The sequence below is a fragment of the Micromys minutus genome (assembly GCF_963924665.1).
Source record: "Micromys minutus genome assembly, chromosome: 22".
NCBI lineage: Eukaryota > Metazoa > Chordata > Mammalia > Rodentia > Muridae > Micromys > Micromys minutus.
Genome location: NC_137957.1, coordinates 495529 through 558615, shown reverse-complemented (window position 1 = coordinate 558615; position 63087 = coordinate 495529). Strand labels below are relative to the sequence as shown.

General features: G+C 52.3%; 5 protein-coding genes and 1 pseudogene across 6 annotated transcripts; 3 read left to right on the top strand and 3 right to left on the bottom strand.

Moving 5' to 3' along the window:
- Positions 1–5890: 5890 nt before the first annotated feature.
- Positions 5891–17103, bottom strand: LOC308435246 (uncharacterized protein; the record flags this gene model as incomplete). Its single annotated transcript, XM_080935927.1, has 3 exons — positions 5891–6215; positions 13844–14022; positions 17065–17103. The coding sequence occupies 3 exons, from the start codon at positions 17101–17103 to the stop codon at positions 5891–5893; spliced, it is 543 nt and encodes a 180-aa protein (XP_080792053.1).
- A 4253-nt stretch (positions 17104–21356) lies between these two features.
- On the top strand, positions 21357–30414 carry LMNB2 (lamin B2). Its single transcript, XM_080935999.1, has 12 exons — positions 21357–21649; positions 25038–25174; positions 26834–26990; positions 27092–27217; positions 27933–28103; positions 28174–28299; positions 28390–28610; positions 28745–29045; positions 29123–29230; positions 29607–29726; positions 29851–29958; positions 30210–30414. The coding sequence occupies exons 1-12, from the start codon at positions 21404–21406 to the stop codon at positions 30249–30251; spliced, it is 1863 nt and encodes a 620-aa protein (XP_080792125.1). The 5' UTR covers positions 21357–21403; the 3' UTR covers positions 30252–30414.
- A 362-nt stretch (positions 30415–30776) lies between these two features.
- LOC308435098 (mitochondrial import inner membrane translocase subunit Tim13) lies at positions 30777–31363 on the top strand (the record flags this gene model as incomplete). Its single annotated transcript, XM_080935683.1, has 2 exons — positions 30777–30842; positions 31060–31363. The coding sequence occupies 2 exons, from the start codon at positions 30777–30779 to the stop codon at positions 31156–31158; spliced, it is 165 nt and encodes a 54-aa protein (XP_080791809.1). The 3' UTR covers positions 31159–31363.
- Positions 31364–31773: 410 nt separating this feature from the next.
- Positions 31774–46730, bottom strand: LOC308435245 (transmembrane protease serine 9-like; the record flags this gene model as incomplete). The annotated part of the gene is made up of 11 exons (XM_080935926.1): positions 31774–31935; positions 32708–32853; positions 32933–33195; positions 33712–33925; positions 34985–35256; positions 35656–35827; positions 37837–38158; positions 38729–38778; positions 42963–43049; positions 44247–44521; positions 46642–46730. 11 exons carry the CDS (start codon positions 46728–46730, stop codon positions 31774–31776), a joined length of 2052 nt encoding a protein of 683 aa, XP_080792052.1.
- Positions 46729–47121, top strand: LOC308435244 (small ribosomal subunit protein uS8-like; annotated as a pseudogene). Its single transcript has one exon. The product of its transcript is annotated as a small ribosomal subunit protein uS8-like (transcript).
- Positions 47122–53744: 6623 nt separating this feature from the next.
- Positions 53745–58778, bottom strand: SIRT6 (sirtuin 6). The gene is made up of 8 exons (XM_080935888.1): positions 58670–58778; positions 57752–57879; positions 56990–57172; positions 56440–56499; positions 55577–55672; positions 55421–55501; positions 54678–54801; positions 53745–54595 (listed from the first exon to the last, which is right to left on the bottom strand). The coding sequence occupies exons 1-8, from the start codon at positions 58733–58735 to the stop codon at positions 54329–54331; spliced, it is 1005 nt and encodes a 334-aa protein (XP_080792014.1). The 5' UTR covers positions 58736–58778; the 3' UTR covers positions 53745–54328.
- Between the last annotated feature and the right edge of the window lie 4309 nt (positions 58779–63087).

Genomic DNA, 63087 nt, shown 5'->3' with positions numbered 1-63087 from the left:
CATCATCCCCACCACAGTAGCCCCTTGTAATGAGCACAGAAAAAAAAAATGCCTTTTTTAGACATGTAAAGATAACAGTCGGGCTGGAGAGATGGCCCAGTGGTTAGAGCACTGACTGCTCTTCCAGAGGTCCTGAGTTCAATTCCCAGCAACCACATGGTGGCTCCCAACCATCTGTAATGGGATCTGATGCCCTCTTCTGGTGTGTCTGATGATACTGACAGTGTACTTATATATAATAAATAAATTAATCTTAAAAAAAATAACAGTCAGGATCTCCACTCTACCCACTGCTAGAACCCAGTGACTTCACTCAGTCACATGACCAGACACATGAAGCTACTGCATAGTATATAACCAAGAGCGACGTCCTGCTCTGCACAACTGGAGAGCGCTACCTTGATCTGCCCTGCAGCTAGAGTCATCTCTGCCCTCCATCTCCACAGACATTTTAGAGACTGTCCCTCAGCTAAGATACGCCACACGGGTGAGCAGCCTTGTGGAGATAGGCTTAATAGTTAAGAATTTAGAGTGTGAGTCTTGAGTGATGACCCTCAGCAGATGTAAGTACAACTTCTGTATTTATTTGTTTATGTATTTATATGCATATCTACTTTGTTGCTCATGAGACCGGTGTCCAACTCCCCCAACCCTCCTTAGCAACACACATACACAGCACACTAACCACACACATATGCACACATGTACGCATACAAGCACACAGCATATACTAACCACACACACTCACCACTCTAACCACACAACCACTCACACTATAGAGCACACACACTCCCATTTACACTCACACACTACAGAGCTCACATACTCACACACTACAGAGCACACACACGCACGCGCGCGCGCGCCCGTTCCTGCGAGCACACATGCACACTGTGGTCCCTGTAGTCCGCCCTGCAAGTGGCCCAGATTTCAAGGCTCTGCTTCACTATCCCTGCTCCCCCTCCGGCAGTCTGGGGCGCAGATGTTGACCGAATATTTGCTAGAGACATTGAGCCTTTTGGGGCGTATTGTGCAGGGTGACTCTCGTCACCGACAGGAAGTAAAGGCTTTTCTTTCTGGAAGCTTTATTTTGCGCTCAACCAGAACGCAATGCGGTGCGCAAAGGTGAGCGTCGTCGCCATCTGCTGGCCGAAGCCTGACTCTACAGGCTTCCAGAACCGGAAAGGAGGAGGTGGGGACTGGGTGTGTGTGTACGCGCTTAAGAGCCAGGGGTCAGGGGGGGATAAGGAGATGAGTGGGTGGCTGTGAGGGACCTAGGGGTCCTGGGGAATTCGTAGGGGGGGGAGTGGAGATGGGCAAGGAGGTGGCTAGGGTTGCTAGGCGGGCTGCACTCCGGAGATATAGGCAGAGGGAATCTCTGTGAGTTCGAGGATCTCCTGGTCTACATAATGTACCCTTGTCTCAAATAAAAATAAAATGGAGGAACAAAGAAAGTGAAAATGTTGGAAGCGAACGAAATTAAGGAGGAATAATGGCCGGCGTCGGTCAAACTGTGCTTTCAAGGGAAGGTAGTACTGTGTGGGAGTGCTGGGAACTAAGCTTGATTTTATTTGTAGCATGTCTGGGGGCCAACGTGCATACAGAGGCCAGAGAGGGGCTCGGATCTCTGGAGCTGGAGTTCCAGGTGGCTTGGAGTCACCTGGAAACCGTTACCTCTGCAAGAGCAGGCAGTGCTCCCACCACGGAACCTCTCGCCAGCCTTATCAAAATACTTATTGTGTGCCGCAGAGAACAGAATGGACGTCAGAATTAATACCTACGGGGCTCAGTTCTTAACTTCCACCACCTGGGACTCTAACTCAGGCTCTCCGTCCCCAGGCACTGAGCCATCTTGCGGCGCTGAATTTGAGCATTAAAGCAATACTTCAGCACTCAGTGTGGACTAAGGCATCCGGGCATTCAGAAAAGGACTGGCGTCACACCACAACCCGCTACCCCCGCCCACCGAGCAAGTTTCCTCCAATCACGATCGAGCAAAGGCGGGCACCGGCGGCTCTGGGTTCGCCTAGTGGAGGATTAAATAGTCCACCAACCACGTGATCCAGACCAATGTTCACTTCCGGTTCATGGCACAAGCCGGAAGTTTTTGTAAGGAAAACTGGAAGTGGACTGAAGCCGGAACACGGTGCTGAGAATGACCGGAACTGGGTGTTAAGCTCGATAAAATAACCAGGAACGTAAATATGTTTCTTGGCCGCCTTGGCCTTCGTCGTTGTCGCTCCTGACCCAGGATAATTCCTCGTTTGTCCAGTGAGCTGGGCCAAGATAGCAACGTTTACGGTCCGAAAAGTCAAAGGTCGAGGACTGAGGTAGAAGGGCAGTGAAGGGCTGAAGATTTGTGTGTCTGAGGGAGGTCGTGACCTTGGGTTAGGGTACAAGGTAGGATTAGCCTCCGCGCAGGACTACACGTGGGGGCCCACTCAGGGCTACGGGAGGGATGAGACGCGGTGCTGTTTCCATGGGAACCATGCGCCTCAACATTACCTGGAACGCAGATGCACAGGCGGTCGGTGTTGAAAGGCCTTAAGGAATATCTGCAGATGTTACTTGGAAACATACAAATCAGTAAATAAATGAATGTTGGAAAAATAAAGGGCTGCAACGGGGATTACAGTGTTTGTGGCGAAGTGACGACCTAAGTTCAGGTCCACACGGTGGAAGAAGTCTCCCTCACGATCTTGGGAGTCACATTTTTTAAAAAAATGTGCTCCGCCCCAAAGTGAAGAAAAGATGTAGTGGAGTTCGGGGAGAATGTGTTTAAATTACCCCAAGAGCCAGGTAGTGTGTGGTGTAGCCCGCGTGTCCTGAAAAGGTCTCACTGTGTGGCTCGAACTATGAGCAAACGCTAATCCTCCTGTCCCCACCTCCTGAGTGTCCGGATGAGAAGTGTGTGCGACCATGCACAGCCCAGACCAGACTCATCCTGTTTGCTAAATTGGTGCCTCCAGTGTACGGGCAACCCGGGTACAGGCTGACATCTGATCCTGTAGCCTACCGCAGGACCCTTGCTTCGTTCAGTCCCTTTAAGGCCGGAGCTGAATATTCAGTCGGAAGGGGAAGCCAAGTGGCCGTCAGGTTACCTAGTTGTAAAGACCAGGTCTCCCTAAAGGGCAGTCTTTCAAGCGACAGGGGCGTGGTCAGGTGCGGTGCGGAGCCCAGGGTCCTTCACTCAGGCTACGGGGGCGGGTTCTATTAGTCACCCAATCAAAACATGCGCTCCGTCCAATCAGGGCTGGGAGGCAGTGCGTGGCGGCAGCCGCTGTCTAGCTGTGCACTGGCTCCAGCCTGTACCGCGGGGAGGAGACCTGATCACTGCGGCTAGGAATTGGCTCCTAGGCCACTGGGAATAAAAGGGGATGAGGAACTGGGCTAAACCTTCCCGGCGCGGGGCAAAATCGGATGTGGGCAGAGCATCCCAGCAGTAGGAAATCTGTGACAGGAGAGTTGAGTGTGTGTGAGGGAGGGGACTGCCAGGAGTTTGAAGCCAGTCTGGGCAACCCGAATAAATAAATTACTGGAGGGATTTGGCATTAGGAACAGGGGACTTGAGTCTTAGGGACAGGTTTCCAGCTACAGAAGCGAATTTCATGTAACAAAGGTGATGGGGATAACGGGCGCAAGAGATCAAGAAGAAACCTTACATTACACTTAAACGTTTAGGTAAGAAGAATTTCCTTCCCTGGGTGATGGTGTTGCATGCCTTTAATCCTAGCACTTCCCAGGAGGAAGAGGCAGGGGGATCTCTGAATTTGAGGCCAGTCTGGTCTATAGAGTGAGTTCCAGGACAACAAGGGCTACACAGTGAGACCTTGTCTGTGGGCGATGGTGGGGTTCCCTTCTGTGGAAAGGGTAACACAGGGCTGGGGAGGAGGTCTGCAGTACACACTGTGACCTGTTGTCACGAGGAGTGCAGGGTGCTGAGTGTGACCTTTAAACAACCTGGTCTAGGTGAGCACTGGACTAGTGGTCCAGACACAGCGGTGACTGTGCACGTGGAGAACGGACAGACCTGGTCCTGGGTCCACTAGGAGGGAATCAGGGCTATTTTGTCTGCTTGTGGGCTGTCACTTCCAGGGTAAGGGTGTGTAGGACTTCCTTTGACCCTGTTATTGTAATGAGCATAATGGTGTACCCTGTTCTTCATCACCAGGAGAGGAAGGTGGTCTACCCCTGAACACACCCCCAAGCCCATCACAGTTCCTCCAAAGAACCTTTCTAAATGGGTACTCTTCCCTGTATCCCTTCTCACCACCTCTGGGGGTGGTGGGCTACAAGAAAGGTTAAAACTGTTTAAAAAGCATCATTAAAAGACATCTAAAAATTTAAATTACACCCAGGGATGCTCCCATGTCCTCCCTAGTGCTGGGGATGGGAGTCAGGTGTTTACGCCTGAATGGCAAGTGTTGATTTCCCCACACTTGATTTTCCTTCATCTAAGCTTTCTTTGTGTGTAGGAATGCAAATCCCTTATTGGCCCCATTTTTCCTCTCCTGTCTAGTGAGAAATCTGGAATTTTGGATTAAAAAGAAACAAATATAAGAATATGTTTTCCTTTTAATCCCAGGTGTGGGATGTGAGGCTGCTTCAGACTGTCCACAGCAGCTGACTGTGATTTGCCTCATGCTCTAGTAGCTGCAGATAGTTTCTGAGATTGCATGACGTTTGGAATTCTGGGGACTTTTGGGGAGATATATAAATACTCCGAGAAGCAGGGTCTGTAGTTGTTGGTCATGTAGGAGGATTAAATGCGGTTTGTTAGGAGTTATGTTCAAAGAAAAGTCAAGAAGAAAGAAATTAGATTAGATTCGGGGATCTCTCCCCGCTTCCCTCTTTCTCTCTCTCTCTAGTGACAGGAGAGAAGCTGAAGAGATAGGTGGTGGGAAGAGGAGGAACCCACAAAGTGGTTAGATCAAGCTATATGCCTCCTCTTCCCTTCCTCCCCTCCTCTCCATTCTTCCCCATTCCTCTCCCTTTTTTCTCTCCCCGTTCCTTCCTATCCTCTTTCTAGCTTGCTGTCTTTGAGATTGAACAGAGAGTTTCACATGTGCTAGGCAAGGACTATTCTACATTGTCTTGCCTCACTTTGTTATTTCTTCTTTTTTCCCCCCCAAGCTTAACTGTAACCAGCTTTATTAAAGATACATTTCATAAACAAACATGGTATTTAGGCAGGACATGGGCAGACAATCAACAATATACAAGAACTTCCAAATTCCCTTCTTGTGTAGACTACCTAGATCAGAAAGCCACTGTAAAACCCAACGAAGTCTTCATTCAATGCTTCGAAAAGGGGAAAGTAGCTTAGAGTGAGGGTTGACATTTCACGTTAAGGATGTTGTTTAACAACTTTTCACAAGCTGACTCCGACTCTCAGGAAATGAACATGGCAGAATTATCAATCTGAAGATCCACAATCTTTTATAAAAGGAACCATTGCTCTTCTGAGAACACTCGATGAAGTCACTGCAAAGTCCACATGGTCCAGTAGACTAGAAAACCAATTTTGGGGGTCAGGTTTTAACAGGTCTCTGGTTTTAAGGGAATTATGCCTGTGTTCATGAGAAAGGTTATAAAAATGAATTTAGAGTTTTCCCAGACCACAAGGCATTTTGTGCCTTGGTGGCCACCTATGCAGAATCAGGAGCCTTTCAGAATTATCAAGGAAAGAGGTTTTCTTTCCTCAATCCAGCTTGGGTGATATTTTGTTAGTGACACATGATCCTTTCTCCCTACAATGAAGTGTTCTATGTGCTAACAATATAGTTTAAAAAAAAAGTAAAACAAAATTCTGCATTTTTACAAAACTTGATAAAAATAGCATTTCAAACTGTGTCACCAGAAGTACACAGTTATCAAAAATGCACACACGTCACTTGGCATCTCCAGCACCGTCAGCTTTCTGTGCCTGGTCTGTTTTGGCATCTCCATTTTCTGCAGGATTATTCGCATCCTTCCCGGCATCGGCTTTCCCCTTCTTCCCCTTGGGTACCTTCTCTCCCTTCTTTGCTGGGGCCTCTTTAGGCTTGGGCTCAGGCTTTGGAGGAGCAGGTTTAGCAGACAACCTTGCAGATCTTCTCTGTGGCTCGTCCTTCACCTTGGCTTTGTCTCCTTTAGCATCCCCTTCAGCCTTTCTTTTGGGAGTGGCGGCGGCAGGGGACGTTGGAGTATACAGCGGCGAGCGGGTCTGGTCTGTCCTGGGGTCGTCCTCGCTGCTTCTTCACACTGCTCCCACTTTGCCATTTCTTGGTCAAGATGAAGTTGGAGCTCTTTCAGATCCCTGCAGCCTGAGGCAAACCCGCAGTCCAACCCCCATGGAGAACAAAAGAACCAACAGCGACACTGTGGGACTCAGTTGTGATGCTCGGGACTCTGCAGATGGACAGCAGGGCCAGGAGGAGCATTAGATGAGGGCAGAGGTAGGTGGGGGATCTCAGGTTTGTACTTGGATGAAGACCCAAGTTTGAATCCCAGCATCTTTGTGAAGAGCTGGCATGGGGTTTGCTGCCCCGTCCACCTAGTCAGTGAGCTCAGGGTCCAGAGTCCACTTCTGGGGAATGGACTCCAGCTATGAGGGATGTGTGCACTGGATGGTAAAGCACGTGTGGTGTCATAGCTATACGTCTCTAAAACTCACTTCTGGGTGTATCTGTGAAGAGTTTCCAGAGCACCAGACCACGTGGATGCCAGTGATGGATTAAAACTAATGTGGGCAAGACTGGGCAAGTTACACATGGCCTTAACCTCAACACATAAGGCAGAAGTAGGCAGAGGTCTGTGAGTTCAAGGCCAGTCTGGTCTACATGCCAGCCAGGGGTACAAAGTGAAGTCCTGTGTTAAAACATAAACTATATGTGTGTCATCAAGGACTGAGCTCTTGTCAGCCAGCAGGCTTGTTGGTGTCTTTACCCACTAAGCCATTGAAGGACCCTAGGGGCTTTCACCAGCCTTACACCCACCTGCTCTGGTCAAGCCTAGGCCAGATTCCAGCTTCCCGCCTTGGGCCAAGTCTAGGCTAGGTTCCATTCTCTACCCACATTCTTGTGTAGAAAATTCTCAGAATGTACTGACTGATGCTTGCTAGCCAATAGATCTAAAGGTCAATATGCTTAGCCAATAAGTTGGAACTGTAACCTTGCTAAGGTAACCTGTGCCACTAAAAAGTATAAAAACTGCTTGTAATAACCATTTGCGGTCATCTTCCAGTCACTTGCCTCAAGGGGCTGATGAGGGTCGACCCCAGTGCATTGGAAAATAAACCTCTTGCGTTTGCATTGAATTCAGTTCTCATGTCTCACTTTGGGGGGTGTCTCCCAGTAGTTAAGATTCACTTCCAGTCTTACATTTGGTGCCTTGTTCTGGAGGCCAGATCCCCTATGAGGTCACAAGAAATGGTGGTGGGAAGAACAGCTTGAGGTCACCCTGTTAAGGTACATCTAACCTCCGAAGTTGCCCGCACCACTCCAGAGGCTCTCTAAGCCTTAGAGATGCTCACGAGCAGTGAAAGCAAGACAGACAACACAGATACAGAAAACCTCAGCAAGTCTGGAGGGCTTCAGGACCCCAGAGGGAGTCGGGAGGACTCTACTCCTTTTGGAACCTGCTAGACTAGACACTGGCAGGAGCTGACAAAGTCTTCTATTACCTGGTTTCTGAATCTGTGGCAGGAGCGAACTGTGTGTTGATTGTCTTTCTCTGTGTTCTTGGACTTGAACTGATGTCATTTTGGACATGGGACAGTCTGAATCTATCCTGTTAAACATCCTAGTTAACCACTAGAGGGAAGTTGGAGGAAGAGGAGAAAACTCTCAGCAGTAGTAGAGAGGGCAGGTTAGTTTCTCTCTGCTCCTCTGGATGGCCAACCTTTGGAGTAGGATGGCCACTCATGGGGACCTTCAATTTGCAGTGATCAGAGCAGTAGAGGAAAGAGACTTTAGGCCAGGATCCCTCGGGCACCCAGACCAAGTGCCCTATGCAGTTACCTGGAAGGATCTAGTGGAGGAGCCCCCCACACCCCCTTGGAGAAAAGACTTTTTGTCTCTGGACTCTCCCCTAATTCCTGGATAAAGGACATTTTGTCTCCGAGACTCTCACAGGTCCTGGCCATGAAGGAGAAGAACCCCACAGAGACCAACCCAACTGTGAAGAACATCCTCCAGGACCCTCCACAGCGCATCTGATACTGATGGACCCTCCACCCCCTACCCCGCTACCATGGCCCCGGTTCCCATGGCCCCTCCTCGAGGTCTCCCTTGAGCCCTCATCCAGTGTCCCTTTACCATCCCTTCCTCCAGCCCCAGCAAGGGAGGAGGATATGAAGGGACCCTCATAACTGGGACTGATCATGGGTACCCAGAGCAAAAGGGCCACTTCACCTGATACAACAGTGGTCCTCCCCCTCTGAGCCTACAGGCCCACAGATGAGGATGGCGATCAGGCCTTGCAATGTTGGTCTTTCTCTTCAGCCGACTGGTACAACTGGAAGGCCCAACACCCACTTCAGATAACCCCAAGGGGCTGATTAATCTCTTTGAGTCTGTTTTATTTACTCACCAGCCCACTTGGGATGATATCCAACAACTCATGAGAGTGATTTTCACAACCAAAGAGTGAGAGAGGATAAGGCAGGAAGCCAGAAAGAATGTCCCCTCAGACACAGGGCACCATCGATTGACCAGGCTGTCATTTTTTTAAAAAATATTTTTATTTATTTAATCTGTGTGTGAGCACACTCTTGCTGTCTTCAGACACACCAGAAGAAGGTGTCATATTCTATTACAGATGGTTATGAGCCACCATGTGGTTGCTGGGATTTGAACTCAGGACCTCTGGAAGAGCAGTCAGTGCTCTAACCACTGAGCCATCTCTCCAGCCCGACCAGGCTGTCATTAACTGGGTTTCCCGACTAGACCTGGCTGGGACTTTAATACAGCAGTAGGTAAGGAGCACCTGAAAGTCTGGGACCATTGGAAGGTCTCAAGGGGGCCCCCACCAATTTGACCAACATACATGAGGTTAGGCAGGGACTAGAGGAGGCGCCCTCAGCCTTTCTAGAGCAGCTCATGGAGACATTCCGCCAATGTATACCCCATGACCCCAGCAGGGAGGAGCACTAAGTTACTGTGACCATGGGTTTTATAGACCAGGCTAAGACACATCAGGAAAAAGCTTCAGAGACTAGAGGGACGACAAGATAAGTCATTGAGGGGTGTAGGGCAGGTCACTGAGAAAGTTTATTATAACAGGGAGACAGGAGGAGCCGAGAAAGAGAAAGGAAGAGGATGAAAGGGAGATGAAAAAAGTGACAGGAAAGGAATTTACAGAGAGTCCTGGATGCAGCAGCTAGAGCAAGCAGACAAGAGAGACCCCAACCAAGAGAGAGAGAACCCCTTGAAAAGGACCAGTGCACATACTGCAAGGAGAGGAACCAGGGCCAGATAGTTCTCCAGCAAATGGAAGCGGAAAATCCCATTTTCAAAAAATGAAGGCAGGAAATCCCAGTCCTTGGGAAAAGTGGCCCCCAATGGTGGAGTTAGCCCTAGGGGAAGACAGTGACTAGAGAGGAGGGGTTCAGACTTGGTCCCCCAAATCAGGGTAACTGTGAAAGTGGAGTGGAAACCTACCCAACTCTTGGTGGAGGCTGGGGCCCAACACTCAATCCTACTCCAAGCTAATGGACCAGTCTCAAGCAAAAAAAAAAAAAAAAAATAAAAAAAAAATTGTGGGTCCAGGAGCCACTGGGGTCAGGCAATATTCATGGACTACTTGAAGAATTGTGGGCCAGGTATCCCACTCTTTCATGGTCATCCCTGACCTAACTGCTCAGGAGAGATTTGCTCTCTGTACTGCCTGGTTTTGTGTCAACTTGACACAAGTTGGAGTTATCACAGAGAAAGGAGACTCAGTTGAGGAAATGCCTCCATGAGATCCAGCTGTAAGGCATGTTCTCAACTAGTTAGTAATCAAGGGGGGAGGGCCCAGCCCATTGTGGGTGGAGCCATCCCTGGGCTGGTAGACCTGGGTTCTATAAGAAAGCAGGCTGAGCAAGCCAGGGGAAGCAAGCCAGTAAGTGACATCCCTCCATGGCCTCTGCATCAGCTTCTGCTTCCTGACCTGCTTCTGTTCCAGTCCTGACTTCCTTTGGTGATGAACAACGATATGGAATTGTAAGCGGAATAAACCCTTTCCTGCCCAAATTGTTTCTTGGTCATGATGTTTGTGCAGGAATAGAAACCCTAAGACACTCTCCGAGATAGGGGCTCAGATCCACTTCCTTCGTGAGGGCCCTCAATTGAGGAGGCCATTGGAGATCCTGTCCAGGTCCTTACTATGAGCCTGGAGGACAAATACAAACTTTTGAGACCAACACCCATAAGACAGAGGATATTGCTTGGTGACCTGGAAAGGTTCCTCTTGCTTGGGCTGAAACGGCAGGGCTTGGCCATGCGTGTCTGCAGGCCCCTGTGTATGTGGAGCTTAAGACCCAGGCTGATCCTGTCTTGATGCGCCAGTACCCACTGTCGGGGAGACACGAGAAGGAACTGAGCCACACATCTCCAGCCTGGGGTGTTGCTCAGTGCCGTCCAGCCTGGAACTCACTGCTCCTGCCAGTTAGGAAGCTGAGGCCGGGCACTAATGACTACGGCCCAGTCCAGGACTTATGAGAGGGGACGTGGCTGACACCCCGCACTCTGTGCTAACCCTACACTCGGCTCTTTGCCACCGTCCAGGATTTGGTACATGCTCTAAGACTTGAAAGATGCTTTCTTCTGCCTGCCCTTGGGACCCCAAAGTCAAGAATACTTCATGGAAAGAGCTGGAGGATGGGATCACCAGTCGGCTGACATGGACTAGATTCTCCGTTTGGGCTCAATCTGGCCACCTTGCTGCCCAATTCTGACCTAGAGCCACCACAGCACAAGTGTCAAGAAATAATGGCAGGAGCCCATGGGTGGAGGAAAGACCTCCCCGACCGACCCCTGCTGGAGCCGGGGCTACCTGGTTTACAGACAGGAGAAGTTTTCTCCATAGACATCAGAGATGAGTGGGAGCTGCCGTTGGCACAAATGTCATCTGAGCTGAACCCCTATCCCCTACCCCCGGCATATCAGCGCAGAAAATAGAGCTAACTACCCTCATCCCAGCCTTGGAACTTGGGGCCAGCAAGAAAATTAACATCTACATGGATAGCAGGTGTGCCTTTGCCACAGCCCACGTCCACAGGCTACAAACCAAGAGAGAACTGCTCACATCAGAGGGAAAAGAAATAAAAAAACCAAGCAGGAAATCTTGGGTCTCTTGGATGCCCTGAAGCCAGCAACTGTGAGTGCTGTTCATTGCCCAGGACATCAGAAGGGAAGACACTCAGTGGCCCAGGCCAATAACCAGGCAGATCAAGTGGCTGGAGAAGTGGCTATGCAGGAGCCGAGCCTGGTTATGGGCCTGCAAGAGACACCCAGTGGGGAATGGGATTGGATTAAGGGATGGCCTCACTTGGAATATACAACAGAAGAAAAGGCCCAAACTGCTAGCTACCCCACCAACTATTACTCAGAGGAGGAAGGACCATGGTGCACTCAAGAGGGGAAACTATACTCCCCAGAGAACAAGCAACAGACTCACTTGGCCAAATGCACAAATGGACTCATTTAGGGATGAGAAGCTCATCCAAGCAGTCAGGGGTCTAAGGTACATGTGATGGACCTTAGGTTTCTAACCAGAGAGACGGTAGAACCATGTAAGTATGTCAGCAAGCAAATGCTTATGCAGCCAAGAGCAATGGCAAGAGCTATGGGAGAACGACCTGGGGTATATTGGGGGGTCGATTTCACAGAAGTTAGGTCAGGAAAATATGGTTACAAACACCTCGGAGTATAGATACTTTCTCTGGATGGTGGAGATTTTCCCCACCAAGCAGGAAACAGCTACTGTGGTAGCCAAGAAGACATTAGAAGAAATCTTCCTGAGGTTTGGAAGTAATTGCTCCAGACAATGGTCCTCTTCTGTTTCTAAGGTAAGTCAGGGATTGGCAGAGATTTCGGGGACTAGTTGGAAGCTCCATTGTGAGTACTTTCCCCAGAGCTTCTTCACTGAACTGACCTTGGAGACTGGTGCTGACTGGGTGCTGCTCCTTCCCTTGGCCCTGTCCCAAGCCCAGAACACCCCCTACCATTTTCACCTGAGCCCTTTTGAGATCCTGTTTGGCACCCCAACTTTCTTGGTGTCCACTGGGCCCTCCCTGGAGGGATTCCAGCTCACTGACAGGAACCTCTCCTTGGGGCTCCAAGCCTTTCAGTCAACACAATACTGACAAAGCATTTCAAATGCTCAACTGCAATACTTGATTCCATTATCTGTCTTCATCGAATTTGGAACATCAAGTATAGAAAAACAACGTAGTATTAGTTGCTTCTCCATTTAAAACAGTTGCAACCAGGGAGCGTGGGAAGATGTCAACATTTGCATATTCATATTTTAATTTTCCCAAATCAGAAATATGCTTAACATCCATTTGCCACTACTGATTAGGTATAAGTCCGGGAGGATTAATTAACACCATTATGTGGTACAAAACTGAGGACATTGAGGACAAGTCTTTACAATTCGACATGCACATTCTCTAGAAATACCAAACTTGTCTGAAGCTATTCCTATTCTGATGGTGTAAAGAAAGAGATTGTGATCTGTCTGGCATACGAGTCGCTGTGGCACTGCCCTCACTTGAAAGACCCCCTTCTGCCTTAGCTGCAGTAACGCCATTTTGTGCAAGGCTTAAATTAGACAGAGATAGAAAAATACTAAACTGAGAGTCAGCCAAGAAATAGCACAGTCCTTGCCAAACAAGATGTCTGCGGTTGACCACCTGGACCGGGGTAAAGACACAATATTTTGCCATACATGCTGAGACAAGGACGAAAAACAACACCCTGTCCCAGAGGAGGGGCCAAGGCCGCCCTTTCTGAAAATTTGGGGCTTGTCCCCAGTTCACCCTGGTTTCATTTAAATTAACCAATTAAAACCCTGTTGCTATGCTTCTGCTTCTGTACCTTGCTTCTGCCCCCCAAGCCCTATAAAAAGGGGACTGCCCCTTTGTCTGGCGCGCAAGTCCTCCGAGAGACTGTGTGCCCACAGGTACCTGTGTAAATAAACCTCTTGCTACTTGCATCCAAAGTGAGTGGTCTCGCTGTTCCTTGGGACGGGTCTCTTCAGACGAAAGATACCCTCCGGGGGTCTTTCACACTAAGGGGTCCAGGCAATCCTGTGTGGGTTCTTAAATATCCTATAAAGTACGGAACAGTATGTTCTCTTAAATTATGTTTGCATAAATAATTCAAACTTTTGAGAATTAGCACTATCTAAAAAACGAGCAGATTCCCTTTTTTAAATTCTCATAATTTTAATGGTGAATAGCTTCCGGTTGGCTTCTGAATGGTATAGTTAAACAGCGTACTGAAGACACCCACACAGCAGGTTCACACCCCTCAGAAAGTAGCATTGTCTCCTGTCACAATCCATTGCTCAGTCAGACTTCCACAGCCTGCGGGCCACTCCTGGGCTATGGAAACAGACATCTCAGTGTAACAGGCTGAGTAAACCCCTGGCACACCCATGATCCGTTATTTTTCCTTAAAAAACAAACACTTCCCCAGGTGCCGTTGCTTCCCAGAGAAAACCCAGTGCTGCTGTAGGGACCCGAGTCCTGTGGGCCCTGCGGTTCTTCTCGTCCCACGCCCCTGCAGTCACACGGCGCAGACCTCATAACCCTTTACACACACACAAGGGCAGCCAGTCTCTTTCTGTGCCGGTCGTCCTTCCGAACCAGCACCGTTGGTGTGGAGGAGCTGAGCGTGTGCAGAGCAGGCGGGACCGTTTGTAGGCATCATACTCCACCTGGTACTTGCAGCAAGGGTCAAACTGCCAGGAGATCCCGTAGAGGGGACAGCAGGCCAGGTTCAGCACACCAGCGGGCAGGGAAGATGCAGTGGGAGTGACCCAGGGGCAGTGCTACGGGGTGAAGAGACGGCAGTGCCTGTTAACACGCAGTCTTGTGCGGGCACTTGGCTACAGGGATCCAGCGCTTCGGGTGGGCTCTACCACAGTATTGTCCTGGGCTTCCAGCACCTGCTCCAGCTCACACCCTGGCCCTGGGCATTTCCCCCACGGTAGATGTCATGCGCTTTGTGGCAGTTTGTAGCTGATCGGCTAACTCTCTCTCAGGAGCCACTGTGCCCGGACCCAGACACCTCCTTCCCAACGCAGCCATCTTGGAGACCAAAAAGGGAACAATTTCAAGCAATTGTAAACCACAAGCTATATTGGCTATCAGTATACAAGTTGAAAGCTTGATTTTTCAACATTTCAAAAACAGTGGCTACAGCACGTGATTTAATAATCTGTGCTGAAGCAGGGGAAACTCAAGAGAATAAACGTGATCCAATTACATATACTGCCTTCCCACTAGATGAGCCATCTGTAAATACAGTGAGCACATTTCCTATGGGATGCATGCATAAATTTACAGGAAATGCAAAAGTATGCAGAGAAAAAATTTAACAATTTGTCTTTTGGATAATAAGTATCAATTTTGCCTGAAAAGTTTGTACATGCAATAAGCCAAATATTACTATTTAGCAATAACCAACTAAATTGCTGTTTGGAATAAGGAATAAATATTTCATCAGGTTCTTAAAACATTCTTTCCAAAATACTTTCATGATTCTCTCCTACAATTCTGTATTAACACAGCAACAGTAACAGGGTGTTAAAACTTCACTTGGAGAGGAAGAAACATGAATCCTCAGTGGTCCCTTTGCAGAAGGACTGCGGTGAGTGCCAACAGCCCACAGCTGGTCATCGTCTATACACTGTATCTGTTGTTGACCAATCGCTTCCTCTACTTCCGGCAAAGCTGAGTCCTTCATCAGTTAACTACAACTTCCGAAGGCAAAACTCAACCTTCAAACACTCCAGTCTCCAAAATCAACACCAAGTGCATCATCCCCATGCTACGAACACACGTGAACACACAACGGTGCAGCCTCCAACACCTCAGCAAAGAGACACTGCCCTGAATCCTATCTTAGTACATGAAATATTACCCAATTTAGAGAAATCTTAGAGACCTGTTTCCCTGCGTCGGCTCATGCCACATGCTGTTGTCTAGAGTGACTCCAACCCCGAGTCACCAGTTTTAAGCCAATTTTCTGTTGCCAATGTTACAATATTTTTAAAGATTTATTTATTTTATTTATATGAGTACATTGTTGCTGTCTTCAGACACACCAGAAGAGGGCATTGGATCCCATTACAGATGGTTGTGAGCCACCATGTGGTTGCTAGGATTTGAACTCAGGACCTCTGGGAAAATGAGACACCAAGACAGAGAGACAGAGAGACACTGAGACAGAGAGACACTGAGACAGAGAGACAGTGAGACACTGAGACAGAGAGACAGTGAGATACAGAGACACTGAGACAGAGAGACAGTGAGATACAGAGACACTGAGACAGAGAGAGAGTGAGACACTGAGACAGTGAGACAGAGAGACACTGAGACAGAGACACACTGAGACAGAGACACACTGAGACAGAGAGACACCGAGACAGAGAGACAGTGAGACACTGAGAGACTGCTTTTTTTTTCTTGAAACGAGTTAAAACTAAATCACGGGGTGAACGACCAGCAGATAAAGTTTTAGCCATTTTTTCTTTCGAACGTGAAACACAGAGCAACAAACAATCAAACAACAAACTGACACATGGCAATGGACAGATTGTCTCGCCGAGGACAGACGGTAGACAGGGAAGACAACTAGGTGTTCCAGAGGGACCCAGATATCCTACCTGAGGGACCCAGAACCTGAACTAAGCATTCCTCCGTAGAAGCCAGAGAGGAAGCAGGCTGTCTCCTGACCTCCTCCTGTCCTCCGGAGAAACAGCTTCTGTTCGTTCTCCTTCTCTTTCTCCGAAGCATCCCTGGCAGGGAGGACGGCCTTTCTCACACCCATTCTCTCTCAAGTCTAGGGTTAAAGTATCTCTAACGGGGTAGACGAAAGCATCTGTGAGATTTATCTTCGCTCCTCTAGATTGCTAGCACATCTCTAAACACACGACATTTTACCATTACCTTGTCCCCTTTGCAAGGTTTATTCTCTGCTGGCCTGAATCTTCCTTACTTTCCTGTGCACGTGCCTCCAGTCCCCACGGAGCCCTTCACTGTACCCCGCTTACTGGAGCTCCATCTGACCAATCATCTCAGTCAGTCAACAGGTTCCCCAGGGCAGGAGTGAGGATTAAAAGGAAAAAAGACAATTAAACAACATTAAAACATGACCCCAGCCAGTACCGAGGCTGAGGCAGGTTTATTATTTTTCAATCTGCTTTTAAAGCACTTTAATTAATGAAGAATAATAAGATCTGTTCTGGGTCAAAGAACAAGCAATGCAGTAAACAAAATCCTGTAAACACCTTTCTAGGGGCTAATCTGGGTGCCCAAGACAAAAGGACTGCCACAGGCGCCTCAGCTGAGCCTATTTCCTGACCCAGACCCAAAGTTGGATTCCTGTCTTAGTCCTGGTCTGTCAAATTCCCACCAAGTGTCTAGAAGCAAGCGGCCCCAAAAGGCTCTCCACAGATCACAGTTGACTGATTGGATGAATCTCAGAAGACTTTGAACTTTGGACTTTTAACACTGTTGAGACTGCTATAGACTATGGGGACTTTAGAAGTTGGATTGAATGTATTTTGCATTGTGCTATGTTTAGGTATGGCCCCCATAGACTCATATGTTTGAACAAGCCTATGGGGGCCAGGAAGTGGAATGTCATGGTCTATATGCATGGCTCAGGGAGTGGCCCTATTAGGAGGCGTGGCCTTGCTGGAGTAGGTGTGTCACTGTGGGGCTCAGCAGCTCCCAGGAAATGCTCACCAGACTCTGGGACTTCCTGGTTTGGATCCCAGGTTTCTGTTTTGTTGGTGGTGGTTGTTAGCATTTTGTTTAAGCTCTGCCCCAGATATGCCAGACTGCTAGCCCGCTGGGCTCGGCACTCTCTTGTCCTTCTCCATCCTCTCGTCCCTTCCCCTCATGGCCGACATCTACTGTCTCTACTACCCTTCCAACTCCCCTCCTCTGCCCTGAATAAACTATTCTATACTATACCTTCGTAGGGCTGGTCCCTCAGGGGGAAGGGACGCCTCAACACCCCGTTCCCCCACACCCTACCAAACATAATCCTTCTTATGTTTTTATAAAACACAACAGTGGTGGTGTTTTATTTTTGTGCTGTTTTGAGACACGTCTCCTAGTAGGTTGCATGAAGCACATTTATGGCGACTAGGCTGCCCCCAGACTCAGAGTTCCTCCTGCTGCTGTCCTAGCTACAGTTAAATTAGGAGCTGTTAAATTAGGAGCTAGATTGTACCTTGAGCTCCCAAAACCCGTGAGCTTGACGCAGTTCCTGAATCGATGCTCCAAAACCGGTCTACCCCAAATCCAGAGTCCAGAAATATAGAATCCAAAATCTGGAACCCAAACTCTGGAATTCAAATCTCCTGGAAACCCAGGGTCCGGAATCTAGTTTCTCTCAAATCCGGGCTCCAGAATTCCGAACTCAGCTCAAATGCTCCGGGCCAGAAGCCAGCGGCATCTTTTGGGATGAGACTTGTTTGTTTGTTTGTTTGTTTTAACTAGTACCAAAATCCAGCTTGGGCGGGGACAGTGGCTGGGGGGGGGGGGGAGAGGCGGGGGGGGGGGGATGAAAAAGAAAGGATGGGCACTGAGCAGGGAACTTCCAGGACTGAGAGTCTAGGGCTCTGGATTTGCCGCGGCTCTGCACCTCCAAAGCAGACAGCAAGCAGCCACTTGTAGCGTAGGCACAGCGTCTGTATTCCTGCTCTGACGCTTGCAGTTGGAGGGGTGCTCTTCCAGGACTGCCACAGGTTTCAGTTTTCTTTCCTCGAACCATGGGTCCTCCACTTCCTACCCTCTACGTTAGGAAAGTGGGGGATAATGGAGGCCTGCGAGTCCCGGGCAGCGAGGGAAGTCTCTGCAGCCGTCACTGCCACAACGTCTCAGCGCCAAAATTTAAAAATCGCAGGAGTCCCAAAGTGCACGGGGTGGGGGGTGGGGTGGGGTGGAGAAGAGGGTCCCGCCCCATCCAGAGTACCGCGCGGTTTTCTGGGACTTAGAGTCCAGAAGTGCGGGGGTGGGGTGCACCACGAACCCCGCCCCCCGGCGGAGGGGAAAGGCTGCACTGAGCACAGCAAGAACATTCAAAACCAAGAGGCGTGTATGCGAGGACGCAGCAAAGAAACTTAAATGGCTGCTCTGTCGGTGGAAAAGGCAAAGTTTATTCCTAACTGCCAAGGCTCTCTCCCGGGCAAGCAGAGAGGCGATAAGGAGAAAAATCTCAAGGGTATAAAGAGAATGTGTATCTGGGTAGGGGAGTGGGGAATGCTGAGGGGGAAATGTGGAAACTCTGAAATATCCAACAGACACTTGTGAGTAGGGCCTGGGGAAGTCTGGGGCCAGCATGGACGTTGACATGTTGATAGGCACCGCAGGTATTGGGGAGCTCTGTGTCCCTTCGCCATAGGCAAGGGAAACGACTCCTATTGGTAATGGGAACAGGCTTCAGGAGTTCCTGAGGGATGCTGGCTTTTTGCTGTTGCGCTCGGCCTACCCTCAATCTCAGGTCAGTGGGCCTGCCCTTTTAGGAGGTGACCTATGGACCCTTTGTGCAGGCCGGTGGGAAGCAGACAGGAAAAAAAAATGCTTGCATTTCCGGAGGTGGAACCCAGGGCCTACTTCTCTTTAGGTATGAAAGTGCTCATCTTTTGAGGCATGCCCCAGACCCTCATTGGGGGATTCTAAGGGAAGTCCACTCCTGACTAGGCCCCATACCCCCACTAGGAGATTCTGAGCGCCCCTGACCATGCCTGTAGACCCTCACTGGGAAATTCTAGGTAGGGGCTCCTGAGCCATGCCCTCTGCTCATGTTTACATTTTTTACACTAATAACTTTAATTATAAGAAAATGGGGCACTGGAGAGATGGCTCAGTGGTTAGAGCACTGACTGCTCTTCCAGAGGTCCTGAGTTCAATTCCCAGCAACCACATGGTGGCTCACAACCATCTGTAATGGGATCTGATGCCCTCTTCTGGTGTGTCTGAAGACAGCTACAGTGTACTCCTATGCATAAAATAATAAACATTTTTTAAAAGAAAATGGAAAACAGTAGCCGATCCTTGATACAAAGTAGCTTTAGGGAGACACAGATGTTAACATCAGTGAGTCATTCTTACCTCTGGCTTCAGTGGTTGTCAGGCTGAACCTCAGAGTGACAGGTTAGGTTCCTGATGGTGCCTTCTAGGGGACAGTAAGTCTGTCTGGAGAAGTTTGGTATTTTAATAGGGGAGGGGAGAAGGCTATTTACCAAGGAGTGGGTGTAGCACTGGGGTGCTGCCCTCTCCCAGCCATAAAAACTGACCCTCCCAGGTACCTGTTAAATAAAGTTAGAGAAAAGCCGTCCATAGTCTGACACTTGACACATAAATAGAAGTCATCGTTGGAAACCAAGCTCTGTTTATTAGCCGTCCCTCCCTATTCTAGCCCCTCGTGTGTGCACACGTGTCACGGTATTCATGCGCTGGGCTGAGGATCTTTGGCTTCCTGTCCCCCCTCCCTGCTGTGTACCCCAAGCTAGTTGTTCCCTGGAACTCCTGGGACTCTCCTATCTCTGCTCCCCACCTCCTCACAGGAGGGATGACATTCCAGGCAGGTGCTCTGCCACACCCAGCTTCCTGTTGGTGTGTGGGATTTGGACTGGGTGGGTCTTCCTGCTTGTCCAGCAAGAGATTTGTCCTGAGGAGTCTCTTGTCCTTGTCTCTCACATAGCCCAGATTGCCTCACACCCTCCTTTTTAGGGCTTTACTGCTGTGAACAGACACCAAAACCAAGGCAAATATTATAAGGACGACATTTAATTGGGGCTGGTTTACAGGTTCACTCCATTATCATTAAGGTGGGAACATGGCAGCGTCCAGGCAGGCGTGGTGCAGAGGAGCTGAGAGTTCTACATCTTCATCTGAAGGCTGCTGGCAGAACACTGGCTTCCAGGTAGTTAGGATGCGGATCTTAATCCCACACCCACAGTGACACAGCTACCGCAGCAGGGCCACACCTTCTAATAGTGCCACTTCCAGGCGGAGCATAAACCATCACACCCTCTGTGTCACCGGGGCTACCCTTGAGCTCCAAGATTCTCCTACCTCCAAGTCCCTGGTGCTGGGGAACAGCAAGGGGTTTTCCCTGTCCAAGACCTCAGCTACACAAGCTCTATGCATTGAGTCACATTCCTAGACTTGTGTTTTTCTTGTTATCCTCAAACTCACCATCCTCCTGCCTCAGCTTTCCCAGTGCTGGGAAGACAGTAGTGGATGCTTGCCTCCTCGTGGTGGCTCTTTAAACAGTTAAATTACATTTGTTTACTGTGTTCTTGTGTGTGGACACTGTAGCAGAACTTTGGCTACTTTGTGGGTTCTTCTCTCTTCCGCCCTTTTCTACCTCCTTCCATCCTTTCAACCCCTTACACTAGGTAGGAGGGAAAGGATGGACTGGAAAGGGGTGCTGTCATCCCAGACTGCTTCCTGCCGAGTAGGGGGGTTGAGTTCCTCCGGGAAGTTTGATTTGGCTGTCAGGATATCTAATTGCTTCTTGTTTCTTCTTTGCACACGACAACATAACAAACCCTGACCAACAGAGACCAACCAAAACCTGTCCTGGGGCCCTACCATTTGTATGTCCTCTGAATTCCAAAGGTCACAACCGCAGAAACTATGTGCAGGTGGCAAAACCATACCTCTGCTAGAGCGTGAGGCAAATCATAGTTATCAGCTGTGGACAGTCTGAAGCAGCCCCATATCTGTCACCTGGGATTAAATCAAAATCACAGATTTACGTATTTGTGTTTTTTCAAAGAAATCAAAATTCTCAGTACAGATACGCCAGGGGCCAATCGTGTGCTTTGGTTGCCTTGTGTGTAGGGCTCAGGAATCCAACTGGGGTCATCAGTTTTGGCAGCAGGTGCCTATCACCCTCTGAGGCATCTCACCCATCCTTGCCTTCTTTTTGTTTGGTTTTGCATTTGTTTAGTTTATTGACTTCTGTGTGTGCATCGGTTCACGTGTAGAAATCACAAGTGTTCCTCTACCGGCAAGCAGGCCAACTACCAAACCCTGGGTTTTACTGACCGCAGCAGACGACATCACCTGGCACGCCGCGCCCGCTGCCTTGTGGACTACCGCTCCCTGCGTGCTCCGCGCCAGAGAGACTATAAATTCCGGCGCGCTGCAGGCGGCCGCTCCATCTTCCGCAGCCCGGATTGAATGAATGCGCCGGACCCGGGCAGCCCAGCTGATCCTCCCGCCACCGCCATGGCCTCTCAATCGCCCCACGCAGGACCAGACACGCCGCTGTCGCCCACGCGCCTGTCTCGACTGCAGGAGAAGGAGGAGCTGCGCGACCTTAACGACCGCCTGGCACAGTACATTGACCACATCCGCGGGCTGCAACTGGAGAATGATAGGCTGCGGCTCCGGATCTCCGAGGCGGAGGAGGTTACCACGCGCGAGGTTGGTCGGCACCGAGGAAGCGGGGAGCTTGACCGCGGTGATAGGTGCAGTGAGCGGAGCCCTGCCCACCGGGGATTTCGGGGGCTGGTGCGTAGAGCTAGCTGAGCCTTGTCCACAGGGGACTCCAGGGCTGGTGTTTAAGGAATAAATCTTGCCTATTGGGCACCTTCAGGACAGGAGCGCGCTGAGCTCAGTCTACCGGAACCCCCTGGGGCAGATGCGGACAGCTAAGCCCTGCCCACCAGAACACCCCAGGGTTGGGTATAGGCCTGAGCCCTGCTCTCCAGGAGACCCGGTGGGGTAGAGGGGACCAGGAACTTGTGCAGTTAGCCACGCCCATCAAGCACCCAGCCAAGTGTTAAAGTCTGGGCCGGGAACTAGTGCTGATGGGTCCCAATCCCTCCCAACTGAGGGAACTTAGGGACAGATGTAAACAATATTAGTCCCCGCCTCCTGAAACCCCACCCACCCGGGCGCTCTTGAGACTGATGCTGATGAAGTTCACCCGTGCTCACCTGAAAGAAGTGTAGACTGAGTTAAAACTTCCAATAAGGTTGAAGAGTTTTAGGGGCATGCTCCCCAGGTGGTCTCAAGGACCTGCGGGGACACTTCACTTTGCAAGGATTGGCAGGAAAGCCCCGCCCACCCAGGGTCATAGGTTTAAAGGATTCTGCTTGATTTCTAAGACACCCCAGAGATGATGTACTGAGACTAGCACGTCTCCCCAAGTAGAAGCTCATGAAACCCTCCTGGGATTAGAGGTTTGTGTACTACCAAGGCTTAGCTGGGTGTGATCAGGACGGATGGTGTGTGTGTGTGTGTGTGTGTGTGTGTAAGCCAGAGGTCACTTTTGGGTATCTCCCTCAGTCGCTTTTGTGGCTATTTTTGTTTTTAAGGATTTATTTATTTTGGTTTTTCAAGACAGGGTTTCACTGTGTAGCCCTGGCTGACCTGGAACAAACTCTGTAGAACAGGCTGGCCTTGAACTCAGAGATCCGCCTGCCTCTGGCTCTTGGTTGCTGGGGTTAGAGGGGTGACACCACCACCCTGCTCTTTGTAGCCCTTTCGTCCCACAGACAGCTGGAACTTCTGGGTTCTGTGAACATGGGCAGTGTCAGCCTTAGTGGATGCCACCTGTCCATGCAGGTAGGGGTGACAAGTCCACCTTTGCTTCTGCTTTGCAAGGCCCGTCAGAACACAGGGCTGACTTTGGGTTGAAGTGTGAGCCAAGGCAGCAGGTGGCAGGCACATTGCCCTTCTGGGAGCCAGCCTGCCTAGTTCCTCCATCTAGTGTTGTAAGATGTCTGGGGGCAGCTGGTGGGGTAGCCGGGCGGTACAGGAAGTGGGGGTGACCACAAAGGACAGTACACAGACAGCACATGCTCCACCTGTCCGGGAAGGAGTAGGGACAGGTGGAGCAGAGTGCTGCCTGGCGGGGCAGGGCTGCCATAAGGGCTCACCCGGTCATCTGCTATCCTGTGGCAGCTGAGCCCTGGGGGATGGGCAGGGGCATATGAGGGAGGCTTTGAAGGTCCCACTGACCGGTAGGTTGCCAGCTGGTCACATGAGGTGACCTTGCCCTCCTACCCTGCTGAGACTTGCCTGTTGGCTCTCTAGAGTCCTTCAGAGCTGGGGCAGAGCATGGCTCTGATCACACAGACTGACATCACTTGCTGTCTGTTGTGGTGGGTTGACAGTGCTGGTGGGCAGCAAGAAAGCTGCCCGTGCACACTAAGGCCGAGATATAAGGTTCCCACAGGGAAACGTGACCGCAGCCCTTCCTTCCCCAGTGTCCTGTTGCTGGGCTGGTGTGTCTGGGGGATGGGGAGTCCTGGAGGAGCAAAAGTCTCCAGCCAAGCTTCTGTGCGAGGCTGGCAAAGGCCACCTCAGGCCATGTGCGTAGAGGCTCTGGCCAATGTGTGTTGAGTGCTGAGGCTGGCCCTGCAGTGGTGCTGCAGAAACCACTGCCAGAAGCGGCTGTCCTCGCTGAGGTATGTTGTCTTTAACTCACAGCTGCACACTGGAGGGGAGGGCCTGGGAGAAACCGAGTCTCCAGCCCAGCTGGGGTGTGGCCTGGCCAGGGGCGAGCAGCCTGTGGCGTGTAGGTGGCAACTGTCCTCTCAGCAGGGTCAGTGGAGAGCCCAGAAGCAAGCGTGTATTTGAGTGTCCCTGGAGACCCCTTGTACCGTGTGTGGGGACCCTGCAGCGGCCTGAGCTGTATGTGGAGCCAGGTGCAGCTCTGTCTGGATCAGACGGGGTCCTGGAGGCACAGCACTGCAGGTGTTTCTGTAGATAAGGGGAATTATGGGAGGACTTTCCGTTGCCGTCCAGCTGACAAGGGCAGCAGTGAAGGGAGGCCGAGAATCTAGTAGTCGCTCAGTTCCTCGAGGCTGGCTGTTTGAACTTTCATCAGCTGGAATCCTGAAGTGTAGCCTCCAAGAGATGGGCTGGCAAGTCAGTGCAAGCAGGTGAAGGAGAGTCTTCCTTCTTCCAGTGTCCTCACGTAGGCCTCAAGCAGAAGATGTGGCCCAGATTAAAGGTGTGTGCCACCTTTCCTGGATCTGGGACTTGCTCTGTCCCAGGCTGGCCTCAAACTCAGATCTGCCTGCCTATTTCCTAGAGTTAAAGGCGTGTGCCACCCTGCCTGGGCCTAAGCTTTTCCTGGCCGCTGTGCCTCAAGATCTGAGTCACAGGTGAGCCCTCCATTTCTGGATTGTAGTTCATTCCAGATACAGTCAAGGTGACAACCAGGAATAGCCCTCACAATGTCTCATCGAGGTGGCCTAGGTGGTCTAGGAGTCCCAGCCCTTCCCCCCACGGGATAAGATGCAGATAAGGCTGGCCTGAGGGATAGAAGGCAGATGCAGAAGGGGGTCTCCAAATTGCCACAATAGGGACAGGAGTGTGACCCTGCAAAGCACCCAGGAAAGCTCCCTGTGGACTCAGGTGTCACCCCACCCATACTGTGAGAGGACCCACATTGTCACTGTGGGTTGGGCTCAGTGGGGAGAGTGCTGGCCTGGCACTGGGTGCTGAGCCTTTGGAGAAAACAAAACACATTAGACCAGGAATTCTAGACTCAGCAGTGGGATGCTGGGTGTCGGCTGCACAAGTGCAGTGGGTTGGCAAGGATGTCCAAAGCTGGAAATCATAAGGCCCCGAGCCAATGGTGCCAAATGGGCTAGCCTTGGCTACACATTCCCACCTAAGCCTGAGGGTCCTATGGCCTGCTCTTGTCATCCTGGCATGCTGAGTTGTGGAAAAGGAAGAGGGGTCCTTCCAGAAAGACCGCCCAGACTCCTCTGCTATATCTAAGACGGTGTCATAGGGTTGACATAGGGTAGCCCCGATGATGTTCCCATCATCACCCCCTGCCCTGTCTCCCCAGGTGTGTGACATCAAGACTCTGTATGAGTCTGAGCTGGCTGATGCCCGGCTGTTACTGGATGAGACGGCCCATGGACGTGCCCAGCTGCAGATTCAAGTTGGGAAAATGCAGGCCGAGCTAGAGGAGGCCAGGAAGAGGTGAGTGGTTAGGCCAGTGGGAGAAGATGGATGGGGACAGGGGTTCAGTGTGACACCTGCCTTCACCAAGAAAGTGGAGAGTGAGGAAGGACCCCCATGTTGAATCTAGACCTCTGCTTTCACATGCATACATGTGTGACTATAGTGTGTGTGTGTGTGTGTGTGTGTGTGTGTGTACTAAACACGGCCCTGGCTTGTGCTGAGTGGAGAATTCAGGTCCTGCCTCTGCTGTCTCAGGAGGGAACACTTCTAGATCTGCTCAAGTTCCTCTTGAATCCTTGCTCCCACAGGCCCTTTGACCGTCATATTGGCCACAAGCCAGAGGCTGTCCTCTGAGGGGCACCTGGTTCTCTGATGGTCGTGCTTCAGGTGACAGCCAGGCTGTCTCCCTTCAGCACCTGCTGGCTTAATAAATGGGTGTGTTGGAGCCTAAGGTGTTCACAGTGGACAGGCCACATCTGGTGCAGGGCTGGTACCAGCTAGACAGAAGGTTCCTATTTGGGTCTTTCCACAGCACCTTTCCCTCCCCCACGAAGCCAGGATAGTCTTACATTCCACAGATCGAACCTTGATTTATTGGCTTCCAGCTTTCTATGTAGCCCAGGCTAGCCTCCAGCTCTATGTAGCCAAGAATGGTTTGATTAGGAGACTGGCTTTCCCCCAGTCTCAATCCTTCCGACTCCCTTCTGGAAATGCAATCTTGGTGGTCTTGGGTAGACCTGCTGAACAAGCCTGCCCCAGCACCTTGCATTCAGTGGAACCTGGGCCTTTGAGGTTGGTCAGGAATTCCCCAGCCCCTGCTCATACCTCCTCTGGTCTCACTTGGCTGACTCTGTCACACTGCACCCAAGGGCCTCTGTACCACTGGCCTGTGGTCCTGCCTCCACATGGTCCCTCTCAGCCTGTCCCATATCCCAGCTGGTGCTCTCTAAGTGCAGGACTCCAGCCCCCAAATCTTCCCCTCTAATGTTTGATGGGCTCTGAGCATTGGTGGTTCTTTGACCTAAGAAGGGGCCAGATCTATCTGCACCCCACACCCAGACTCTGGCCGACATAGCAGGGAGCAGGCTGGAGTCTGCAGGAGCTGTGGCTACTTAGCTATGGGAACCCCAATCTCTGTACACCTGTCACTAGCTGACTCTGGGAAAGCTGAGGCAGGAGAATTGCTACAAGTATGAGGCTAACCTGGGCTCCAGATATCCTGTGCCACAATGGGGAAGAATTAAAAACACTGTAATCCACTGGCACCTGTGCTTTTAAGCCTCTAATCCTGACTGCAGTGGGACAGGAATGTGGCTTTCCTTTGTGACTTTGAACTGCAGTTAGTCCTGTACTTTGGGCAGCCCCACCCAGAACTGGACTTCTGTATACAGCTGGGAAAGGTGTGAGCACCTTCAGCCTGACGATACAGCTAGTCTCTTGTGGTCCACAGTGTCGAGCACCTTGGTGGGTTGGGTTTGGTTTGAGATTGCTTTTGTTGATTTGAAATAGGATCTCTGTAGACCAGGCCGGTCTCAAGCTTGGATCAGTCAGTCCTCCTGCCTCAGCCTCCCAGTAGCTGGGACAGCAGAAAGGCAGCCTGCAGCAACTAACAGGGACCATGGCGACCTTGCACTTGGCCTCCTGGGCCCTCTCACCACCCACCCTCCTTGCCTTTAGTGCCCAGAAGAGGGAACATGAGCTCACGGTGGCCCAGGACCGAGTGAAGGAACTGGAAGCCTTGTTCCACCGTAGTGAGGCCGAGTTGGCGGTAGCCCTCCGTGACAGGCATGGCCTGGAGACAGAGGTGACAAAGCTTCAGGCGCAGCTGGCCGAGGTAGGTCTGCTGGTGTCCCAGCTCCCTAGTGACATGGGGAGGCTGAGATGGCAGCTGGGCCAGTAGGCTGTCCCCTCAGCTCATTTCCCTATGCCTCCCAGGCAAAGGATGGTCATGCTGTGGCCAAGAAGCAGTTGGAGGAGGAGACGCTGATGCGCGTGGACATGGAGAACCGCTGTCAGAGCCTGAAGGAGGAGATAGCTTTCCGAAAGAATGTCTTTGAGCAGGCGAGTGGTAGGCAGGACTCCCCGGTCCTGGAGACTGACCCCTTCCGTGGGGACTCAGCCACCTACTGGTATCTGCAGCTCACAGCCTGGGACTCAAGCTCCTGTCCCCGTGGCCTCTTACTGACCCCCCCCCCTTGGTTTTGCATTCATCTGTTCCTTCTGGGGAGGGGGAGGAGGAACCGTGGTACTCTAAGCCCAGGCCTGCAGACTCGGGGGCAGGTATCTTCACTTGATGAGCCATCTTGCCAGCCCAACCCATGTCTACCTGGGAATGGCACTGATCAATGAATTTCTGGGCCAACTGAGTCATTTAGAATCTCATAACTTAGCTGGGCACATTGGCTCAAGCCTTTACTAGCATGGGGGTAAACAGAGGCATTCGAATCTCCAAGTTTGAGGCAGAGTCAGGTAGATGTCTACAGAATGTATTCCTCGACAGCCATGGCTACAGAGAAACCCTGTATTCAGCCAACCTTAGAGCCATCTCCTGCCTCTGCCTCCCCAGTGCATACAGCACATGTCCCTCCACATATGTGGATTTGTCAGAGCCTTCCTCCTCTTCAGGGTAAAATAATAGTCCAGTGTGCACCTGGGCAGGCTGCTGCTGCTCATGTGCGGGAGTGATCACAAACTGACCACTGGTGTGCAAGTAGCCAGGAGGTCACCTAGAGATGCAACCTGGCACAGCTGGGTCACTAGTTTTGTCCCCTCATAGGAGGTGAGGGAGATCCAGCGGAGGCGTGAGTGGCGCTCGGGAGAGGTGAGCAGTAGCCAGGAACAACAATACAGCTTCAATATGGCTCAGGCTCTGGAAGACCTGCGCAGCCAGTATGAAGAGCTAGTGCGTCATTACCGGCTGGAGCTGGAACAGACCTACCAGGCCAAGGTACAGCCGTGAGGAGAGGGAGGGGGAGCTGTTTCCTTGACACCTGTGCTCACATTCCCGACTCCCTCAGCTGGACAATGCCAAGCTCATCTCAGACCAGAATGACAAGGCTGCCCGTGCAGCCAGCAAGGAGCTCCAAGAGGCCCGCAAGCGCATGGAGTCCCTCAGCCACCAGCTCTCAGGCCTCCAAAAGCAGGTGACAGGACCTATCCCTGCCCCTAAAGCCCTCTGGCACTCCAATCCTCCCTTGGTTCCTCACACTGTGACCTGGCCATACCCTCCCCAGGCCAGTACTACAGAAGACCACAATCGAAAGCTGGAGGGGGCCTTGGCTAGGGAGCGCGACAAGGTCCGAAATATGCTGGACACCAAGGAGCGGGAGATGGCCGAGTTGCGAGACGCCATGCAGCAGCAGGTGGCGGAGTACCAGGAGCTGATGGACATCAAATTGGCTTTGGATTTGGAGATAAGCTCCTATCGCTTGCTGCTGGAGGGAGAAGAGGAGAGGTGAGAGGGGAAGGAGGAACGGGGTGGGGGCAGATGGAGCCTGAAGAGTGGTCAGAGCCAGGGAAAAGGGCTGGGCAGAGCTTCCAAAGTGGGCGGCTTGACCACGCCTCCTGTCCACTTGCACCTCCCCGCAGGCTTCAGCTGTCCCGCACTCCTTCATCGCGGCGCACTCCTTCATCGCGGCTCGACTTCACTCTGACCACTTCCAGCAGCAGCAGCAGCAGCAGGGCTGGCATGTCTGGGAGGTGGGGCCGAGCCAAGCGCCAGCGAGCCAAGCGCCAGCGTCTGGAGACTGAGGATGCCCCAGGCTCACCCAGTGGCGCCTCCGTGAGCAGTGGCCTCGGCTTGGCCCAGCATGCTGTGGTCACAGGAGTGAACATTGAAGAGGTGGACTTGGAGGGCCGGTTTGTGCGCCTTAAGAACTCTTCGGACAAGGTGAGCGTGGGGCTGGGTGAATGGGACAGGTACTTCGTTCCTGGTGGCTGGAGGTCAAAAGTATGTCTGGGTTGTAGGACCAGTCTTTGGGGAACTGGAAGATCAAGAGACAGGTTCTAGAGGGTGAGGACGTCAGCTTCAAGTTTACACCCAGATATGTCCTGCAGGCTGGCAAGACAGTCACGGTAGGTGCTGGCGGGGGTTAGGCTGGGAGGTTCCAACACTGACTTCCAGGGTGAGAGGCACTGTATGGGTTCAGCATGTTCTGAGACCACCGAGCTACATTTACAGCTGCCACACCCTGCAGGGTGCCACACTCCAAGTGGTGCCCTGTGGTTGAGGCCTGGCAGTTCACAGTTCTGAGTGTGGGTGTCTATTCCCTGAGGTGCTTGGATCCCATCGTAGTTCTCCAGCTGCGTGCTTGGGACTATTGTGAACCGGTGTCTCTTCCATATCCTGGGGCCATCCTGCTAGGAGGAGCTCACTTTAGGGACTCATGGTAGGTGGCCATTGCCTGACCCAGACTCTGAGGTGACTCTAAGGGCCATCTTGCTTCCTTAGGTCTGGGCAGCTGGTGCAGGGGCTACCCACAGTCCCCCATCAAATCTTGTGTGGCAGAGCCAGAGCAGCTGGGGGTCTGGGGAGAGACTGCGTACTCTCCTGGTAAATGCAGATGGTGAGGTAGGTACATGGCACGGCCTCCCCTCATAGCACTTGTGACTGAGCTGAAACCTGGAGGTTTCTAGTGAGATGTAGCTGCTAGCACTGGGAGCGATCAAGTAAACTGGTGACTTTTGTTGTGTAGGTGGTGGCCGTGCAGGCTGCAAAGCAGTCATCTGTCCAGGGGCCGGAGAACAGGGAAGAGGAAGAGGAAGAGGCAGAATTTGGAGAAGAGGACGTTTTCCACCAGCAGGTAGAGAGGGCATGTGACTGCCCCTAGTGGGGCTTTGCTCCTAGTGGGGCTTCAGGTATAGGTTCCACAGTCCTGTCTCAGAGGACAACTATATTGGGCTCTGACACCGCAGACCTCAGAGGCCACACTCCTCACCCTTCAGCCAGGATACACTCTCCTTAGAGTCTGGGCTGGGGACAAACGGAAGGCTTTGGAATATCCGCTTGCTTGGGAGCAGACTGCCTCACTCCATCTTCCCTTATTCCTTGCAGGGGGACCCAAGGACTACCTCAAGCGGCTGCCGGGTGATGTGAAACCTGCCTTACAGTCCCCAGAACCCCTGAAAAAATTTTGTTTGTGTTCTGCTGTCACTAGTCCTTGGCACATTTCTGGATGACTGTTAAGCATTGTGGGTGGGCTCTGCGGGGCTTCCAAGATGAAGTGTCCTCTGCCCACAGGCTTCACCTCAGCCTTCTAGAAGAGACTGTTTCTTTTGTAAGATGTGGGCTAAGATTTGTTATACATTTTGTTACTGGAAACTTTTGTACATTAAAATAAACACTGATTTAACTGCAGCCTCTGAATTGATCGCCTGTCCCTGAAAGGAGAGGCGAGAATTTTATATTGTACGCATGAGCAGCGGGGCCTGGCCCAGCCCTTGCTAGGGCGTCAAGGATTGGTGTGCGCATGCGGTAGGTTGCGCAGCCTTCTGGGAATTGTGGTTCGGGATTTGTTTCTAGGCCAAAGGACAGTGGTTCAATTTAGGAACGGCGCGCACAGCCTTGTGGGAGATGTAGTTTGACTTGTTTCCATGGTGACTCAGGCCGCGGCTTTGTCAGATGACTGACAAGTGTTTCCGGAAGTGCATCGGGAAGCCTGGGGGCTCCTTGGATAACTCAGAGCAGGTGGAGAGGGGCACAGGGTCAGGAGTTTCCAGGAAGTTAAGGGATCTGCGCGTGCGCGGCCTTTAGCCTCAGTTTACTGAGGCGTTCTGCGCGTGCGCGGGGTGAGAACCTGTGCGCAGGGTAAGGAACCGGCTTCTGTGCCGGTGTAGGTGCCGTCTTAGTGGGTGCTACTCCGGTCACGTGACCCTAACTCCGGGATCCCCTTCACGCTTTGCAGAAATGCATTGCCATGTGCATGGACCGGTACATGGACGCCTGGAACACCGTGTCTCGCGCCTACAACTCTCGGCTGCAGCGGGAACGAGCGAACATGTGACGGGACCTGTGCCCGGCACACCGTGCTCTCACGGTCGAACTGTTTTCCCTACCGAAGTCTGGCAGCATGGAAGGCTCCGGGGTCGAGGCCTCTCCCCTGAGCTGCTTGGTCCAGCTCAGTCTCAGAAGAGAGTGAGGACCCGATCGAGCGCAGGCTGGCCCCACTGATCAGCGACCTCATGAGAGCGGGCCAATAAATCGCTGCTAGGGCAAAAGGCTGGCGTGTCACTCACTGTTTCAGGTCCCTTCCCCAGAGTAGCCCCACCTCCCAGGATATCTTTCTCCTTTGTGTCAGTGTGCTGCTGGCTCAGGGAATTCGGAGCGCGGTCTCAGGTGCCAACCAAGTGTGGTACACTTACTTGGGGGTGGGGCAAGTGGAGGCAGGAGGATTGGGGACATGAGACTCTGTCCCACAAAAACAAAGGCACCAAAGGAGCTGAGTTGGGGACTCGTGGCTTGGACAGAGGGACGGAGTCAGTGGGAGAAGGGACTGTTTATTGGAACAGTACACACAGTCGCAGCTAGTTCCGTCAGACTCCGTGCTCGCCTGCCACCAGCTCCCTCGTGGGTGGCCGGCGGCTGTGTTTCTAAGCCTGGGTCTCTGGCCGCGGGGCAGTCATTCCTGGATGTTCTGGCCTATCCATCCCAGCACAGCGGCCACTCGAGTGTAGACACCTGGGAAGTGTGGCCTGCCGCAGCCGTAGCCCCAGCTGGTGACCCCAGTTAGCACCCATTGGCCGGATGGCTCCCTGCAGGCCAGCGGTCCGCCTGCGTCGCCCTGAAGGAGAGAGTGCTCTCAGACCAGCGGCCCTTGGGAGCAGGGTGACTCTTGCAGCTGCACCTCTCTGTTGGGCACTAACAAGGACCCTGAGTGGGGGAGAGGCTGCCAAAGAGCCTCACCGTTGCCGTGTGGGAAATGGGTTCAGGGCTAATGTGCTTTGTTAGCAGCGTGTGCTCGCGCTGTGCGCCTTCAGGCCAGAGCACGGTGCTGCACAGTTATCTTTATAGTTTTCCACTCGATTGCATTGACACGGGGGCTTTCTGTGAACCTGGGAGTGGGTGTTGGCCAGGTCCCGGCTGCCCCCCACCCGCACCGGAGGGAGTTACAAGTGCACCAGTGTAAGCACAGCCTTTTTATGACTCCTGGGGATCTGCGCTCAGTCCGCGAGTTCACATCCACAGAGCACGGTGGCCTCCCTGTACTGAGCCGCGTCTGTGTATGTGTTGTTGGGGCAACCTGGTCTCAAACTCAGTAGTCGCCCTGCCTGGACCCAACAATAGGATGTTGTCCCTGAACATGCAGTTGTGAAATGTGATGTCCCCAGAGTCAGGTGGGCTGGGGGAGACTTGGGCAGGCTGATGGCTTGTCGCACAAGCGTGAGAACCCAAGTTAAACTCCCAAACCCACGTGAAAAGCCAGGTGTGGCGAATGTGCAGCCAGCATTCAGGAGATGAGACCCCCTGGGACTCCCTCCCTTAAAGGACCGTGGTGGTGCAGGACTTCGGGCCAGCCTGGGCTACGTGGACTAAGAGAACCCCTGCCCACTCACCGAGCAGCTGTCCACGCCACCCTGCGGGAAGCCTGCGCACAACATACACAACATACGGCTGCTGATCTGCACCTGGTAGAAGCGGCGACATGTCTGTTCACTGAGAACCTTCACTGCAGCCTTCTGCAGCTGCCGCGCCATGGAGCCTGTGGGATCCGGGGAGTAGGTGTGGGTAGGGAGTGTCTCCAACGCCCCCTGCACGGCGCCCAATTCACGGCAGCCTACCTCCCTCACGCAGCGAGCCCCAGCCGGTGATGACACAGCGTGCGCCGTCGGGGGGCCGCGCGGGACCTGGTAGGCAGATGGGTCGCACCAAGCGGCTGCGGCGCACGGGCCCTGCCAGCTCCAGCAGCGCCACGTCGTAGTCCAGCGTGTAGATGTTGTAGAACGGATGGCGATAGATGTGTGCCACGCGCTCCAACTGGCCCTCCGCGCTGCTCAGGAATGGGGTGCCCAGGAAGGCCGCCCACTGCATGGGGTCCCTATAGCTGTAGGGCGCACATACGCGTGGGCATTGTCACCTGCTCGAGGCACCGTCCCAGTGGAAATGGGCTGCTCTGTCCCCTGCCCAACTCAGGCCCACCCAGCCATGAGGGGAGTCCCTCTAAGGGGACATCACCACTGCTCACACACTATCTGGAGAGCTGAGTCCCAAGGCTCTGGACCCCCACTAGGTCAACTAATGTTAATGCAATGTTAATGGGGACAACACACCCACACATCTGTCCCCAACCACAGGCTGAGGGAACAGCAGCAGTCCCGCTAGGCATCGATCAGGTTTCATGTTCAGGCTTGGCTGTGTGACCTGAGGCCCTTTCCTTCTTTGATCCTTCATCAATTTTTTGTTTTTTGGGTTTTTCTTTTCCCCCTGAGACAGGGCTTCTCTGTGTAGCTCTGGCTGTCCTGGAACTCGCTCTGTAGGCCGAGCTGGCCTAGAAGTCACAGAGATCCACCTGCCTCTAGCTCCCAAGTGCCTTTTTCAGCGCTGGGATGAAACCCAGGGCCTCACGCTGGGGAAGTGCTGGCCACTGAGCGGCTCCTGGAGCCCAGGGAGGAGCTGAGGCATCCCTATGGCACCCACCTGGCAGGAGTCAACTCTGCCCTCCAGGAAGACGGCGCAGAGCATGCGGTCAGTGAGGGAGAAGTTGTACAGGGCTCCACACATCTTCTGCTCTATGATGCCGACAGACGCCTTCTGCAAGATGTCGGGCTTGGTGGCTACCAGGAAAGAGGTCATCAAGCAGGGCCAGCAGGCGCTGTCTCTACCCTGGGCCCAGCCAGCAGAGCCCACAGGAAGTTTTGCTTTGTTTTGTCACTGGGTAGCTCTGGCTGCCTGGAACTCACTGAGATCCTCCTGCCTCTGCCTCTCTGATGCTGACTAAAGGTGTGCTCATCCACACCTGTGTTTCACAGAAATTCTCCTTTCTCCTTGAGGGGCTGGGGTGGATCCCAGGACACACTAGGCAAATGCTCAATACACCCCTAACTCTTGCACTCTTTAGGGTCTTACTATGTAGCCCAGGCTGGCCTTAAATCTGTGTTGCTCCTGCCTCTGTCCCCGAGTGCTGGGAAGACAGGTGTAGGCCGACATTCCAATTTTGAGGAATTTGTCCCTAAAGGACTAGAATAGTGGCTCTTGACCTGTGAGTCTTGACCTCTTCGGGAGTCACATATCAGAGATCCTGGACATCGGATATTTACATTATGATTCATATTAGTAGCAAAGTTATAGTTATGAAGTAGAAACAAAACAACTCTGTGGTTGGGGTCCCTACAACATGAACTTTATTAAAGGGTTGTCACAGCTTTAGGAAGGTTGAGAACCACGGTGCTAGCGCATAAACATTTTCAGCTTTATAGTCTAATCTATTCCTTCAGCCACTGGAAGAAGAGCCCAGTGATAAGATATCCTGTTAGTGAACAGATTTGTACACGACCATGTGGCAATAAAGCCTGGTTTATACCCAGTCAATGGGCTCCGCATGGTCTGTGGCATAGCAAGAAGCTTGTGGCTCAGGTCTGTGGGACTAAAGGCCACTGGGTCAGCACGGGCGTTTTTGCAGCCATGGACGTCTGTCTGGTCAATGAATATATAAACTTTATTTATAAACACAAATGAAGGCCCGTATGTAGACCGAAGGAGACTTGGCCGGTTCCTAGGGTGTGGGGTCGGCACAGAGGAAGTGGTTTAGGACCCAGGTGAGGGAAGCCAAGCAGCACCCGTCCCTCCCAGGCCAGGCCCCGGGACCAGTCTTTCCCTCTCTGGGACTTGCTCACCATTTCCCTCCTGCATGTTGCCCCATCCTGAGATCATACACTTCCGGCCCACGGGGAACTTGTGGATGGCCAGGGGGAGACAGACCGGCTGGATGTACTTGTTGAAGACCAAAGGCTGGGCCAACTCCAGCAAGGCCACATCGAAGTCCAGGATTCCTGGGTTGTAGCGGGGGTGCAGGGCCACCCTTCGCAGCCCCAGCTTCACGGGGCTCCCGCCAACACCCAGCAGAGACACGGTGCCCAGGTGCGCCTGCACCTGCTCCATTTTGGTGCTGCAGAGACAAGACTTCCGGCACTCCCACCCCGCACCCCAGGGAGGGCCCAGCTCTGTCTCCCCAGGAAAAGGCCCTGGTGGAGAGTGTACCCTTGGGACTTTGCTTTTGCCACTCTGACACTTCATGCAAGTTCATGAATATTGTAGGTTACCGCAGGTCAGAATGTCCCTGCTGTCAGCCAGAACCAGATGCTTGTGGTTCTGGGCGACACCCCCCCCCCCCCCCCCCCCCCCCCCGTGTGTAAACCTTCAGCGGACAATAAGCGCTTCCTGCTTATTGTCTTGCTTGGCTTGGTTTGTCAATTTTGAGCCGGGCTGACGGGAAAGCACCACACTAACTAGTTGGCGCTTGCTGCATGCAGTGAGGGTCTGCTATGGGGCTCTTGGGAGGCCTTACTGGTTGAAACAGTGGGCGGCGGACAGCAGCCATCGGTCACCCACCACGGTGGCTCCGCAGAAATGTCTGGATCCTTCCTTTAGGCTGGCCTGCCAGGGCACCTCCCCAGACACGGCGCTGATTCGGCCCACGATCCGAGTGGGCTTGCCCATCGCGGGCCTGGCCCCACACTCTGCCAGGGGAGAGGAGGGAGGAGGCGGGGTCGTCATCTACTCTGGGTTCACCCATTCTGGGCCCAGAGTAACCTACATACAGAGCAATTGGGACGTCACCCAGGGCGACAAGGCTAGAGGTGTTTAAAAAAAAAAAACAAAAAATAAAACAAAACAAAAAACAAAAATCTCTACGTGGAATGACTGAGATTCACGGGATCCACAATGTCACATCTGCATGTGACAAAAGATGTTGTCCCAGAAGGGTGGGAAGGAGAGAAGGAAGAGGGACAGAAGCAGGGAAACAGGGCCTGCTGGGATAACCCGAGTCAGAAGGGGGTAAGAGACAGAAGCAAACCACTAGGGAGGTGAAACTCACAACCTGGGCGGGGTGTGGCAGGGCCATTGTCTCGGGTTCGCAGCATCACAAAATACACAAAAACCCAAGAGCGTCAAGGCTGATAACACAGAGGTGCACAGCACAGGGATGGTGCCTGGCAGGACCACGCTGGTCACCACACACTCAGCCACCCAGCTCCCACAGGCACCGCATGGAACTTCTGCGGGCCTGTGGGTCACTCTACGCTGTCTGGTGGGGCCTCATTTCCCATTCACCTACATTATACTCTCCATGAAGCCAGCAGTGGTGGCCTTTAATCCTAGGAGGCTAAGGCAGGAGGATCTCCATGAGTTCAAAGCTCACTTGGTCTACATAATGAGTTTCACTCCAGCCAGGACTCATAGTGGAAAAAAAAAAAAACTGTTCCAAAAAATTAAAACTGAGGGTGAAGATATGGCTCAACAATTAAGAATACTGCCTCCTCTCCAGAGGACCCAGATTCAATTCCTGGCACCCTTATGACAGCTCACAACTGTCTGTAACTCCAAGATCAAACACCCTCATTCAAACATACACGAAGGCAAACACTAATGAACATAAAATTAAAAAAAATATTAAAAAACTTAAAGTAGGGCTGGAGAGATGGCTCAGTGGTTAAGAGCTCTGTCTGCTCTTCCAGAGGTCCTGAGTTCAAATCCCAGCAACCACATGGTGGCTCACAGCCATCTGTAATGGGATCTGATGCCCTCTTCTGGTGTGTCTGATGGCAGCTACACTGTACTTATATAGAATAAATAAATCTTAAAACTTAAAATAAAAAAAATGTACTCCTAAAGACCTGAAGAATGACCAACCTATATAACAGATGTGTGTGTTTATGGCAGACATCAGTAATTGATTGCTTCATGGCAGATATCAATAAGCAGTTACCAATTTCCAACCAAACGTCAAGACAGATGCCAATAATAAATTGCCTATTTCCCATCAAGCTCTTTCATGGCAGACACAAATAATCAATCATCAATTTCTCACTGAGGACTCAAGGCAGACAGACATTGGCAATCAATCACCAATCCTCCATTTATAGACATCCCGGTAGAGGCGCTAGCCATTAAATCTAAACGGAGTTTAATTCCCTGAAAGCCAGTGGTGGAAGGAGAAAACTGATTCCTGCAAGCTGTCCTCAGGCATTTGCTCTCCCCCTCCCCCTCCTATAAGCAAAAGCAGTGATGGGGTGTTAATCTCCACAGTTTAAGGCTGATATCAATAGTTACTCACGATAGTCTGCAAGTTTGAAGCCAGCCTGGTCTACACAAAGAGTTAAAGGACCGCTAGGGCTACAGAGAGACCCTGTCTAGACATCACCCTCCTCCAAACACACAGTGAATCGCCAGTTCCTTCTGGTCTTTCCTGGCAGACACCGACAATTGGTTACCAGGCCCACACTGCGCATGTCAAGATTTCAATTAGCCGCCCATCTTTAGCCCGTGTTGCACGGCAGACATCAACGGTCAACTGAGCACTTGCTGAATCCCTCAGGAGCCAATGGGACAGATGTGGACCTATTAGCAATCTCCTTCACTGAGTGCTTCCTGACAGTCCTCAGTAGTCTCTGCCACTCAGTGCTGAGGGAGGTGGCTCTGATGTGACCCTGCCTGGGAGGGACGGAGGGACGGCTCTCTGGAATACCTTGTGACTTGGCCGCAGTGGTGGGGTGCAGCAGTGCAGGGCTGGGGGCAGCGGTGGGTTTAGCTGAGGTGTTGGGCACCTGGCTCTCAGGGCTGGTAGGCCAGGCAGTGCTGGGGGCGCTGGGCGCTGGAGCCGCCATGGGGACCACAGGCGTGTCAGCTGCGCTGGTCACCTCCAAGATCCAATTCCGCAGCCTGGTGACTCGAGTGTAGACCCCTGGGCGCCGAGCTTCTGCACAGCCGATTCCCCAGCTCACGATACCAGCCAGAAAGAACCTTCCGGAAGGCTCCTGGCAGACCAGGGGTCCCCCCCCCCAGTCACCCTGGAAAACAAAACAACATCCTCAGCTTGGGGGAGGGGACTCTCCAATTCTGTCGCCAGAGGCAGAGACAACCCAGGGCTCGGGCTGAAGCCTCTGTCTGTTCCCTATGGGCTCATGGACAGGGCTGTGGACAGAGACAGACAGACGTCCCTAGGACTGTGGCCCCGCAGAGGGAACGCCCAGGTAGGAGTGCAGTGGCAGAGCGAGGACAGCAAATGTGTTGTCATTATCACGCGTGCCGGGAGCCGCATACCTTTGTGTAATTATTTATTTTGACATTTATGTGGTGATTAGTCTGTGCACTACTTCTGAGTCGGGTGCCCTCAGAGGCCAGAAGGCATCAGATCCTCCAAAACTCTTAACCACTGAGCCAGCTCTCCATCCACAGCACTCAGACGGCAGATCTCCATGAGTTCAAGGCCAGGCCGGTGTACAGAGAGATATGGCCAGCTTGAACTCTGGATTCTCCTGCTTCCACCTCCTTAATGCTGGCTCGTTCCACTTAGGGACCAGTTACTTGTTCTCTGGAGGGAGGGGACAGAGGGTAACAGTTTCTCCCTGGCAGCCCACCTGGCAGGAGTCCACCTTCCCCTCCAGGTAGCCAGCACACACCATCCTGTCTGTGAATGTCATACCCAACCTCGACCAGCAAGGAAGACATGACCCGGGGAAGATTTTCTTCAAGCAGTTTATTCAGGAACCTTGAACAAGCTTCTGCTTTTGCTTCTGCCTCTGTCTCCGCCTCTGCTGCTGGGGGGGGGGGAGAACGCCTGCACAGGCTTAAATCCCCTTGTGCCCACCAATCCCTGTAAGCCATGTGGGCCCTGCAGATAGGCTGCTTCAATGCGGAAGCAGGCAAGCTGAACAGGCACAGCCAAATAAGGACTTGTTTACTACTCAGAGCCCTCACCATCAAGGAGGTAGAAGGCGGAAACCAGTGCCATCTTCGGGGCATGGCACCTCGCAGCTCTCCACAGTTCCCCCTTTTTTATTTTTGGCTGAGAGAATGCCTGTCCTAGGTTGCCTCCTGTGGCAGTGCCCTTACCTGTCTTTGGGAGACGAACAGCATTGGTTTGATCCCTGTCTTAGGTTGGTGACATGCCCAGGGAGTCTTACCTGTCACTGACTACTTCTCTAGCATGCCAAGAGGCCTTTTATTCTTGGTGCATGACTATAAGCCATGCTTGGGGGGACTGTCCTGCCTCAATGGCTGTGAATGCCTGGACAACCATAGCTGCATGCCGTTTCTGAGCAAACTTTATCCTGCAAAGGCACCACAGGCCCACAAAGGAGGCAAGCAACAAAAGGCCAGCCATGGCTCCCATTCCCGCCCACTCTTTTAGATGATTCATGGCGGCAGCAATTTAGGATGACAGAGCAATGGGGAGACCACTTAGGCTGGTGGGGTACCGGCTCCTCAAGCATACTTTTAGCAGGCCACCATCCACTCACCTAAGAAGCATCGACTTGGTACCTGGTATTAGTAGTAGGGACATCAAACCAAGCCGCAGATTGATTATATAAGGATATGCACTTACTACTATCATTAATATTCCTTACCCTACAAAAACATAAGCTCTCTTCCAAACTAAAACTTCTATTTTCATCAATGCTAGCAAGCTCTCTATCTAAAGGCAAGAAGAACAAATCTAAACTCCTATTGGTACTAAAGAAGCAGGGATACACTTTTGCATCATGATGTATCGGCAGGGGTCTCTGGAACACCGACAGAATCCCCCATCGTGGCACTGCCTGTGCTGGTGTCCAGGCCAGGCTGATGATTGCCAGCATTGACAGAATCTTCATGTTTGTTGCACTTCCTTGTAAGTCTCTCAGGGACCCACAACGGTTCTTGACGATCCTGGGGAAACACACAAACAGACCCTCTCACCCATGCCAACACTGGGTCAGGGCCATGCCACAATCCAGTGATCACATCTTTCCATTTGACATAGCCCTTCAAGCCTCCTCCTTGGCACTGATGTTGGTCAGCGGCAGAGAGGCCATCAACATCCAAAATTAAAACATTGAGAGTAGAAAGGGCTAAGGATATTCTTTCCTTGGGGGTCCTGCCTTGACCTATTCTCCCTTTTTGTTTTATTAAGCATTCTTTCAGGGCACAGTGAGCACGTTCTACAACTCCCTGTCCCTGGGGGTTATAGGGTAAGCCATGATTAAGTTGAATTTCCATTTGTTTACAAAAGGAAGTGAATGACTGTGCCATATAGGCTGGTCCATTATCAGTCTTTAGCTGTTGTGGCTTTTCCCACGCAGCCCAGGCTTCTAAACAATGTCCAACGACATTGGGAGCTTTTTCTCTGCTCAAAGGTGTGGCATGAATAACACCCGAGCAGGTGTCCAAAGACACATGAACATATTTCAAGGCTCCAAATACTGAAATGTGTGTAACATCCATTTACCATATTTTTAATGGCATCAATCCTATAGGATTCACCCCGACACCAGGTGTGTGACTATAAATCACGCATTGTAGACAATCCAAGACCACCTGTCTGACATCGGCTCTAGACAGATGGAACTGCTGTTGAAGGGTCCTAGCATTTACATGAAATTGCTGATGAAACTGTCTAGCTTGATCTAGGGATGAGCTGAGGAATACACACTCTATCCTAGTCCATTGATCCACAACATCATTTCCTTCACTCAAAGGTCTGGGCAAGCCGGTGTGTGCTCTAATATGCTGTATATAACAACATTCTTTTCTTAACCAAATTAATTTTTGCAATTCCTGTAATAAGGCACACACAGTACTAGTCAATTTAATAGGTCCCACCAACTCTAAAATCTTAACTGCATTCACTACATAAGCTGAATCAGAAATTAAGTTGAATGCAAAATAACAATTTTTAAATACCTCAATTACAATCTTTAACTTTACAATTTGGGGGGATCCCGGTTGAAATTGACATAATTCAGAATCTTTATGTTCAATCATATAGGCCCCGCAGCCTGTTTTAGAACCATCTGTGAATACATTTGGTGCTCCTCTAAGTGGACAAGGGGAGGTTATCCTTGGAAAAACCACAGGATGTTCCTTAAAAAATGACCATAGCGGGTGCTTTGGATAATGATTATCAGCCCATCAAACCCACAATGCAATATAGTCCATTCATCCACAGTGTCACATTAGATCTTAACCTGTTGGTACTATGAGTGATGCCAGAGGCATGCCAAAAAAATTGTAAACTTTGTTGGATCCCAGTCTGAGCCAACCTATAATAATTGTAAGGAGGGGGGGCAGATGGTATCTCCCTGGGGGGTTCTTCTTCCTCCCTGAGCTGTAATTTTTTCTCCCCCTTTCTCCGTTTCTCTCTCAGAGACTGTTTTTGTACCCTCTCTATTAAAGCCTGTAATTCCTCATTGGTGTCCAACCATTCTGTCTCCATCTCTTCTTTGCTCCCTACTTCCTCAGATCTCTCCTCTTGGGGCAACCTGCCCCTTCTCTACTGCCTCTTTGCAGCATTCCTGGTCTTCAAGGCAGCTACGCATCAGCCTCCACACAGGCTGGACTCTGGGCTTTAATGTCCCTTGGTCCCAAGCGAAATCCAGATTTTTTCCCCTAACTTATCCCAGCACACCACAGTTAGGTTTCCTGAGACTGGGAATCAAGGTGCAGTGGTATCACACGCATTCAAAAACCTTTCTAGGGTGCTCTTCTTCATTTTGAGGTTTTTCTTTGACAAGAGTAGCTCTTGAAGAGCCAGAAAAATTGGATGAGACTGAGAATTTCCCATCCTAAATCTTTTACTTTGGGTTTGCTGCTGCAGAGAGAACCCTTTCACTTGAGAACCCTTTCACTTTCAGTTTGCTACTGTTTCAAACTTCCTAGCTCGGAGATTTTATTGCCACTTGTTTCCCAGGTCTTTATTGTCCCACCTTACCGCTGCATCTGAAGAGACCCGTCCCAAGGAACAGGGAGACCACTCACTTCGGATGCAAGTAGCAAGAGGTTTATTTACACAGGTACCTGGGGCAGCAAAGTCTCTCGGAGGACTTGTGCGCCAGACAAAGGGGCAGTCCCCTTTTTATAGGGCTTGAGGGGCAGAAGCAAGGTACAGAAGCAGAAGCATAGTTACAAAAAGGTGATTGGTTGATTTAAGTGAAGCCAGGGTGAACTGAGGACAAGCCTCAAGTTTTCGGAAAGAGCGGCCTTGGCCCCTCTTCTGGGACAGGGGTATTGTTTTTCGTCCTTGCCTTAACATGTGTGGCAAAATATTTTGTCTTTACTCTGGTCCAGGTGGTCAACCGCAGATATCTTGTTTTGACAGGGACTGGGCTGTCCTCTGGCTCACTTCTGTTTCAGTATTTTTTCATCCCTGCCTGTTCTGGGCCTAGCACAAAATGGCGTTACTGCAGCTAAAGCAGGAGGTGGTCTTTCACAAGAAGTTCTGACCTTGAGCGTTCCAGGGTTTCGGCACCACTTGTTGCACCCAACCTCTACCAGTAAGAAAGACACGTCCCGGGGAAGATCTTCTTCAAGCAGTTTATTCAGGATCCTTGAATAAGCTTCTGCTTTTGCTTCTGCCTCTGTCTCCGCCTCCGCTGCGGGGGGGGGGGGGGGGGGGGAGGGGGGAACACCCACACAGGCTTCAATCCCCTTTTGCCCACCAACCCCTGTAAGCCACGTGGGCCCTGCAGATAGGCTGCTTCAATGCGGAAGCAGGCAAGCTGAACAGGCACAGCCAAATAAGGTCTTGTTTACTACTGAGAGCACTCACCATCAAGGAGGTGGAAGGCGGAAACCAGTGCCATCTTCGGGGCATGGCACCTCGCAGCTCTCTACACATGAGCGAGTTGCCATACAGGCTGGAACACAGGCTCTGGTCCAGCAATTCCACCGTGGCTTTCTGAAGGACCTCTGGCTTTACCACTGCCCACAGGGCAACAGAGAAAAGCAGGTGAGAGCCCCCAACAGCCACTTTGCATCAGGGGGGGACAGAATACCATTTCCTCTCCCGATTCTCAAATTGCTGGGTCTACCTGCCCCTCACCCCAACGTCCATGTCTACTCCAACACTAAGAGATGCCAAGCTTTCATTCCCCATCTCTTTACACATGCTAGACCGTATCTGCTTTTCTTGCCTGGTTCTCAGGCCCCAGGCCCGACTTGACTTGACGGAGGAGGAACTCGCCCTCTGGCCCAACAGCTCCGCCCCAAATGAGCCGCATTCACCACCTGAAGCCGTGTATAAGCTTTTATTGTTTTCTGTGACATCATCTCTTATGGCCCAGGCTGGCCTTGACCTCACTTGATAGCCAAAGACAACCTTGGACTTCTGATCCTCCTGATCCTCTGATCTTAAATTTGAGGTGACAGTTGAATACCACCACCTTTAGCTTTACAGAATTTCTTCTTTTTCTTTACCGGAGGTATGGAATCCATAGGCTCCCCACTTGTGAGTTAAAAACTTTACTCTGGCCACGCCCCCAGCCTCTTTCTGGGGGACTCTAAGCTGGGGCCCCACTGTGGCCACGGCCATAGCCCTGTTTTTAGTCTTTGAGAACAGGTCTTAAAGGTCCCTGGACTGACCAGATCATGGGCTCTGAGGCAGGAAGCACTGTTGTGAAAAGATGATGTCCGGGGTTTCAGCATCAATGTTAGGAAAAGAATGAAGAGAGTGGGAGGGATATGGCCCATGGACGTGGTGGGGCGAGGCCTGGGGGCAAGGGAGATAGATGCCTCTGGGGGGCTCATTTTGGGAATCCCTTCCCCCTGAGGGACCAGCCACAGGACGGTATAGTACAGAATAGAGTTTATTCAGGGCATGGGAGAGTTAAGAGGGTAGTAGAGGCAGAGAGAGAGAGAGAGAGAGAGAGAGAGGAGTAGAGGCTGGCCATGAGCGCGAGGAGGGGAGGAGGGGGAGACTAGGGGCAATGGGGGAGAGCAAGAGGGAGCAGAGGGGGGCAAGCACCCCTTTTATAGTGTCAGGTCACTGGGGCGGAGCATACCTGTCTGTTGCCAGGTAACTGAGGGGTGGGGTTTACAGAATCCCAACCAGCACTCTTGCCCGTCCGCTACTTTGGGGTAGGTCTCGGTTAGGAGTGGGAGGATGCGTGGTGGACTTACGGAAGTCCTCCTTCAGGTAACCCCAGCCCGAGATCAGGCACTTCTTGCGCGGCGAGAAGACGTGCGTGGCGGCGGGGAGGCAGGCAGGCTGCACGTAGCGGCCGAAGGGCAGCGGGCGCGCCAGCTCCAGCACCGCCACGTCGAAGTCCGCCGTGTCCGCGTCGTAGGCGGGATGCTTGGCGATGCGGAGCACGCGTGCGCTCACCGTGCTGGCCTCCGAGCCGCTCAGGTGCACGCTGCCCGCCTGGGCGGCCCACTGCGCCGGGTCCTGGAATCTGGGGAGGCCCGAGGGGTGCGACTGAGGGAAGCTTGTGACCGAGCCTCCAGCCTCAGTTCAGTTCGGGGCACACAAATGGTGGAAGGAAGGAGAGAAGAGCTCTGTAGGGTGTCCTACACATACATACACACACACACACACACACACACACACACACACACACCAAACACTACACACACCACACACATGCTCAGATACACACACACCGCACACACACACGCTCAGATACAGACACACCGCACACACACACCACACACACTGCACGCGCGCGTGCGCACACACACACATTGGGCCAGAGAGTGCCCTAACAAATGGGAGCTGGGGGTGGGAAATCCCAGGGCTTGGAAAAAGTGCCCCCAAACGGTGAAGGTGTTAGCCCCGGGGGACAACAGCGACTAGGGAGGACAGGGTTTGGACCCCCCGCCCTGAACCCAGAGTAACTCTGAAAGTGGAGGGAAGACCCATTTAATTTTTGGTGGATACAGGGGCTCAACACTTGGTCCTCCTGCAAGCCGATGATAGTCCTGTTTCCAAGAAAAAGAATCGTGGGTCCAAGGAGTCACTGGTACCGAAATGCATTCCTGGACTACCCGAAGAACAGCGGACCTCAGGATGGGCAGGGTGTCCCATTCATTTATGGTAATCCCAGACCGTCCTGCCCTCTGTTGGGGCGAGACTTACTTTCCAAGATGGGGGTCTCAGATGCACTTCCTGTCCAACAGGCCACAACTAACTGGCCCAAAAAGAGAGCCCGTATACGTTCTGACTGCCAGACTGGATGATGGTTATAAATTACTTGAAAGCACTGTTACTCAGAACCAGGATTTGACTTGGTGGTTGGAAACGTTCCTATCAGCCTGGGCAGAAGTGGTGGGGGATGGGCAAAGCAAAGTGTCATCCGCCCACACCTGTGGTGGGAGGACTCGGGGTCCAGACTCCCCCAGCGTCTCTCAGACAATACACTGTCTTGAGAGGCAGGAGAAGGAATTAAGCCACACATCTCCAGGTTCCTTCAGCTTGGGGTGTTGGTAAATGCTGTTCAGCCCGGAACACACCACTCTTGCCAGTTAAGATGGGCATTAATGATTATCAGCCAGTCCAGGGCTTATGAGAGGCAAGCCATGGTAAAGTGGCTGACATCCACCCTACTGTGCCTAGCCCACACTCTGCTGAGTTCTTTGCGACCTTCTAGAATTTGGAACACAGTCTTAGACTTGAAAGACACTTTCTTCTGCCTGCCCTTGGCACTGAAAGAGCCAGAGTCGGGGTCAGTCTAAGGCCAGTGGGAAAATTCTACCACAAACCTCCGAGCACAAAGACCCCTTCTTTCCAGGAAGAAAAAAGCTAGTTCCTGGAGCAGCTACAAACCAAACAGTCAGACAAAGTTACCTGTAACTCACAACCAAGCTCCTCTCTCCTTGGGAAAGTTCTGTATGGTACGCTGAGTCAGTTTGAAAGTTGTTTTGCTCCACCAAATGTGTATTATACCTGCCTAGTTACCATTGTTCAAGTTCTGCCCCAACTGTTTGCAAGGTATAAAATCCTCTGTTAGAATCTGCTCAGGGTTGTCTCCCTGTTGAGGTGGACAGCCCAATGTTTCCAAATGATTAAACTCCTCTTGTTTTTGCATATGCTTGGTCCAGGGAGTGGCACGATTAGAAGGTGTGGCCTTGTTGGAGGAAGTGTGTCACTCTAGGGGTGGGCTTGGAGACCCTTCTAGCTGCCTGAGGAGACTAAGTCTGTTCCGGGCTTCCTTCGGATGAAGAGGCAGAACTCTCAGCTTCTCCTGCACCATGCCTGCCTGGAAGCTGCCATGTTTCTGCCTTGATGATAATGGATTGAACCTCTGAACCTGTACGCCAGCCCCAATTAAATGCTGTTTTTATAAGACTTGCCTTGGTCATGGTGTCTGTTCACAGCAGTAAAACCCTAAGACACGATCACTGCCTCTGTTAGTCTCTTTCAAGGGATCCTGGAAAAGGTCCAATTCAAACCTCAGGGCACCCCAAAGTCAAGAATAAGTATTTTTCCATCTTTGAATGGAAAGACCCAGAGGATGAGACCACAGGTCAGCTGACATGGACTAGATTCTCCACTGTTTGGGCTCAATCTGGTCACCTTGCTGCCCGTTCCCGACCTTGAGCCACCACAGCACCAGCGTTGAGAAATATTGGCAGAGCTTCCTGCCATCTTCCCACTGTCTCCATGGTGTGGACGAATGTTCTGACAGATGCTTTCAGGAGCATCAACAATGTTGAGGTAAACGCAAAGTTCTCCTCGGGCCGTGTTCCAAAGTCATTGTTCGGTTCTTACCTGTGACGATGAAGCATGGACAGGACACATTGGTGAATTCGAGATCGCTGGTGATCACAAGACGGTTGTGAACCACACAGGAAGGCTGAACAAGTGTGGAGTGATAAGTCCTAGGTTTGATGTTCAGCTCAAAGACCTAGAAAAATGGCAGAACAAGCTGTTCCCATCACGGCAGTTTGGTCTCATTGTGCTGACAACCTCCGCTGGCATCATGGACCACGAAGAGGCAAGATGGAACTCACAGGAGGGAACATCCTGGGATTCTTTCATAAATGTAATGCATAAATAAAAAAGACTCTGTGAACTATGAAAAAAGAAAAAGAAAAAGAAATACTGGCAGATAAGTTACCTGGCAGAGGAGATGCCATGGTCACGAAGGTGGTTTTCACGGGGCGAGGCTTATCCATTGCACTCCATTTGTGCTGACTCCTGCGATTTCCCCAGATGTGGGAAACTCCACTGCACAATTTGTGGTGGTCAGGGGACTGTTTTCTCGCTCTCCCCTGGTCTCTCAGGTTCTCTTTCTGCTTTATCTGTTTCACGGTAGTACAGATGTTGCTAACATCTAACAGCAAACCTTAGGAGGTAGAGGAAGATTGACAAAAGGAAAGAAGAAACACTGCAGGAGCCCATGGGTGGAGGAAAAGCCCCTGACGGACCCCTGCTGGAGCCGGGGCTACCTGGTTTACAGACAGAAGAAGTTTTCTCCATAGACATCAGAGATGAGTGGGAGCTGCCGTTGGCACAAATGTCATTGGAGCTGAAACTCTATCCTCTGCCCATTGGCGCAGAAAGCAGAGCTACCTGCCCTCATCCCAGCCCTGAAACTAGGGGCCAGCAAGAAAATTAACATCTACATGGATAGCAGGTGTGCCTTTGCCACAGCCCATGTCCACAGGCTACAAACCAAGAGAGAACTGCTCACATCAGAGGGAAAAGAAATAAAAAAACAAGCAGGAAATCTTGGGTCTCTTGGATGCACTGAAGCCAGCAACTGTGAGTGCCGTTCATTGCCCAGGACATCAGAAGGGAAGACACTCAGTGGCCCAGGCCAATAACCAGGCAGATCAAGTGGCTGGAGAAGTGGCTATGCAGGAGCCGAGCCTGGTTATGGGCCTGCAAGAGACACCCAGTGGGGAATGGGATTGGACTAAGGGATGGCCGCACTTGGAATATACAACAGAAGAAAAGGCCCAAACTGCTAGCTACCCCACCAACTATTACTCAGAGGAGGAAGGACCATGGTGCACTCAAGAGGGGAAACTATACTCCCCAGAGAACAAGCAACAGACTCACTTGGTCAAATGCATAAATGGACTCATTTAGGGATGAGAAGCTCATCCAAGCAGTCAGGGGTCTAAGGTACATGTGATGGACCTTAGGTTTCTAACCAGAGAGACGGTAGAACTGTGTAAGTATGTCAGCAAGCAAATGCTTATGCAGCCAAGAGCAATGGCAAGAGCTATGGGAGAACGACCTGGGGTATATTGGGGGGTCGATTTCACAGAAGTTAGGTCAGGAAAATATGGTTACAAACACCTCGGAGTGTAGATACTTTCTCTGGATGGTGGAGACTTTCCCCACCAAGCAGAAAACAGCTACTGTGGTAGCCAAGAAGACATTAGAAGAAATCTTCCCGAGGTTTGGAAGTAATTGCATCAGACAATGGTCCTCTTCTGTTTCTGAGGTAAGTCAGGGATTGGCAGAGATTTCGGGGACAAGTTGGAAGCTCCATTGTGAGTACTTTCCCCAGAGCTTCTTCACTGAATTGACCTTGGAGACTGGTGCTGACTGGGTGCTGCTCCTTCCCTTGGCCCTGTCCCAAGCCCAGAACACCACCTACCATTTTCACCTGAGCCCTTTTGAGATGCTGTTTGGCACCCCAACTTTCTTGGTGTCCACTGGACCCTCCCTGGAGGGATCCCAACTCACTGACAGGAACCTCTTCTTGAGGCTCCAAGCCTTTCAGTCAACACAACACAAGGTTTAGCCCAAACTCTGCCTTGTATGTCCTGGGAAGGTCAGAAACCCTTTGTCGTTTCCAGGCTGGTGACTGGGGTCTACAGCTGGAGGCATCAGGCACAGTTGCTGGAACCCTGTTGGAAGGGACCCTTCCCGGTGCTTTTAACCATTCCTCAAGGTGGACGATATTGTGGTCCCGGTGCATTGATTCCTTTCCCCATCTATACAGCCCTCACGTGCCCATCTGTTAAACCTGGACTGTGGTTTCCACTGAACCACAGTCCCTGTCACCTCCCTGACATCCTCCAAACTCCTCAACACTTGGTGGCACAACCTCACTTGTAACCACCTATGACGGAAGCTTGTCAGAAGCAAAGTGCCCATACGGGAGAAAGAGGGCTCTTGGCTGGGGTAAAGGGGGTGATAGGATGTGTATTTCCTGCATGGAGGTATCACCTGCGAGGCACCCCATTTACGTTTGCCCTCGAGATGGAAGAAGTGGAGCAGAAGTTCGCCGATGTGGGGGTGCAGACCAGTTTTATTGTGCAGCCTGGGGATGTGAGACTACAGGAGAAACCTACTGGAACCCCTCCTCCTCTTGGGACTTGATCACGGTAAAAAAAAATTACACTTTTGACCTGTAACCCAATAATAATCAGATTCATGGGATGGCTAAAGGGAAAGACTTGGGGACTCAGGTTGTACAAATTGGGGTGTGATGATGGCCAAGGTGAGAGACGGGCTGCAGCCGGGACAGAGAACAGAGTCGGGCTGGTTCCAGTCTTGGTTTAACTCCTCCCCTTGGCTAACCCCCTCATACCCACCTTGTTAGGACCCCTAATTGTTCTGTTGTTGACCTTTGGGCCCTGCGTATTGAACAAGCTTATAGCCCTCATAAAAGAGACTAGGTGCAGTGCAGCCGGTGGTCCTGCACCAACAATATGAGACCCTGAGGACAGGACTTGAACAATAGGAGTTTGTCCCCAGAGACCCCTGAGGTTAGCCTGCCTGTGGATCATGTTCCCCTAATCGGACTGCCTTGTCTGGCCTCTGAGGGAGTGGATGTGCCTAACCCTGCAGAGACTTGGTGTGCCAGGGTGGGGGATACCCAGGGTGCCTCCACCCTCTCAGAGGAGAAGGGGAGGCAAGTGGATGGAGAGGCTGTGTGCGGGGACTAAGAAAGGCAGTGAACCAGATGTTAAATAAATAAATAAACAGGGACCCTCCTTCCAACTGAATGCCCCTCCCTTCTACTTCCTTTGTAGCCTCACTATCTGTCCTCTTGGCTCTTCTTTCTCTACATTTTTATTCTTTTTTATTGCCCACAAGAGCATCAGGTCTTATTACAGATAGTTATTAGCCACCATGGGGTCCCTGGGATTTGAACTCAGGACCTCTGGAAGAGCAGTCAGTGCTTCTAACCACTGAGCCATCTCTCTAGCCCTATGTTTTTATTGCTAATAATCCTATGTTCACTTCTTGTCATCTGGTTGCTTGCTCTACCTCTTGGCCCATGGTTGACTTTATTTAATCCCGTTTACAAAATCCACGCAGGACACTCTTGGATCAAAGGTGTGTGTGCTAGGGCTGAGCTGCAGCACAGTACAAACAGGGTTTTCCCTGTAAGCAACAGAACCTCGCTCAGCCTTCCCCTCAGCCCTTGTTTGTTTCTCTGTTTGGTAGGTAATTGGTGAGTTAGGTGGGAGTGCACGTGGCATGCATGTGGAGGTCAGAGGGCAATGTGTGGAGTTGGTTTTCCTTCCCGTTGTCAGGTTCGGCAGCAAGGGTTAGCCATCAGGCATTCCCACAGGCCTGCCTCCAGGGACCTAGAGTCAGCTTATATGTTCACCTACTGCCCAGAGCTCTAGGTGTTCCGTGTGTGCACAAGGCTCTGGCCACGCCAGCTCTCTCTCCTGTGCCATGTACTCTCTCATTCCCTGTTTTGTTCATTCTCTCTGCCCGTCTGTCTCTTGTTTCTCTCTCATGTCTCTACTCTGAGACAGCCATCCATTCTCCCCCTCCTCCAATACACACTAGATGCAAGGTATTGTTTCTTAGCAGTATATCTTGGCATGAGCCCTCCAATGGTATCCCCATCTTTGCCACTTTATCCTATGAGCAAGCCTCTTTATGCACTGAGCTCTCTTGCTGGTCCAAGTGCTTATAATTTCTAACATTATTATCAAACCCAGATTTGAGTGTTGCATACTTTAGGTTGCATGCAGTAGAAATCCTCCCGGGAGCAGGTGAGGTAGTGCTCCCCGGATTGCTCACATTGGTGAAGGCAGTCAGGGCATCTCTTTAGGTGTCCCCTGCTCAGGTGATTTTAATTTGTGACAGGTTGACATCACACCGAGCATAATCCAAGCCTAGCTGCATATAAAGAGTTCAGTTCAGAGGCTGCAGGGATGACAGCTGAAGCTGAAGGAAGCTTGCTCTACGACCATGAGATGTGGGTTTGGATCCAGCATTCATGAAAAGTTATGCTTGGGTGCTACTTGAGACTCCATTCTGAGTGGGTGGCTGCCTGGAGGTCACTGGACTTGGCTTCTGCCTGAGAAGCTCATGAAGCCCGTGTTTAGGGAGAGTCTGCCTGGAAGGAATAGATTGGGAACCTGGACACCTTCTTCCAGTCTGCATGTGTGCACAGGTGAATAGCCCTACACAGGTGTGAGCACACCTGTACACACAAGCATGTGCTCACATCTATGAATAAAAAAATACACTTTAGGGCTGGGTGTGTAGCCCAGTGGTGATGTGTTTAGCACATGCAAAGAGCCCTGGGGTCTATCCCTAGCGCGCGCACACACACACACACACACACACACACACACACACTGTGTTGGTGTAAGGGTATATGGAAGAGCATTCATGTGGTGCCATTGTGGTGTGCACATGTGCTGGTGGATATGTGGAAGTCAAGAACTTTCCCACCCGCTTTGCATCCATGTGCTTGGTCCTCAGGAGCCATCTCTGATTCAGGCTTTTCTGTACCATGCACACTGACAGGGCTTCTCTTGTGCTGCCACCTCCTGGGCTTTTTAAAGGATATTGTAGTGACAATTTTGGAATTTAGGTTTCTTTAAAAAACAAATATGAGAATGTATCTTGTTTGAATCCTAGGTGTGGGATGTGGGGCTGCTTCGGACTGTCCACAGCAGCTGACTACGATTTGCCTCATGCTCTAGCAGAGGGGTGCTTTTGCCAGCCCCAGATAGTCTCTGTGATTGTGTAATGTTTGGAATTCTGGGCACTTTTTGAAGGACATATAAAATGCAAAGGCTCTGAAAGGCAGTGTGGTTGGTTGCTGATCATTGACTCTCTGAAGGTTGGTTTGGTTGTGATTTGTTAGTAGTTGTGCTCAAAGAAGAAACAACAAGAAAGACCCACCCCCATCCTTTTTCTCTTACCCGGAAGGGGAGGAATAAGGAAGAAGCTGCAAAGTGTCAAAGACCACCTACAGGATATCGGCAGTGGAGGCTCTCTTTCTGTCATTGCTCTGTGTAGAATTTCATGTGCATCTGAAAGGGTGAGAAAAGTCTGAAGGCTTTCCCACAAGGCTTATTATGTCTGTAGGGTGTTTCCCCCCCACATGGCTTATGTTTGCAGGGGCCCTCTCCTGTCTTTGAAAAGGCTGTGGATAAATGCAGGCTTCCCCACACTGCTGACACTCAAGGACGGTTTCTTTCCAGTCTTTGTAAAGTTGGGGGATGGCTGATGGCTTGTCCTCCACACAGTCCTTACACTGTGCGTGACATCAGTGCTTTTAGGAGTGAGAGACACCTGTGAACCTGATCTCACTGCTGGCACCGAATGGCTGTCTTCAGGGTGAACTGTGAAAGATGAACAATGAATGGAGACGTTTCTGGGTCATACTGTGTGGCTCAGGGTTTGGGGTGGGAGACTTTCTGGTCCGGGTGATGATTTGGAACGTGTATGAAGATGTCTCCATACCGAACAGGATTTCTGTGGTATCTCCCTACCATACAGTTGCCACTACCAAGTTGGAGGTGGGATGGGGGTGAGGATAGGGTGGAGACCACTGGTCTTTGCAGGTGATGATCCTGCCTCGGGCTCTGATTGGACAGAGCTGATGTCGGTGTTCCTGATTGGGCAGGTGCCCAGTCCCGCCTCTGGTTCACCAGCTATCACTGCTTATGACCAGGAGCTCCCACAACGAGCATCTATGATTCTCGAGGTTCTCCAGGTTCCACCCCTAAAATCTGAGTGACCAGGCCCTGCAGTGGAAAGGCAGACACGGGAGGCTGTGGTAGCTGCAGTAGCAGCGAGACCAGCTTTCTGAGTATCCTCACCTCTCCGACTTGAAACAGTACCATGTTGGGCACAGCCTGTGACACGTGGATCTTGGGTAAATGGGCCAACCTTGACCACCTGGCACCTTGGAACTCCAAGGGATGTGGAGTGCAAACGTAGTGGACCCGAGTTTGAAACCTCAGAACCCACATAAAAATGTCAGGTCTTGCTGTGCCCGCATAAGCAAGAAGAGTTGTGGGAAATCTGTTTCTAGACCTGGACATGGTTGGGAAGCCAGATCCATAGGTGATGGTGTCACAGGGACGGTTTAATCCACAGATTTGGCCATGTTGGGGTAGAATGACTTCAAAACAAAATAACAAAACAGGTCCTTCCAACTTCCTTTTTTGGGACAGGGTCTCACATAGTCTGGGCTGGGAGGGGATTCTAACACATTCAGGTAAATGAGGTGGGGGTGGGCTGGGGTAACAGGACTGGTGAGAAGGCTCAGCAGGTAAAGGTGCTTGCAGCCAAGCCTGATGACCTGAGTTCCAAGTCCAGGAGGTATTTGGTAGGAGCCAACGGACTCCACACATGAACCAACACACTACACACACACACACTACACACACACTACACACACACACAGGAAATAAGTAAATGTAACAAAATGTAAAGGAATGAAGGGAATTTATTGCTTTGGGAGCCTCTGGAAGCCTGGGGCCCTAAGCACAGATGGGTGCCTGGTGGGCCCTTGTCTCTCCTGTGCATAGATAGGTCCTTGGTCTGTGTCAGGGTTGGGGGACGTGGGGGCAGCAGTAGTGTGTGGAGTGTGTGGCTGCCACTCCAGGCACATCCTGAGTCATAAGCAGGGTGTAACTGGTAGAGGGGCACGTGGATCCCTGGACCATAGCCTCTTCCACACGTTCCACTTCCTCTCCCCTTGCCCCTAGATTCCCTGAAGGACCTGGACAAGGGACACAGTGAAACTTGGAAGAAAGGAGCTGTGTTGGACATGGTGTGTCTGCCCACCATCCCTGCTGCAGTGGAGGAGGATGGGAGGATGGCAGTGCTAGCTTCAGGCCAGCCTGGGCTACAGCACTGAGTTCCAGGCCAGCCTGAGTGACTTAGGGAGCCTTGGTCTCAATGAAAAATCTGAAAAGAGGCCAGGATATGCAAGCCTATATATAATAATAATAATAATAAAAAACAAACAAACAAAAAAACCCAACATGTGTGGTTCCTTCAGGTAACCCTCCCACCCCACAAACCCGGGTCAGCTGGGGGCAGCCTCGGTCTTCACTCTTTTGGGGGGCCTATGGGGTACAGGGCTGTTGGGCTTGGGCTTATACAAAGCATGCACTGAACCATTGAGATACACGGGGGGCTCAGCCTTGGGTGCTATTGGGCGCGGCAGAGGTGGCGGTGCTTTGTCTAGCACACAGGGTCCATCCCAGGTAGGAATCTCCAGCCCCAGATGCTTCATGAGCCTGCACATCACCTCATCTACGTAGCCGTGGATGCGCAAGTCAGCCTGGCGGTCCTGCCAGAGTGAGGGACAGTCAGTGCAGGGTACGGGACACTGCAGGGGACACAGGGGCACCGGGCAGGGCACTGGCACATACGTGTTTTGTGGGTTGCAGGTTGACAATGACCAGACGGCCTCCGCGGCGCTTAGTGGCGAGGGGCAGGTTCCCGCTGGGGCGGATCTGCAGCGAGGTACCCAGGGTGACAGACAGGTCTGCAGTCCTGGGACAGGGAGCAGGAAGCAGGACTCAGGCCCACCTCAGGTTTCAGTCCTCATTCCCACCCACCAGGCATCGGAGATTCAGTCTTCTCACTTTGAACACTGCCCAGTTCTTAAACACTGACGGCAGCCAGGCCAGGTGGCACAGGCTGCTTGACCAGCCATTCTACGGCGAGGCAGAGAGGACCAAAAGGTCCAAGTTTGGAGCCAGCGCTGGGAGCATTAGCCTTCAGTGCCTGACGTGGCTCAAGGCTGAGGGCGTGGTCAGGGTGGGTCTCCCGCCTAGACTCCTCCCGTGAGGGGCTGGCTCTGTACAGAGGGCTCGTTTAGTGTACACAAGGCCCAGGATTCTCCCCACTGCCGCAGAAACCCCCGAAAGCAGGAAAGCAGAGAAACCTCACTGTGTCCCAGCTTCTCCTCTGCACCTATCTGCCCAGGGCTGTGGGTGATGGGGATACCCCTGATGTCACATCCCTGTGGAAGTCTGTGCAGCTATCCCCGCCCATAGCCCCCGGGAGTGTGGGGTCCCCACCCATAGCCCCCGGGAGTGTGGGGTCCCCACCCATAGCCCCCGGGAGTGTGGGGTCCCCACCCATAGCCCCCGAGAGTGTGGGGTCTCACCTGCTGGCCTCATCCGCGAGCAGCAGGTCCCGGTCAGGCAGAGCATCCTCCCAGTCCAGAATGGTGTCTCGCAGCTCCCCTCTACGGAAGGTCAGGGAAGGGAGCCAGGGAACACTCACCTCCAGACAGGTGGAGGGTGTGAGGAAAGTCACTTACCTACAGGCCCGAAGTCCCCTGGCCTTCGCCACAGTGCAGAGCCGGCCGGTGGCCTTGAGGCCCATTGTGCCTACAACTGTGTCTCTCACATACTGCCTATAAAGGGAGAGAGTGTGGACTCCCATTTTCTGGTGTTCTTTCTGCTGGGAGTGCTGTAACCAGGATCAACCCATGGGCGACAGAGCAAGACAAAAGCAGTGCAGGGACAGATAAACTGCTCAGTCTGGAAAGGGCTGTGTCTGAGTCAGCTGCGGAATGCGAAGGGCATGGTGGAACAGGATTGTTGCCCCAGAGCTTGGGGGGGCTGAGCTGGGGACCCCGGGAATTCACTGGCCACCCAGCTAAACCAAAGAGGGCCAGGTTCTGAGAGTGAGCCTCAGAACAAGCAGAGGGACCGAGTGACGTCAGCCGTTGGCATCCGCAGAAGACGGGGTAGGAGGGGGGCGGCTGAGAGCACGGTGGGCTCCCACCCCTGAGCTCAGCTCTCAGCAAGCTGAGGCAGGAGGAGGCTAACCCGGGCAACTTAATGAAGTCCTATCTGGAAAAAGAACCCCTGAGAGGGGATGAGGGACCCAAGCTCAGGGGGCACAGTTCCTGCTCACCACCCTGAGGCCCTGGTGCAAGTCATGTTGACAGCCAGCCCAGAGCCATGGCAGAGGTAGAGCAGGGAGAGCTCTCATTGCCAAGGACATGACTTATCTCCCCATTCTGTAGCTTCTCGCTTGGGGGACGGTGAAGAAAGGGTTCGTCTATTGTCTAGAGTTCCTGTTACACGGTTCACCTTCTGCTCCTGCTCCCTAGGCCATGCTAGAACCCCGCCCTGGCACAGGGGCAAGGCCTTCTGTCGCACAGGCAGTACTCACGTCTTACACTTGGGACACTCCTCTACAAACATGTTTCCGTGCAGCTCGGCCAGCTTGTCCCTGCACAGGATGATGTCAGTAAGGACCCTTCCCTGCCTCCTCCTCCAGAGAGCTTCCTAGGTAGCTCTCACAAGGTGCACACACTTCTCTTCCCCAGAGCCTCATATCTTTACAAACATACAAACACCTGCTGCCCACTACAAAAAAGTCTGTTAGCTAGCTGGGTGGTGGCGGCACACCCCTTTAATCCCACTATTGGGAGGCAGAGGCAGGTGGATCTCTGAGTTTGAGGCCAGCCTGGTCTATAGAGCAAGTTCCAGGACGGCCAAGACATGGAGAAACCGTCTTGAATGCGCCTCCTCCCCAATAATCTGTTGGCTCTAGAGGCCCTGCTGTCCCCCACCCCCAGGGAGGGGCTGAGGGTGTAGTTGGATAGAACAGTGCCTAGAACCACCCTTTCCCCTCTTTGCATCCCCAGTGCCCATGAGCTGGGGCACTCTGGTCCAGTAAGAAGCAATCGAGCCCCAAGCCCCTTGGCCTACAGGCTGACCTGGGGAAGCCGGAGCGCACGTGCAGCCCATCCACGTTCTGGCTGACCAGGAAGCTGAGGAAGCCCATGCGTTCCAGCTGAACCAGGGCCATGTGGGTCTTCGAGGGCCGGGCATTCTCGAAGGTGGTGTCAAACTTGGGGGCCAGGCCACGCTCCTCCATGGTCCACACACCATGGGGGCCCCTGAGGATAGCAAGCAGAGGCAGACAAACAGGCACAGGGGTCAAAACTTCATTTTCCAGGCCACGGACGCTTCCTGTTAACACTGAAGTCAGCCCATGCTGGGGTCCCTCTGGGCCCCAGCCCTGTTCTTGGGGTTGTTCTGTATCCTGTTGGGGAGACCATGGCAGCCAGGTAGGCAAGAGTTCTAAGGAAAGAGTGGGAAGTCTTCATGAAAGTGGCTGAGGGCCTGGGGGTAAACAAAGGCAGGGGAGCTCATGGAGCTGGGGCTGCGGATTCCCAGAATGCTTTACAGTGGTCATAGGTTGCCACAGAAGTTGTGGATGAGAAAGTCACTCCATAATATCGAGTCATTCTGACCCTATAAAACCCAATGGCCAGCTGAGCCGCGTGAAAAATACATTTCCCAGCATGCCTTGCAGCTACTACATCACATGGGTATGTTCCGGCTACTAGGCAAGTGGAGTTTTTGCTGGGCCTTTCAGAAACAGAGGGAAATTGAAAGGTCCTTCTGCCACCTCACCTTGGTCCCCAGAGGTATCAGCAAGAGCCCTGCCTCAGTTTCCCCTCCTGTTCACCGACCTGAAGTCGGGGATGCCAGAGGCGGTACTGATGCCTGCGCCGGTGTGGAACACCACGCTGGAGGACTGCCACATCAGCCGGGCCAGCTCCCACACCTTCCGTTCCAGTTCCTCTGGTGGGTCGAAGATCTGTGGGGTCAGAGGGCAGGAGGGGTCAACATGTGACCTCCCAAGTGGCAGGCCTCCGGTGCTCTGTCTGCCCCTTCTCGACATCCCTCAGTTCCAGCCACACAGCCACCGCCAACACGTTGCTGTGTCCTACCCCAGGGCCTTTGCGCATGCTGAGCCCTCTTCCGGGAGTGCTATTCCAGCACCCACTCTCCTTTGTCATGTTTAGGTTGTGGTTCACTTGACCTCACCAGTGATGTCATTCCCCATCCTGGATTTTAGATAACCCGTCTTTCTCCCCTAAGTCAAGATGCAGCTGGATTTGTCTAGGGGCTCCATTAACATGAATCAGGCAGGATTTTTTTGAGTTCGAAGCCAACCTGTGCTACAAAGAGAGAACCCTCCACCCATCACACCCCCTCAGAAACAACAAAGACAGCCCCACTCTCAGGCTCCATCTAGCTCGGACTCAGGGGGGAGTAGAGTGGGGTGCAGGGGTGCCCCCAGGAGAGGGTGCCGGCTTCCGGTCCTGCAGACCTCCCCACAGCTCCAGGTTCTCCCTGACAAGCCCACCTGGTCGCTCCCCCACCAGCTTGTTGTACTGAAACGCACACTCCCTGGCCTGACGATTGGGGGTCTCTTCCCATTAGCCCCTCACCCCTTCCCTGACCCAGGTCCTTCCAAGTCACTTCCCGCCCCCAAGTCCCTCCCATTGTCTAGACCTCTGCTTCGTGCCGTTCCACAAAGCCCTGCTCCGCCCGGCCGCTCCCCGTCTGGGGTCATTCGGTGACCCGGACACCGCGGCCCTCACCTCGGGCAGCCCGCACTTGCCCTTATCCGCGTATGGCGACAACCCTGCTGCATAATTCACCGACATAATTGCTGGCGCCGCCGCACAGGTACAATAAAGTTTCTCTTGTTGAGCCGCTTCCGCCGGAAGTGGAGGACGGCCGGGAAAGAGTAGCCGCCTTCCCTAGAACCGTGCCTGGGAGTCGGGTGGGGTAGTGGAGGTGAAGCGCTTTCTTTCCAGAGCGCATGCGTCCTTCTGACGCAGCGGGCGCCGTCTTTAGTGCTGGCAGAGACTACATCGGCGACCTAGTGGATTCCCCAGCTTGGGATCCGGCTTGTCCGGGGACCAGAGCCAGAAAAGATCATGAGGCCACTCACTGGAGCTGAGGCAGGGGGATTGCGAATCCCAGAGTAGCGTTGCTGTGTACTGAGACCCTGTTTCAAAAGAAACAGCATCAGCAACAAAACCCAGGAACAAAACAAAACGAAGCAAAACCAAAACCCTCAGCACAGTTGTCAGTGGTTATAGCACTGGCAGGAGGGGACACAGCAAGCTGAAGCCACGCTAGGCTATATGATACCCTAGCCTTTGGCTCTGCTTTGTGACTGTTAGCCAGTGTTTCTGCCTGTCTCTGGCTACAGGGTAGAATGAATGGGAAACTGGGGTTCTCGGGTAGAGAAAAGATCCCTGGGCCCCTGCCAACATCTTCCAGGTTAGTTTTGGGGGTGCACCTCCCGGGATAGCACAGAGCATAGGGTCAGGTCCACAGAACCGAGCGAGTCCCACGTGCTACACAGAGGTGCCCAGAGATGCAGGGAGAGAGAGAGGTGAAGACAGATTGGAGGCGCACAAACCCCCTGTGATATCCTGCTTCCGTGGCCATCTAGAGATGGGAGGCACCATCTGACCATTTTATCTGTTGGTAATCAACAGACACAGGACCAGGCCATGGTGATGGTGACTGGGGACCCGGGTCAATGGCAGCATATGACAACTGAAGCCTCTTGATGCCCGTGGAGACCCCAAGAAAGGCTTCGAGGAGGCAGAAGCGCACAGGGAGGTGGGAGAGGCCGTCCTTGGGGCTGCCCATCTATCTGACCGAGCTGGCCCACAGCAGCTTGTCTCCTCCCGTCCCCGTGGGGCAGGCGCCCTCCTCCCCCTCAGCCTGATCGGGTGTCACCTAGACTCTGCTGCTGGTAACTCACAGCTGGAGCGGGTAACCAGAGAGGCTGCTTGGACGCCCAGGCCTGGAGTCGCCGGAGGTAGGGGGATGTGGGTGAGGGAGGTTAGGGGAAGTTTGGGAGCTGGTGCTGCCCCGTGGGGTGCTGCCTGCAACAGTCTGAACACATACATTTGCACACTTGTGACAGGCTCACACTTCCCAGGCGGGAGCCATGGCCCAGGTACAGTGCGTAGCGTCACCTGTGCTGTGTCACCTCTTTCAGGAGGCAAACCCTTAAATCCACAGGCCTTCCCTGCCGCCTTGCCGCGATTTCCTTCCTACTGGTAGCGTACGGACAACTCTGTTGGGTGTTTTGTCACCATCAAAGGTGGGTGTGGGGTGAAAGTGAACAGTGGGTGGGTGGGTGGGTGGATGGATGGGTGGGTGGGTGGGTGCCCTGAATAGATTGCTTACCAAGAGTACTGATAGTTTTGACCAGACTTTCTTGCAAAGAACTGACTGTCCAGTGTGCCCTCCCTTCTAGCTCCATTCCGTTCGAACCCAGGTTAGAGGTGCAGGAGGAGACAGGTGTTGGGAGAACTCAGGAAGCTCCATTTGGGGAGGAGTTAGTCCAGTCTGGGAGAAAGGCAGCTTTGTGAATAGGAATTTCAGAGAAGTGTGTTTGGGCGGCGGGGAGAGCATGGCACCAGTGATTGCACAGATCGCAGGACAGTTTCCATAGAGAGCCCAAGTAACTTGCACCAGGACACACAGCAGATCTTCCCAGGCTGTGTTGTGCAGGACAGTGTGGTTCACCCCAGCGTACTGTCCCACACCCCAGCGTACTGTCCCACACCCCAGCATTCTGTCCCACACCCCAGCATACTGTCCCACACCCCAGCATTCTGTCCCACACTGCAGCATACTGTCCCACACCCCAGCATTCTGTCCCACACTGCAGCATACTGTCCCACACCCCAGCATTCTGTCCCACACCCCAGCATACTGTCCCATACCCCAGCGTACTGTCCCACACCCCAGCATACTGTCCCACACCCCAGCATTCTGTCCCACACTGCAGCATACTGTCCCACACCCCAGCATTCTGTCCCACACTGCAGCATACTGTCCCACACCCCAGCATTCTGTCCCACACCCCAGCATACTGTCCCACACCCCAGTGTACTGTCCCACACCCCAGCATTCTGTCCCACACCCCAGCATTCTGTTCCACACTGCAGCATACTGTCCCACACCCCAGAGTACTGTCCCACACCCCAGCATACTGCCCCACACCCCAGCGTACTGCCCCACACCCCAGCGTACTGCCCCACACCCCAGCATACTGTCCCACACCCCAGCGTACTGTCCCACACCCCAGCATTCTGTCCCACACCCCAGCATTCTGTCCCACACCCCAGCATTCTGTCCCACACCCCAGCGTACTGTCCCACACCCCAGCGTACTGCCCCACACCCCAGCATACTGTCCCACACCCCAGCATTCTGTCCCACACCCCAGCATTCTGTCCCACACCCCAGCATTCTGTCCCACACCCCAGCATTCTGTCCCACACCCCAGCGTACTGCCCCACACCCCAGCATACTGTCCCACACCCCAGCGTACTGTCCCACACCCCAGCATACTGTCCCACACCCCAGCATTCTGTCCCACACCCCAGCACGTCTTGCCCAGAAACAGGACGAGAGACCCTAGCAGGCGTGATGAAGACCCTCCGGGCACGATTCAAGAAGACAGAGGTGAGTCTGCAGGCTTGGGGGAGGGGATGAACCCACCACTCCCTCCTCCTGCCCAACCCCCCTCTGTGGCTCTGAACCCATCGGTCCACTACTCCTCCTTTAGGCTCTGCTTTCTCTCCTCTCCCCCTTCTCCTCTCCCCCCTCCTCTCCCCCCTCTCTTCTCCCCCCTCTTCTCTCTCTTCTCCTCTACCCCCTGTTCCCCCAGCTGCTCCACTGTCCATGGTCCATTTTTCTGGACCAGATGCTAATTGCTCACGTGGGTTCACTGAGACCCACTCATGGCTCAGTCCTGTTTTCCCAACCTCCACTCAGGGTCATAGTGGTCGCCTGGTCACCGTGGCATCCCTTCCTCCTGTGCACATGCTGGCAAGGTGTCACTGAGATACCCCCACACTCTCCCTGCTTCTTCATCTTTGTTGTCTGTATTTAGTGATTCCTGAGGAGGAATTCACTTGGTCATACTCTGCCCCGTGAGCCCCGTCTCTCGCTCACTGTGATTCTTCAAGGAATGAACTTAGACTGTGTGCATTGGAGAGAGGAAGGGTGGCTCAGGGCGGCCATGGCTGGCACACCTGTCTCCAGTAGGAGATGGAGATAGGTATCTGTGGGTGTGACCTGCGGGGGAGTGAGAGTGGGGGAGGGGGGAGAGAGAGAGGGAGACGCGGCTGCTGCTTCCCTACACAGTTAACATTTCCCCAGATAAGCTTTCGACAGAATCCCTGAGTATTTGTCAATTGGAAACCAAGTCATTGCAAATGCTGACTAATAGTGGGCTGGCAAGATGGCTCAGTGCAGAAGGGGGCTTGCAGCCAAGGATGCATTTTATGTGTGTGGGAGTGCTGCCTGCATACCCGTCTGTCTGCTGGGACCTGAGCTCTGACCACTGCCTCCATGCATGTGTGCACGCATACACATAAATGCAACTTTAAAACATTCTTTAAAGAGGTTAATTACACTGCAGCTGTCTTCAGACACACCAGAAGAGGGCATCGGATCCCATTAACAGATGGTTGTGAGCCACCATGTGGTTGCTGGGAATTGAACTTAGGATTCTGGAAGAGCATCCAGTGAGCCTAACTGCTGAGCCATCTCTCCAGTTCTATAAATGCAAACTTTAAATTAAAGAAAAACAGTTTTCAGAAGCTTAATTAGGTCAGCTGTGATGGCTAAAGCCTTTAATCCCAGCCCCCCGGGAGGCAGAGGCAGGCAGGTCTCTGAGTTCTAGGCCATTCTGGTTTACAGAGTGAGTTTCAGGACAGTCAGGGCCACACAGGGAAATCCTCTGTGGAAAAAAGATCCACCTATTTAAAAAGCTGAACTATTTCAAAATCTTGCAGCCCCCTTAGTTGGTAATGTGGGCCTGTTTTTGTGGGACTTCAGTGAAGGGACTGCAACAGGGTGGGGGGGGGGGGCAGGGCCTTGGCACTGGACCAGCCTGGGCAGCAGATGGGAGGCCTGGTCCTCCCTCCCTGCCAGGAACTGGTCTGCCACCCCCACCCTTCTCTGATTTCCCCACG

What these genes read in the sequence shown, in the direction of transcription:
- SIRT6 (XM_080935888.1), bottom strand. Translation starts at nt 58,735, where the DNA reads ATGTCGGTGAATTATGCAGCAGGGTTGTCGCCATACGCGGATAAGGGC. An exon ending in TCTGGCATCCCCGACTTCAG is followed by an intron (nt 57,173 to 57,751) that starts GTCGGTGAACAG and finishes TGCTATCCTCAG; the next exon opens with GGGCCCCCATGGTGTGTGGA. An exon ending in AGGGGACTTCGGGCCTGTAG is followed by an intron (nt 55,502 to 55,576) that starts GTAAGTGACTTT and finishes GACCTTCCGTAG; the next exon opens with AGGGGAGCTGCGAGACACCA.
- LMNB2 (XM_080935999.1), top strand. Translation starts at nt 21,404, where the DNA reads ATGAATGCGCCGGACCCGGGCAGCCCAGCTGATCCTCCCGCCACCGCC. An exon ending in CTAGAGGAGGCCAGGAAGAG is followed by an intron (nt 25,175 to 26,833) that starts GTGAGTGGTTAG and finishes CCTTGCCTTTAG; the next exon opens with TGCCCAGAAGAGGGAACATG. An exon ending in TTAAGAACTCTTCGGACAAG is followed by an intron (nt 29,046 to 29,122) that starts GTGAGCGTGGGG and finishes TCTGGGTTGTAG; the next exon opens with GACCAGTCTTTGGGGAACTG.